The sequence below is a fragment of the Lepidochelys kempii genome, chromosome 2 (genome assembly GCF_965140285.1).
Source record: "Lepidochelys kempii isolate rLepKem1 chromosome 2, rLepKem1.hap1, whole genome shotgun sequence".
Taxonomy (NCBI): Eukaryota; Metazoa; Chordata; order Testudines; family Cheloniidae; genus Lepidochelys; species Lepidochelys kempii.
Window position 1 is genome coordinate 270,876,682 of NC_136381.1, and position 70,804 is coordinate 270,947,485.

Genomic DNA, 70,804 nt, shown 5'->3' on the forward strand with positions numbered 1-70,804 from the left:
TCATATGTCCAACCTTCCACTTCTTGTAAGCTTCTTTTTTATGTTTAAGATCCACTAGGATTTCACCGTTAAGCCAAGCTGATCGCCTACCATATTTACTATTCTTTCGACACATCGGGATGGTTTGTCCCTGTAACCTCAACAGGGATACCTTGAAATACAGCCAGCTCTCCTGGACTCCTTTCCCCTTCATGTTAGTCCCCCAGGGGATCCTGGCCATCCGTTCCCTGAGGGAGTCGAAGTCTGCTTTCCTGAAGTCCAGGGTCCGAATCCTGCTGCTTACCTTTCTTCCCTGTGTCAGGATCCTGAACTCGACCAACTCATGGTCACTGCCTCCCAGATTCTCATCCACTTTTGCTTCCCCTACTAATTCTTCCCGGTTTGTGAGCAGCAGGTCAAGAAAAGCTCCCCCCCTAGTTGGCTCCTCTAGCACTTGCACCAGGAAATTGTCCCCTACGCTTTCCAAAAACTTCCTGGATTGTCTATGCTCCGCTGTATTGCTCTCTCAGCAGATATCAGGAAAAGGTATCTTTTCTGCGGAAAAGGACCTAGGGGTGACAGTGGACGAGAAGCTGGATATGAGTCAGCAGTGTGCCCTTGTTGCCAAGAAGGCCAATGGCATTTTGGGATGTATAAGTAGGGGCATAGCGAGCAGATCGAGGGACGTGATCGTTCCCCTCTATTCGACATTGGTGAGGCCTCATCTGGAGTACTGTGTCCAGTTTTGGGCCCCACACTTCAAGAAGGATGTGGATAAATTGGAGAGAGTCCAGCAAAGGGCAACAAAAATGATTAGGGGACTGGAACACATGACTTATGAGGAGAGGCTGAGGGAGCTGGGATTGTTTAGCCTGCAGAAGAGAAGAATGAGGGGGGATTTGATAGCTGCTTTCAACTACCTGAAAGGGGGTTCCAAAGAGGATGGCTCTAGACTGTTCTCAATGGTAGCAGATGACAGAACGAGGAGTAATGGTCTCAAGTTGCAGTGGGGGAGGTTTAGATTGGATATTAGGAAAAACTTTTTCACTAAGAGGGTGGTGAAACACTGGAATGCGTTACCTAGGGAGGTGGTAGAATCTCCTTCCTTAGAGGTTTTTAAGGTCAGGCTTGACAAAGCCCTGGCTGGGATTATTTAACTGGGAATTGGTCCTGCTTTGAGCAGGGGGTTGGACTAGATGACCTTCTGGGGTCCCTTCCAACCCTGATATTCTATGATTCTATGATTCTATGAAAATTAAAGTCACCGATGAGAACCAGGGCATGCGATCTAGTAGCTTCTGCAAGCTGCCGGAAGAAAGCCTCGTCCACCTCATCCCCCTGGTCCGGTGGTCTATAGCAGACTCCCACCACGACATCACCCTTGTTGCACACACTTCTAAACTTAATCCAGAGACACTCAGGTTTTTCTGCAGTTTCGTACCGGAGCTCTGAGCAGTCATACTGCTTCCTTACATACAGTGCTACTCCCCCACCTTTTCTGCCCTGCCTGTCCTTCCTGAACAGTTTATACCCATCCATGACAGTACTCCAGTCATGTGAGTTATCCCACCAAGTCTCTGTTATTCCAATCACGTCAAAATTCCTTGACATCACCAGGACCTCTGGTTCTCTCTGCTTGTTTCCAAGGCTTCACACCACTGAGTCTGCCCCTGGCCCTGATGAGCCGCTGTGGTTTTCAAACCAATCTGAGCGTGCTCATGGATTTTAGGGCATTCTGAAATATCCGTTCTTAATGAAAAAGATCTGCCCCCGGGGCAAAAGTTTGAAAAGCAGCTGCCCTGCAGCCATCACCCGGAGCCGACAGAACAGCAAGAACCGGCATGCCCTGAAGCGTGCGGAGAGCCAGACTGCAGCGTATAATTGGTGGGTAGGGCCCACAGTTCGATGTCTGTAGCACGTTCCCCTGAAGTGCTCTACAAGGGATGGGCTCAGCGCGCTTTTCACTCAGCTGCGCCTGCCACAGCTCACTCTCTCGCTCATCAGCCAGGCTTGAGCCACCTTGGAGAGCTGGCTTTCAGAATCCTGCCTCCCCAGAGGGGAAGTGGGCGCCAGGTGTTATCTGAGTTGAAACCTGACTGCAGGATATTAGTTTGGGGTGCATTAGAGCAATAGTCTGAGCCCCAGTTCTGTGCACAAAAGAGTTCTAAGAACTGTAAAAAAAAATTGGTATCGCAGCAATTTTCCAGGCAATTGAGTGTGCAGGGGGATTTTAGAGCACTTAGAAAAATCTGCTATTAACCAGTACGAGTCTCAACCTTAACTACCATGCAGCTACTGCCCCACTGAAATCTAGGTTCATATGCTGCCCCCACTCAGGGTCCAGACACCCCAAGGGCAGAACAGGGGGTCTGAACCCCAAAGAATAAGCAATGGAATTAACTAATTAACTGTACAATGCTATTGTGTATAATAATGTTGAGTGAGCTCTTTTCTGAAAGCCTGTGATGTTCTCTATTTACTGATCACTGTGCGAGATGGATCCAGGCTGTGCTTAGGGATTTATGTATCGTGTATGTAGAGTCTGGAGCTGGTTCCTAAAGCTTCACCTCCCACTCCCAGCAGGGTGGTGGCCAGCCAGGCAGGGAGGAGCTGCCTCCCCAGCCAGACAAGACTAACCCCCAGCACCTCGCATTGTACAACCCAGGAGAGACAAATGATGGGTCTCTAGTGTGCAAACGGTGTGGAGTGTGTCCCAAAGTGAACTGAGAACTGGGGGGCTGGCTTCAGGCCTTTGGGGTGAGGAACCAGAGTGGAAAAGTCCCCAGGTCTGGTAGTGAAGAACTCGGGGTAGGCGGATTTGGGGATGCTTGGGACTGGAAGGGCTGGTGGGGTCACCCTGCAGGGATAACGAGGCTGCTGGAAGCCAGGGTGAGACCTTTCTGCCTGTGGGCTGGATGCTGGTGCCAGAGCTCCGAGCCAGAGCCACACAGGATTAAGGGACCCACGGTCACAGGCAGATGGTGACAGACCCCCTGACTGCTCTGGGGGATCCCCAGAATGTCACACCGCGATATCAGATGCTTCACATCCCGGCGCGCACTGTGTCTTGTCACTGTTCCCTATATAACATCAATACAGATTAACCCTCTCTTTGCCACCCTCTCAGCTGCAGCCCGTGGCCAGACTCATCCCAGCAGTGGCACGGCTAAACCTCTTGTCCTCCTGGATCATCTTCAATGTGAATTACTGCAACCTCCCCCTCTCTGGCCTCCCGGATACCCACATCACAGCTCCCCAGTGCAAGACGCTGCTGCGAAAATAATCTTCCCAGCCTGTCATTCTGACCAGACGACTCCCTCTTTCGATCTCCCCACTGGCTCTTCCCTACTTCACTGCACGTGGTTCAAACTTCTTGTCCTCACCTCATACCCAGTCTGCACCCCTTAGTCCCTTATCACGTCACAGGATCATAGAATCATAGAATATCAGAGTTGGAAGGGACCGCAGGAGGTCATCTAGTCCAACCCTCTGCTCAAAGCAGGACCAATCCCCGACTAAATCATCCCAGCCAGGGCTTTGTCAAGCCTGACCTTAAAAACTTCTAGGGAAGGAGATTCCACCACCTCCCTAGGTAACGCATTCCAGTGCACCTGCCATCCCCTCTGCAGCACCGGTAATGTCAGTCTCAGTGCCCATTCATCTGCTTCTGCCAAACCAGCTTTGTGCTTGGTGGTGCCTTCCACTCTGGGAATGCCCTGTCCATCCAGTTCACCGAGTCCTCACCCTCTTCTCACGTTTCCTTCCATGATTCCCACAAGAAGTCAGTGAACAACATTACTGATTATGATTTAAGTAAAAAAAAACAAGACTAAGCTGTGTCTGTGTGTGTGTTTGTGTGTGTGCACACAGGGACGTCCAATGTGGCTGTGTAGCACCTAACACAGTGAGGCCTCAATCACGATCAAAGATAAAAAATAAAAAGTTCAGATTAAGTTCCCAAGACGTGCAGGTGTCTGTTACTGCGTCACCAACTGGGCTCTATGGCTGTAACCTTCCTCCTTCTGTTCCCCATTCCTCCCTACTGGTGGGTACCCGTATTCCTCACGTCATTCTCAGCTCAGCCTGGATCTATCTGAGGTGGGACCATGTCGTTCTATTTCTAGCCCAAGATTTTCAAAAGTGGCTAGTGACTGTGGGTGCCTCAGTTTTCAGGTGCCCAACTGGAGACCCTTCAAGGGGCCTGATTTCCAGGGGTGGGTGCTCAGCACATTCTGAGAGTCAGGCGCCTTTGAGCTGTGTCAAGCTGGGCCCCCAAACCCACTTTTGACAATCTTGGCCATAGTGTGAGGTGCCCAGAACGTTGGGGCTGTAAAAACACCCACTGCTGTTGACAAACCACTGATGAGAATTTTCAATGCTTTCACAACTGTTACAAGCCCCTCTTTCAAACGTTGTACCCAAGTTTCAAACTCACACACAACACGGTACCTTGGGGCTGCTAATTCCGCTCAGAGATCCAACGTGTATTCTTCCTTCAGAGTCTGGTCATCCCTGCAGGCTGCACGCCGTCCACCGGAGCTGTGGGGCTTTCACAGAAAAGTGGAACTTTTATATGGTTTCATCTGTTTATAATCCAGTTTCGGATTCTATCTTACACAGTTAAACTGTTTTCCATTGCACTTTCTATATGAGTCCACATCTGTGGACTTTAGAATTTGCTTGGTTGTTTTCTCAGATCAGTTCTCAGAAAAAGAGAACCCAGGAGACAATCTGGCAAGCACAGCTCTGTTCATGGTTACTCCCTGCCTGTGTGTGTGGGGTGACCTGAAGTATTAGGGGCTCTCTGGTACCCAGCTTCACCTGTCCCTCAAGTGACCCTCTGGGAGGAATGTTGAGCTCAGGGCATTGCCTTGTCAGAGCCTGACTCTTATGTCTGCTGTATGTGGTGGAGAGGTGTGCTTAGTACTCAGTGATGTGAGAGTATCTGAGGCTATAAAGACCCACAGCAATCTTGCATTTGAAGCTTATTCTCTTCTTCATGGGCCACATTCCCTCCTTTGTTCTCTTTTCGTGTGTATGAGACAAGTACAGTGGCTGGGCCTGTTGAGTGGGCACGTGAGATACAGGGATAGGGCCAGGAAAGTGGTGTCATGACTCTGACACTGCACCCTATATTCTTCACTGTGATATTATTATGATAGGATTATAGCATAATTATGATGCATTTTGTACAAGATAAGTCATGTGAGGTATCATTAGAAAAGTTATGATTTGCTGAATATGACTATCCTATTTGTATGCATGTATCATTTTTGTATCTGAAGTTATGAATATTGACTGTGTATCTGTATTTCAAATGTAGGTACACCTAGGTAACACCCACTAGATAAGATGCTTTCAGTCTAGATAGCTGGTGGGGAAGGGCCTCTTCAGGGTAATGGCCATTAGGAAAGAGAATAGGATTTAGGAGAAGCTGATCTCCTACCTGGTGAGCCTTCCTGAGAACACTCCAGACACCCTGTAAGTAATGGCTGCTATGACCCTACAAGGACATGTGACCAGGCCACGTGATGCTGGACTCCATCTTGGGATGTCAGTATTTTTCCAAAGACCAGTCTGGGAACCAAGCTTTGAAACAAAGGGTTCCTGCCATATACTAAAGCTATATAAGGCAGGGAGTGATATTATCGATTCTTCTTCACTCCCCACACAAGAGACTCCTGGAAAGACCCGAGGAACAAAGACTGAACCGGGGGATGTTCTGAACCCAGGCTAAAGGAATTTCTAGCCTGTGTATGAAACACCTGGGACTCCAAGCTGTAAAGCAAGTGCAGTTTGCCCCTTAAGAATCTGCTGCCTGCTTGTATCATCTCTAGAGTGAGAATCTGCAAATTCATATCCAATCTATTTAGTATATTAAACTTAGTTTGCGTTTTTTGTTTATTTGCTTGGTAATCTGCTTTGATCTGTTTGCTATCCCTTATTATCACTTAAAATCTATCTTTTGTAGTTAATAAACTTATTTTTGTTTTAATCTAAACCAGTGAGCTTTGACTGGAGTGCTTGGGGAGAATCTCTGCTTAGTTACCACAAGTGTGCATTGTTCTCTTCACATTGAGGGAGAGGCGGACTGGGTACTAAACCTGTGTGGTGGCCAGATTTGACCAGGGCAGGCCGGTACTGCTCTGGGGTCGTAGGCTGGGAAGCTGGTGGTTAGAGAGCCTGTGTGTAACTGCAGCTGGGTGTGTCCCTACCTGTGCGAATGCTGGTGAAAGTGCAGGCTGGAGGGCTTTGCAGCTTGTCACAGCAGCACAGTGTGAGAGGGAGCCCAGGCTGGTAGATCAGGGGGCTCAGTGATTATCCATAACCAATATTATCAACACTGTTATACAATTGCAACAAATCTTATACAAAGTATATCATGTAAGGTGTCAATGGAAAAGTTACAATCTGTCAACTGTGATTATCCTGGTCAAATCCATGTATCATCATTGTATCTGAAGTTATGGATATTGGCTATGTATTTGTACCTCAAATATGTTTGTTCTTGGGGTGACACCCATAAGGTAGTTTTACAGCCACTCTTGCCAGCCCCGTGTTGATGAACCATTTAAGTGTTGATAAGCCATGCAGAAGAATCAACTCTTCAGATAGCCTTTATTGAAGATACCTCAGGCAGCAAGGAGCCAATGGCTACCTCTGTGATTCAGCAAAACATATAAGGACAATGTGATGTGGACATGTGACCTCAGACTCCATCTTTGTCAGTAACTTTCCACGCACAGGGGCCATGGGCTTTGTTTGGGACAGTACATTTCCATGCACATGGCAAAGGATATAAAAGAACCTGAGACATCTCCACTTTGCCTCTTCCCTGCTCCACTTCTCTGGACTGTGGATTTACATCTAAAAGGAGTACTTTGAACAATGGACTGAGGACCTTCCAATCTTTTGGAAGTTCCCAGAAAGACATTTTCCAACCAGCAGTTTATTCCATCACTGCTACAAACCTGATATAAGGACTTTGCAACCATTTCATAGAATCATAGAATCATAGAATAACACAGTTGGAAGGGACCTCTGGAGGCCATCTAGTCAAACCCCCTTCCCAGAGCAGGACCAATCCCAAGTAAATAATCCCAGCCAGGGCTTTGTCAAGCCTGACATTAAAAACTTCTAAGGAAGGGGATTCCACCACCTCCCTAGGTAACGCATTCCAGTGTTTCACTAACCTCCTAGTGAAAAAGTTTTTCCTAATATCCAACCTAAATCTCCTCCACTGCAACTTGAGACCATTACTCCTTGTCCTGTCATCTGCTATCACTGAGAATAGTCTAGATCCATCCTCTTTGGATCCACCTTTCAGGTAGTTAAAAGCAGCTATCAAATCGCCCCTCATTCTTCTCTTCTGCAGACTAAACAATCCCAGTTCCCTCAGCCTCTCCTCATAAGTCATTTGTTCCAGACCCCAATCATTTTTGTTCCCCTTCGCTGGACTCTCTCCAATTTCTCCACATCCTTCTTGTAGTGTGGGGCCCAAAACTGGACACAGTACTCCAGATGAGGCCTCACCAGTGTCGAATAGAGGGGAACAATCACGTCCCTCGATCTGCTGGCAATGCCCCTACTTATACACCCCAAAATGCCATTGGCCTTCTTGGCAACAAGGGCACATTGTTGACTCATATCCAGCTTCTCGTCCACTGTCACCCATAGGTCCTTCTCTGCAGAACTGCTGCCGAGCCATTCGGTCCCTAGTCTGTAGCCGTGCATTGGATTCTTCCGTCCTAACTGCAGGACTCTGCACTTGTCCTTGTTGAACCTCATCAGATTTCTTTTGGCCCAATCCTCCAATTTGTCTAGGTCCCTCTGTATCCTATCCCTACCCTCCAGCGTATCTACCACTCCTCCCAGTTTAGTGTCATCCGCAAACTTGCTGAGGGTGCAATCCACACCATCCTCCAGATCGTTAATGAAGATATTGAACAAAATCGGCCCCAGGACCAACCCGTGGGGCACTCCGCTAGATACCGGCTGCCAACTAGACATGGAGCCATTGATCACTCCCCGTTGAGCCCGACAATCTAGCCAACTTTCTATCCACCTTATCGTCCATTCATCCAGCCCATACTTCTTTAACTTGCTGACAAGAATACTGTGGGAGACCGTATCAAAAGCTTTGCTCAAGTCAAGAAACAATACATCCACTGCTTTCCCTTCATCCACAGAGCCAGTTATCTCATCATAGAAGATTAGATTAGTCCGGCATGACTTTCCCTTGGTGAATCCATGCTGACTGTTCCTGATCACTTTCCTCTCGTCTAAGTGCTTCAGAATTGATTCCTTGAGGACCTGCTCCATGATTTTTCCGGGGACTGAGGTGAGGCTGACTGGCCTGTAGTTCCCAGGATCCTCCTTCTTCCCTTTTTTAAAGATTGGCACTACATTAGCCTTTTTCCAGTCTTCCGGGACTTCCCCCGATCGCCACGAGTTTTCAAAGATAATGGCCATTGGCTCTGCAATCACATCCGCCAATTCCTTTAGCACTCTCAGATGCAGCGCATCCGGCCCCATGGACTAGTGCTTGTCCAGCTTTTCTAAATAGTCCCGAACCACTTCTTTCTCCACAGAGGGCTGGCCACCTCCTCCCCATGCTGTGCTGCCCAGTACAGTAGTCTGAGAGCTGACCTTGATCGTGAAGACAGAGGCAAAAAAAAGCATTTGAGTACATTAGTTTTTTCCACATCCTCTGTCACTAGGTTGCCTCCCTCATTCAGTAAGGGGCCCACACTTTCCTTGGCTTTCTTCTTATTGCCAACATACCTGAAGAAACCTTTCTTGTTACTCTTAACATCCCTCGCTAGCTGCAACTCCAGGTGTGATTTAGCTTTCCTGATTTCATTCTTACATGCCTGAAAAATATTTATATACTCATCTCTGGTCATTTGTCCAATCTTCCACTTCTTGTAAGCCTCTTTTTTGTGTTTAAGATCAGCAAGGATTTCACTGTGAAGCCAAGCTGGTCGCCTGCCATATTTACTATTCTTTCTACACATCGGGATGGTTTGTCCCTGTAACCTCAAGAAGGATTCTTTAAAATACAGCCAGCTCTCCTGGACTCCTTTCCCCCTCATGTTATTCTCCCAGGGGATCTTGCCCATCAGTTCCCTGAGGGAGTCGAAGTCTGCTTTTCTGAAGTCCAGGGTCCGTATTCTGCTGCTTTCCTTTCTTCCTTGTGTCAGGATCCTGAACTCGACCATCTCATGGTCACTGCCTCCCAGGTTCCCATCCACTTTTGCATTTGTACGTATATGACTTTTAACTATTTGGAACTCCATTGTTTTCTTTTATTAATAAATTCTTAGTTAGTTTACTAACAATTGGCTGGCAGTGTGGTATTTGGGTAAGAACTGAAAGATATATTAATCTCGGGATAAGTGTCTGATCCTTTGGGATTAGTAGAACCTTATGTATGATGAACTAGGTTTTCAGTAAACTCTCACTGTAGAAGACCAATTTGTCTGGATGGGAATCAAGGGCTGGAATGCCTAAGGGGGACTGCGTTTGGCTTCCTGTTAACCAGTGTGGTACTGCAGAAGCTCTTTTGTTACCGGTCTGGAGAATCTAATTGTAATAAACCACCAGTTTTGGGGGGGCGTCTGCCCTATTTCTTGCAGTCTGCCTGGAGGTGGCATTGTCAGTGGTGATCCATTCTAGGCACCTGGTCACAACTTGTCTGAACTTTGCACTATAAGGTGGGTAGAAAGCTGGCTAGATTGTCGGGCTCAACGGGTAGTGATCAATGGCTCCATGTCTAGTTGGCAGCCAGTATCAAGTGGAGTGCCCCAAGGGTCGGTCCTGGGGCCGGTTTTGTTCAATATCTTCATAAATGATCTGGAGGATGGTGTGGATTGCACTCTCAGCAAATTTGCAGATGATACTAAACTGGGAGGAGTGGTAGATACGCTTGAGGGGAGGGATAGGATACAGAGGGACCTAGACAAATTGGAGGATTGGGCCAAAAGAAATCTGATGAGGTTCAATAAGGATAAGTGCAGGGTCCTGCACTTAGGATGGAAGAACCCAATGCACAGCTACAGACTAGGGACCGAATGGCTAGGCAGCAGTTCTGTGGAAAAGGACCTAGGGGTGACAGTGGACGAGAAGCTGGATATGAGCCAGCAGTGTGCCCTTGTTGCCAAGAAGGCCAATGGCATTTTGGGATGTATAAGTAGGGGCTTGGCGAGCAGATCGAGGGACGTGATCGTTCCCCTGTATTCGACATTGGTGAGGCCTCATCTGGAGTACTGTGTCCAGTTTTGGGCCCCACACTTCAAGAAGGATGTGGATAAATTGGAGAGAGTCCAGCGAAGGGCAACAAAAATGATTAGGGGTCTGGGACACATGAGTTATGAGGAGAGGCTGAGGGAGCTGGGATTGTTTAGCCTGCAGAAGAGAAGAATGAGGGGGGATTTGATAGCTGCTTTCAGCTACCTGAAAGGGGGTTCCAGAGAGGATGGCTCTAGACTGTTCTCAATGGTAGCAGATGACAGAATGAGGAGTAATGGTCTCAAGTTGCAGTGGGGGAGGTTTAGATTGGATATTAGGAAAAACTTTTTCACTAAGAGGGTGGTGAAACACTGGAATGCGTTACCTAGGGAGGTGGTAGAATCTCCTTCCTTAGAGGTTTTTAAGGTCAGGCTTGACAAAGCCCTGGCTGGGATGATTTAACTGGGAATTGGTCCTGCTTCGAGCAGGGGGTTGGACTAGATGACCTTCTGGGGTTCCTTCCAACCCCGATATTCTATGATTCTATGATTTTATTTTAAGAAATTAACTTCTGGCATGTTCCAAGACCATTCACACTCCCTATGGACAGACTGGATAATTTCTATAACTGTACATATATAAAATCCAGATGGAGGGAGGTGGGATTTTTGTCACCTGTGCTTTGTTGTCAATTCTCTTTTCTTAATCTCCACCCAATCTAAGTCTGAAGAACCTCAAGCCAGGGTGTTCCTTAGAATTTAACAAAGTATCATAGTCTGTTCTAGAGACACTGTCTCTGCTGGAGAGAAGAGGAAACTTCATCTGACATCTGGACTTTGTCTCTGATCCACTTTTCTAGCCAGATCTCAGATAGGCCAAGAACTGCCTGCTGGAGGAAAGAGCCATAATTCTAACCTGAATCTGACAATAATCAACACTTGCTCACTTACCACTGCATCAGGCAAGGAGCACCTTTCTCACCCACCCACCGTTCCCTTTTTCTATCTTCTCTCTGTTCCTTTAGGCTTGAAGCGTCTCTTGTGGGGGCACCCTATTGAAGGGTGCGTGTGCGGGAATTATTTCCCTGGCTCAGATAGAACCATCTCCTCTCTTACTAAATCCTCTCTCCCACATCTGACTTGTCACTAGGGCTTATAAAATGCTTGTAAAGAGCCCCTGCAAGCGTGCGGCGCCTCACCCCTGCAGCGCCTCCTGCTGGTCATTGGGAATTAGCTCTTTTCCAGCATGGACCACTCTCTGCAGACCAGTGATCCGCCACAGCTCTGGCCCCCGTGTCCCTCACCGACCCCGGTGCCCCTTTCTCTGGGGTGCTGCCCCCTGGCAGTACTCCCACACTCTGCCTCTGGGTCTCCCCTTCCTGGGGAACCCCCAACCCACTATCCCCACCTTGCCTCAGTCTGGGCTACTGCCAGTCATCACCAAGCCCCCGCGCCCTGGGGCAGACTGCCGTGTAAAGGCCACTCATCATAAGCAAGGGGGTTCGGACCTGTTGCCTTCCTCTGCCTCCTAGTACCTCTATGGGCCTTGGACCAGACCCTACAGCCTGGGGAGTTGCCAGCCTAGAGCGCCCCCGCTCAACCTGCTCCTTCCCCAGCACGGCACCACCCTCAGTACCCTGTCTGTCTGGCAGGCAGGCAGGCCCTACTCTCTCCCAGCCTTTTTATACAGGCCAGCTGGGGCCTGATTGAGACGTGGCCCAGCTGCGGCTGCTTCCCCAATCAGCCCTCCCCAGCCACAGCCCTCTCCAGGGCTATTTTAGGAGTGGGGTAGCCACCCTGCTATAGCCCCCCCCCCCCACCTTTTTGGCCTTTTGGAATGACTCGTTTGCTCCAGCTAACAGGTATTTTCAAGCCCCTTCCTGGGGGAAGGTGTCCCCTGCTCCCCCTTTCACAGAGCTGCATGTGAACACTGTGCTGTGCTAGCAACATAATCAGCGTGTTTTTTAGGAACAAGCGATAACCGTCTCCAACAAAGTGCAGCTTAACAGAATTCTTGTCTAGAGTGCAGCCTGTGACTTTGGTTGCAGTGGGGAGAGAGGATTATTGTTTAAATATGAAAACAAACAAATAGATTCCCCAGCCGCTCACTCCTCTTCTCTTTTGCTTTATCTGCATTCAGAGCCGGCTCCAGGATTTTTGCAGCCCCAAGCAAAAAACCAAACCAAACCAAACCTCCTGGAAGGCTGCCCCTGGACATGTGCTGCCCCAATCATGTGCTTGGTTTGCTGGTGCCTAGAGCCGGTCCTGTCTGCATTCAAGAGTTTAGGCTTTGCGACTGCTGTCACACACCCAGCAAGTCACAGCTCCCCCATGTCCTCACAGGGCCGTGCTACCCCCGCTGCAGAGGTGTTCACACTGGCAGAAATCAGGGCCTGCAGGAAAGCTAGTCTCCTGGCAACCTAAGGAGCACAGCTGGGCTGTAGTAGGCTGCCTGATGGGCTACCCCACCTGGTTGGCTGGAAGAGGCAGCAGACTGGCTCTTCAGCCCAGCAGCAGTGTGGGAGCGGTTCCTGCTCGTTCCCAGACTTATCCTGCCTTACTTCACTGGGGGCAGCCTAGTCCTGACCCTAGGCCCTGGTATCTGACTGACCAGTAGCCATGACCACCCAGAAGTGACCCGTACGGGGGGCATGTGGGCTCAAGTGCCCCTCCAGCTTACTGCTCAGCCTGTCGAGGGAGAGGGAGAGGGAGAGGGGCTCTCTCCTTCTCCGGCCGTGCCTGGCCCCAGCATGCTCTGCCCCTGTCCCTAGCAGCCAGCCAGGGCAGGGAGCAGAAGGGGTGGGACCAGCCACTTCTCATGCCCAGGGTGACCAGACAGCAAGTGAGAAAAATCAGGATGGGGGTGGGGGGTGATAGGAGCCTATATAAGAGAGAGCCCCAAATATTGGCACTGTCCCTGTAAAATCGGGACATCTGGTCACCCTGCTCACGCAGGACGCTCCATGTCGCTGCTCTGTGCAGCGCGGCAGCTGCCTGAGAGAGCCCGGCGGGAGAGGCTGCGACGGCAGCCCCCCCAACCGGGTCTGGCTGCCTGGGACAGGGGCTGAGCGAGCTGGGCTCCCCCCGGGCATGCTCAGCCCATCCCTGGCAGCCACGCCTGGGCAGGGAGTGGGCCGCCGCAGCAGCCTCTCCCGCCGGGCTCTCTCGGCAGCTGCCGCGCTGCACAGAGCAGCGACATGGAGCGTCCGGCTTCAGCCGAACGAGAAGCGGCTCCGCCCCACTCTCAGCCAGGGATGGGGGCTGAACATGCCCTCCGCCCACCTTGCTCCTGGGCTGATGCTGTCTCCTGCTCCGTCACATGCTGTCTTTACAGGGACTGACACTCGCAGGGCGCGGCAGCAGGGTCACTGTAGCCGCCCCACACCGGAGAGGAAGGGAGGGAAAAAAGATTCCTAGTGAGCTAGAGAGGAAAGACGGCATTGTGAGAGACTGACGATAACCTCTGTCTTCACGAACAAGGTCAGCTCCCAGACTGCTGCGCTGGGCAGCACAGCATGGGGAGTAGGTGGCCAGCCCTCTGTGGAGACAGAGGTGGTTAGGGACTATTTAGAAAAGCTGGACATGCACAAGTCCATGGGGCCGGACGAGTTGCATCCGAGAGTGCTAAAGGAATTGGCGGCTGTGATTGCAGAGCCATTGGCCATTATCTTTGAAAACTCGTGGCGAACGGGGGAAGTCCCAGATGACTGGAAAAAGGCTAATGTAGTGCCCATCTTTAAAAAAGGGAAGAAGGAGGATCCTGGGAACTACAGGCCAGTCAGCCTCACCTCAGTCCCCGGAAAAATCATGGAGCAGGTCCTCAAGGACTCAATCCTGAAGCACTTAGAGGAGAGGAAAGTGATCAGGAACAGTCAGCATGGATTCACCAAGGGAAGGTCATGCCTGATTAATCTAATCGCCTTCTATGATGAGATTACTGGTTCTGTGGATGAAGGAAAAGCAGTGGATGTATTGTTTCTTGACTTGAGCAAAGCTTTTGACACAGTCTCCCACAGTATTCTTGTCAGCAAGTTAAGGAAGTATGGGCTGGATGAATGCACTATAAGGTGGGTAGAAAGCTGGCTAGATTGTCGGGCTCAACGGGTAGTGATCAATGGCTCCATGTCTAGTTGGCAGCCGGTATCAAGTGGAGTACCCCAAGGGTCGGTCCTGGGGCCGCTTTTGTTCAATATCTTCATAAATGATCTGGAGGATGGTGTGGATTGCACTCTCAGCAAATTTGCAGATGATACTAAACTGGGAGGAGTGGTAGATACCCTGGAGGGCAGGGATAGGATACAGAGGGACCTAGACAAATTGGAGGATTGGGCCAAAAGAAATCTGATGAGGTTCAATAAGGGTAAGTGCAGGGTCCTGCACTTAGGACAGAAGAACCCAATGCACACCTACAGACTAGGGACCGAATGGCTCGGCAGCAGTTCTGCGGAAAAGGACCTAGGGGTGACAGTGGACGAGAAGCTGGATATGAGCCAGCAGTGTGCCCTTGTTGCCAAGAAGGCCAATGGCATTTTGGGATGTATAAGTAGGGGCATAGCCAGCAGACCGAGGGATGTGATCATCCCCCTCTATTCGACATTGGTGAGGCCTCATCTGGAGTACTGTGTCCAGTTTTGGGCCCCACACTACAAGAAGGATGTGGATAAATTGGAGAGAGTCCAGCGGAGGGCAACAAAAATGATTAGGGGTCTGGAACACATGACTTATGAGGAGAGTCTGAGGGAACTGGGATTGTTTAGTCTGTGGAAGAGAAGAATGAGGGGGGATTTGATAGCTGCTTTCAACTACCTGAGAGGTGGTTCCAGAGAGGATGGTTCTCGACTATTCTCAGTGGTAGAAGAGGACAGGACAAGGAGTAATGGTCTCAAGTTGCAGTGGGGGAGGTTTAGATTGGATATTAGGAAAAACTTTTTCACTAAGAGGGTGGTGAAACACTGGAATGCGTTACCTAGGGAGGCGGTGGAACCTCCTTCCTTAGAGGTTTTTAAGGTCAGGCTTGACAAAGCCCTGGCTGGGATGATTTAATTGGGGATTGGTCCTGCTCTGAGCAGGGGGTTGGACTAGATGACCTCCTGTGGTCCCTTCCAACCCTGATAGTCTATGATTCTATGATTCTATAACCTGGTATCCAAACATCCTGCATCCATGCCCCCCCATCCCTCCGCCATCCACACAGAAAAGAGTAGATATCTATATTGGGTCATATTCACCAGTATGTTCCCGGCACGGTTCTGCCAATGCCCAGCAGCTGTGAACCTAGGTTACCGGGCAGGTTGAGCTCATGTTTTGGCTGTTTGTGGCATCACTAGAAGGGTGCAGAGCAGCCAGAGCACACTGCTAACACTGGGCCAGACTGTGTACAAACAACCACGTGTGAAACTATGAAAGAATAAGAGATTCTCGGACAATAACCGGAGAGTGACAGGGTGCTTGTTGCAGAGGGCCAGTGTCTCAACTGCAGAGCCTAACATACACTGTTAATGATACAACAGATCCTCGACTCTTTGTCCTGTGGGTGGAGAGCTGCTGACTTTGTATTTCTCCACTAAGGGGTGTGTAGCCAAGTGCAATCCCAGGGTGCTCCCCACATGGCCAGGGGTGGCCCCCCAGGCACCCTGCCTCAATTTCCCTCTGTGTCCCAAAATAATTCACGTACACCCAGAGTCTTTAAAACAATACCACTGAGCTCCCCTTTTCATTTCAGAGATTGCACAGCCCCTGCTCCCACCCCAACGTGGGGCACGTGTGTTCCCAGTCCAGGCCCCCCCAGCTTCTAGACTCTCCCCTCCGGCTCAGGTGTTTCACAGCTCTCCTTGCTGGGGCTGTGTGTTCTGCATTCAGTCCTGGCCTCCCCAGCCTTTGCTCACCCCTCACGTCGAGGATCTCAGCCCTCCCTGGGACTGTGGCTTTAAGTTCTTGCCTCCCCGGCCCATAACTCGCTCCTCAAGTATAGGGGTTGCCCAGTCCTCCTTGCCGAGGCTCTGTGCTGGGTGACTTCTCTCCCCCAGCAGCTGGCTCGGCAGCTCTCTCTGACTGCGCTTGGAGCTAAGCAGGCCATTGCTCTGGTTATAAACTGGCCAGTTCTGCTTTTCTGAGGTTTGTCCCCTGTGCGGTACAGAGACAAAGCCAGAGGTGGTTTTGTCTGGGACCAGACAGGGGATGCCATTGTGAAGATCACACCGCCCCACCCCTGCTGCCATGACCTTACCTGCACAGTGCGGGCGAGGTCACACCGGCTGGGGTGGGGCAGCGAGCTCTTCAAAATGGTGCCCCCATGCGGTGTGATGGTGAGTGCGAGGTCATGCCAGCGGGGGCGGGGTCACCCAGGCGGGGGTGGGCACACACCGTTCCCAGAACTACTGGAATGTCGGGTATTCCCAGAATGTGAGAGGCCCCCCCACTTGGAGCTTCCTTTTGAGTCACCCGCCCCAATCACCTGACCACTCCTTGACCCTTCCCAGTTGTGTCCAATTACCCCAAACACCTGCCTGGGGCAGCTGGGAGAGGGGGAGCTTTGCCCCACCCACTCTACAGGGTTCGTGGTCCCAGGCCTTTGCAGGAACTGTGCTCTGGGTTTTTCTGTACCTTGATCTCCCAGACACAGACTTTTCCCCAGGACCAGCGGCCTCTCTCCCAGGGGCTGCTTCCAGGCCTCCTTCCGCTTTTCCCTGGACACATGGAATGAGTAACTCCGTCCTCTAGCCTTAAAGGGCCAGACCCCCATTACAGGCTGCATTGCTGGAGAGTCTTTGTGGGGCAGGAGAAAGCTGATCCAGTGGTCAGTGCAAATTCCCTTCTCTGGCTTCAGCGTCCTCAATATTGGCTGTTTGTCAAAATCTGAACGTACCTCTAGTAATCCCCCCCACCACTATTAGCTACGGACTGTTTGACAGCCGCTAGTAACCGATGCCGAGCAAAGGCTTGAGTTGAGACCAAGTATTAGGATCTAGATATTCAGGCCTGTCTGTAAAGGCCTGTACTGTAAGCATTTAGGTGTCTTCTTATCACTTGGCTAGTTCTAGAGGTATAAAAGAAAGAATCAAAATCACTGTCGGCCGGTGCAAGGGCCTTCTCTCACTGTGACAGTCGGAGGCCCTGTGCTTAGGCTCAGGCCTCTGGCTAAGCAGCAGAGGCAGCCATAAGCTGGGAAGCGACCGGTCCCCTCCTCACATCCCAAACTAGTCCCATTGAAATCAGGTGCTATTGGGCTCTTAGGATACAATCCTGTCCTGATAGTGCCTATCGCCTCCAGAGAAAGGGAAGTGCCTAGAAGATGTAAAAGGAAACTTAGTTTGGTAGCCTCCTGTCTGGCAAGAACTCACCTATCAATAGCTGGGATGGGAAATCGTCACTTCTGTATTGTTTTGTCATTATAGTTCCCACTTTGCTATTGTTTGTCTGTATAATCTCTGTCTATTTCTGGGACTGTTTCTGTCTGCTGTGTAATTAATTTTGCTGGGTGTAAACTAATTAAGGTGTGGGATCTAATTGGTTAAATAATCATGTTACAATTGGTTAGTTAAATTTCAGGGAAATGATTGGTTAAGGTATAGCAAAGCAGAACTCAAGTTTTACTATATAGTCCGCAGTCAATCAGGAAGTGGGGGGGGGGGGAATGGGAATCATGTTTGGCTAAAGCGGGAAATGGGAACAGGGACACAGGTAAGGCTCTGTGGGGTCAGAGCTGGGAACGGGGACACTAAGGAAGGAAACTGGACTCATGCTTGCTGGAAATTCACCCCAATAAACATTGGATTGTTTGCACCTTTGGACTTCAGGGATTGCTGCTCTCCATTCATGCGAGAAGGACCAGGGAAGTGAGAGGGTGAAGGAATAAGCCTCCTAAAACCAAGGATTCTGGAACCTTTGTAGAAGTGGTGGGGGTGGGGGGCCCACCAGTGCCAGCCGGGGAGGCTGGGGGTCATGCCCCCCACTTTTTAGAAAGGGTGTAATTTGGGGGATAGGGGAGAATGTTGCCCCCCCCAAACTGCAAGCCTTGGGCAGGAGCAGAGCAGCACCTCCGCTGTGGAGTGCAGGCCCTACCGGTGCCACTTCGCACCTGCCCAAGGCTTGCAGTTTGGGGGGCAACATGGCCCCCCGGGTTCCGGCATGATTGGTTGAGACCCTTTTGGTTTCTATTTCTCTAGCTTTGTGAGGTGTCAGACAAAGTTGCTGCCATGCTGTGGGATACGTCACAAACCAGAAACCCCAGGGGCGTGTCTCTGCACTGAGCATTGTATGTGCAAAGGAGGAGATGGGGTGCTGCTTATGGATGACAGCCTGGCCTCATCTCATCTATCCATCTTACTTGCTTGAAAACTCCTGGCTGCAGTCCCAGGACTCTATGTCCTGCGAAAGGCAAGCTGTTTGCAGGTCTCTGATGTGGAAAGAGCGGAGAAAACGTGTGCTTTGTTTGGGGTGGGTTTCTGGCTCAGGTCTGGAGCCAGGACTTTTGGTTTCTTGATCAGGGGTCAGGGAAAACGATCTTTGCTCCTTTCTGCAGAGGGCGATGCTGTACGAGTGTCTGGCAGAAGCTCTGCCTGGGTGATGCTGTTCCCCTGTTCACACCACAGAACGTGTCGTATAGTCAGCAGAGCTGGAGTGAGCAGATGCAATTTTTATTTGGCGGTGTCCCTCCGTAGAGCAGATTGCCCCCCGCAGAGGTAGCTGCTGTCCCCTTGCCACGGGGCTGGCGGAGGAGGCGTCCCGAAGCTCCTTGTGTCAAAGCACCAGAGAGGTAATAGACAGAGGAGTCCTGCACTGTGGGTTCACCTCTCTTTTATATCACTGATCTGAGCTGAGGTGCTGAGGGGAGAAGGAGCTGGGAGCCCGTTCAGATCCAGAGTGGGGAGCTGTGAGGACCAAGAATGGTTTCTGGCCCCAGCAACAGATGAAGAAAATGGGCACGGGGAGTGGGCCAGATAATGGGGTTTCCCCAGCCTATGGGAATGCTGGGTTCAGGAGTGGTATCTCTTGAGCAGCGGGCAGATTGTGGCTGCCTGCAGCAGCAGAAGCCATGCACCATCCAAGATGATACAGTAATGTTGCAACCAGCTTTAGCTTGGAAAATGTGTTAGGCCTAAAAATTCCCAGATGTGGGCAAATTCAATGGGCTATTCAGTTGTATCAGAGGTTGCATGACAAGATCCTTTGCACTGGAAAAATCTCCAGTGCGGGAGAAGACAGCATGGAATCCACTCCTGGCAGCACAGCATCCACACCCAGCAGGGAGAAGGACCTGTATCTGGAGCTACGTTTCAGAACAATATATTGCCAAGGTAGAGTGGACTATAAAGAGAAGTGGAGCAAACAACTAAGTGATCCTTCACTAGAGGAGACAAGGAAAACCAGCACCTTGGATTCTGTGAGCATCCTGACAAAAAGCTAGTCAGCCGTTGCTGGGAAAGGAATACTGGAGAGGAAAGTGCCTCGAACAATGTCTGTAGCTTGTTAAGTTAGGTCTTAGCTATTAGAAAGCGTATTATTACTTCTGTTTGTTCATCACCCTTCCTATCTTTACACCTTACACTTGATATCACTTAAATCTATGACTTTTGTTTACGAAACTTGTTTTACCTTTATTATAAACCAGGTCAGTGCTGTGATTAAAGTGAGTGTTTGTCAAACCCCAGTGAAATTAATGAGCTGCGTGTATTGACTCTTTAAAAGAGCAATGAACTTAATAACTTGTGTGTGTTCCGGGAGAGGACTGGACACTACAGAGAGACAGTTCAGAGGCCCGTCTAGTAAAGGGTGCCTACTATAGGAATAATGGACTGAGTGGATTATTCCGATAGCTCTTCTAACGCTAGCCGCTGAAGATCCTCCACAACGATGTGGGATCAGCAGGAGAGAGAGATGTAACGTCATTGTAGTTTGAACAGTGCTACAATAAATCCCACAAGGATTCACACTCTGAACCCCAAAACTATGAGATCCATATTGAATCTGCAATAATCAGAACTTCTATCAGTTACCTGGGTGGGCACCCTGAAAACTATCGTGATGGAGTCAACGAAAAAAGAAAACACTTATCGTTTAACGAATATTCAATGTAGTACAAAATACAACATATGCGGTGGTCTCTCGTGTCCTTCCAGGACATCAGGTTCAGCAAACCTCAGACCTCTGAAAACCAGTAAATACAGATAAATCCCATGCAACCATAACTCTGCCCCTTGGTGCTGGCAATAGCCATGGGAACGATCTGCCTGCTACTCCTGGTGAAGGAATTTGTTTGTTTTCTGAAATGTCAAATTTTGATTAGCTCTGGCATAAAGCAACACATTTCATTGTAAGATATACCTAACACACAATCTGACAATGGTCTGAAAGCATAAAGTAGGATTTTATTTCATAATTTCTGCTGCTAAAAGACTTTGCATTCCTTACTGCAAGAGAATGACATGTTTACAGTAGGATAGAAACACCTCTGAGCAACTCAGAGAGAAGATGTGAGTAATCATTTTAGCACAATGGTAGGGGCTGATCCTGGGGCAGGGTTCTGCCTTTGCCCCCTCAGACTGTGCAAAGGGCCCATGCTGCGAGTGGAGCAATTGTCCGTGGCTCAGCTGGAAGCCCCCTGATGAGGACCTGGAGACAGTGCAGTGAGCTGCCAGCCTTGTGCCCTGACAGGAAGAGGGGGTGGAGATGCCGGGCGAGAGCCCTGGTTTTACTTTGCCCCTTTCAAACAGTGAGCACCACGGGGGATTCTGGCCAAGACCGGCACAGGGCTCAAAGGGAGGAGCTCCTGGTGCCCATTCTGACCCTGTTCACGGATATAATCCTACAGAACCATACAGCATGAGAACAAGCAGACTGGGCAGTCACTGCAGGACCGTGAGATGGGTCTAGCCTGCTCTGTATGGTACTGACAGGGCCCCGGGCTACCCTGAGTCTCAGGGATGGATGCTCAGCTGGAATCCTCCACCCCAGACCCAGAAGAAAGGGAAGATTTTCTCCCCATTGAAAGAAGCCTGTGGGAAAGTGAAGATCGGGGCCAGATCATCAGCATAATTAAATGCCACCAACCCCCCTTCATAGTCCAGAGAGACCCGGATCCTGCTGGGTTCTCTACTCAAGGACAGGCGGGTGACAGGCGAGGTTTGAGCCCGATAGTCTCTGGCATTGCCCCATTTCTGCACCACCCAGACCCCATTCTCGGGGGTAAAGCCAACCTCTTCCTTCCTCAGCACAGACTGTCTAGCTACCCCCACAGCCCAGTCTCCGGCTACTCCTCCCTTCACCTTCACCTGCCAGGAATGTTTCCCCGAGGTGAAGCCCTCAGAGCCCAGCACACTCAGCAAATAATCAAATCTCTCCGGTTTGTAAGGCAACATCTGGCTCTCGGGGCCCCGGCTCATGGTTCTTCGATCATCAGACAGGACGAGCTCAGGATGTGCCGTGTCTGGATCCAGAGTCACATTCGCTGGGGAGAGACAGAATCAGAGCGTTATCGGCACACATGGGTCAATGACAGAGCGAAAGGATCGGCTGGGCCAGACCTGAGCCTCAGAATCTTCCCCCCTGCACTCACCCACTTCGGAACAATACTGTGTAACATATATGTATACCAGTCGGTGCTGCTCTTTATACAGCTAACTATCGACACAGAGAGAGAGATAACATGGCAAAAATACTTCACTAACGCAGCGTTAAGATGCCTGGTGAGACCTTGCACCCCTCAAGAAAGTCAGTTCAGCAAAACTGAATCTTGTGAATGCTGGGAGATAGCGAGTTCAGGTAAACACCTTCGCAACCTTAACTCTGCCCTCTGGAGCTGGCAATGGCCTCTGGGAATTATCTGCATGCACTGCAGCTGTAATCCCTGTGGTAGGTGTTGCTGTACTGAAGGGTGGAGGAATAAATTGAACCATCTTGGAAGATCTGTGATTGGGATAGGAGGAGATCTGGGCGGCTGTGCCCTCTGCGTGTGTGTGTGTGTGTCCCCCTCTCTCCCCGGCCCCTGTGTGGGCTTTTAAGGCTGCACAGCTCCCTGCCTCACCCCGGGATATCCCCAGCAAGCCAGACTGTCTAAACAGGCCAGGGCCTGCGCTTTGCTTTCTCTCTGAAGACAACGAGCAGTGCATTGCCCACAGCTATATGTTTCCACACAGCTCCTTCTAAGCAACCACGTTTCTTCTTTTAGGTAAAAGCATGACAGAGAATAAATATTAAAACAATAAAACTCGAAAGCTGACCTGAGATTTCCCCGTCCCCCCAAATCCAATCTACAGCTCTAGAAGGTTTTAGTCCTTCAAACCCCACATCTGGGTATTCTCCGGGGTTAGAAGTTTAGATCCAGAACCAGAGCAATGGCTGGGCAGATCAGCCATATCTTTATCCAACTCTGGCCTTTGATCTTTGCCTTCTGTAACAGGTAATCAACAGAAAAAACCCTCCCCTCAGAGCTTAACTTCAAAAAGCTGGGTTTTTGCATTGACCAGAGGTAAGTAATTTGCATTAACCTCGCCCTAGGGACTCCCCAGGAAATCCACTTAATATTTATTGTCCCAAAAGTCCATACTTGTCTGGCACATTTTCAATACAGCCTTTTGAACCGCCACGTCTTACATCCATCACATCTCCTCACTAGAGAGGTTATACACAATCCTGGCCCACAGCAGTACATACAGTTAGTACAATAAGATCTTTCAGTGATATTGCAGGAAATTGCCCTATCTACAGAGCCCTATCCAGCTACAGTGGAAACTCTCCACCTCCAGAGTCTCTTGGCTCCTCTGTGCTCAGTATGATCCCCTTAGTTCATGAGCAGTACTATCTGTCCAATAATGTTCTGAATGTTGCTCCCCCCAGAGGCCTAGTGGGTGCCGTTCACTCTCTGCGTGTTATCCTCCAGTCAGTGAGACCCTTGTGGCAGGATCAGAGCCAGGGCTTGATCCCCAGGTCTGGGCAAAACCACGGTGGTAGAATATGTCAACCTTTAAAAACTATGGTTTTTTTAGGGAGTTGGGGGGGCGGGAGGGAGAGGAGATTGTATCCCAGGAACCCCTTGGTCAAATGATCTCAGATTTGGATCACTGACCCTAGCCAGTGCCCCCTGAGGCACATCAAATTTCAAGGCAATCCATGTAACCATGACAATTTTAGAGCACTTAGAAGAATGAAGCTTTTCACAGAAAGCTAGTTGGTACCTTAACTTGACCAGACCTGACAGCTCAGTATCATTTGTACAGTCCCCAGCAGATCCCGGTGGTTGGGTTGGGCCCTGTATGCATTACTCCAGTTCAGATATTAAATTGCAAGAAATAGTTTGATTCTGAAGTCACGCCTACATTATACACTTGGGACATCTCAATTTTTCTTCCAAAGATAAATATAGTTTTACCTGAATGAACTACTCCAGAGTCCTGTGTTTCGGGTGGGAAGAAATATGCAAATATATTTAAATGTTACCTTTCTTTAGGGTTGAGATGCAAGTCTCTTCGCTTGGGTCACTCACAGCCCCATCCGCACACACAGCCGAAACCCGGAATCTGTAGGGTGTCTCAGGACTCAGTCCATCAATGCTATAGAACTCGGTTCTCTTTTCTGTCCTTTGTTCCAGCCATTTGTCTTTCCCCTCCTGACTTGTATCTCCTGCCTCCTCTTTATATTGCACCTTATACTCCCTTATTCTGACTCCATCTCCAATGACACTTGGACTCTCCCAGGTGAGGGCGATGGCAGATGAATCTACAATAACTGTTACAGACTTCCCAGGCGGGCTGGTAGGAGGGAGAGTCTTCACAGGATTACTCACATCGCTGCTCTCGCTGAGCCCTGGTTTGCTCACTGCAGCGTATCGGAACTGGTACTCGGTGTTTGCACGTAGCCCTGTTACTGTGAATGTCTCTTGCGTGTTATTTACATTCACAGCCGTCCAGTTCTCCTGTCCTACAATTCTGTACTCTGCCCGATAGCCGGATATCTCAGCCCTTCCATAGGCTGCTGGGTTAAACTTGAGCTGCACACGGTCATGTTTGATTCCATCAATCAGGGGAGGAAGAGGCTTTGATGGAGGCTCAAAGTTGGTGCTGATCAGCTCTCCCTCCTCATACAGGTAAATGGAAGTGCCTGGATTGTCCTTGTCTGGAACAGAGGACACAATGAACCGAATCTTCCCGTTAGATTTGTTGACACTGACAAAACGTGAAAGGGACTTTGCAGATTTTCGAGCTTTTCTATTAATTTCTTGTTCCTCAAACCACATTTTGGATTTTGGTTTCTCAGCAACAGAACTGGCTGCTGCAGAATCATAAGTTTCCTTTATATACTGGGTCTGAAGCCACTGTTTTAAATCTGATAAATATGGCTCCTCTTCATGCAGTGAGGTGAATGTAAAGGAGATGATAAAGTCAAGCTCAGGGTCGAGTACTATTTCATCTAGTTCACTCTGAGAGGACACCACTTTTACATTGCTTAGGATCCTAAGGTAGGAATTCACATAATTCATCTCTTTTTCCTTTGTATCCAGAAATTCACTGAGGCTCTGAGTATTGAACGGTGACTGGTTTTTACATGATAAAATATCCACCAGGCCCCCTTCCTCTTTTCCACCTCCACGGATTAACGGTAAGAGTCCTGCTAGCTGTTTCTGGAAAGTCTGTCTGTGTTGCTTACACAGATCTCTGAACTGCTGGATTTTCAGCTTGATTTCGGGGAAGCTTGTGACGATCGGACTCTTCACCATGTCATTGCATTGCATGTTTACTTCTGCCAGTTCCTCCAGAGCAGTCTGAGCATCAGAAATCAGTGAAAAGCTGATCTCACGCACCAGCCGAGCAGCTCTGGAATCCAGCTTGGTCAGCGGGTACAGCCAGACTCTCACTGGTACGGCCTTTTCCCCGCTGTCACCCAGCAGCTTGGGGAGGGTGGAGTATATTTGCATGGCATCTTCGAAATTAGTTGGATTTCTCTCAAGAGCAAAATCACCATGGAACCTGCAGTTAAATTTTGCAGCATTTAATTTTTCACTTTCATCCATTTTGACAGCTCCTTCCCCTTCTATGGAAAACATGGGTATCTTTTTAATTGCAATCTGGAGCTTTCCCTCTATCTCACGTACATTCTCAGAAGAAGAAACTTCCCGATCAAACACGAAGAAAGCCTGAGCCCCGTACAGCACAGCCGTGACCACATGGGTGGCGGTGCCTTGGTCAAATACAGCAGGATAAGAAACATTCTCTGGTCCTAAATGGTTCATAGTTAGTTGTTCAAAGTTTGTTGTGGCAGAGTACTGGAGAGTAATTCGGGCCTGTTGTTTGGATTTTTTGGTGTCATTTAAGTATTTGGCAGATCCACTTACTTCAACCAGCCCCCCCAGGAAACTGGCCTTCAGCGAGGCTGTGACATTGAGGGCATTGGCCTTCTCTTCAATGGTGTCGGATGCGATGATCTCAAATTCAGTCTTGGGTTGTGGTTTTGTGTTTACATCCTTGCGAAGCTGTTCCAGGCCCCACAGCGTGATCCCTGGAATAGTAGAGACAGACACATGGTAACGTAACTGATAGATGCACAGGACACAGAATCTATCCATCCTTTAATTGTGTCTCATTTCTGAGATTGAAAAATAACGAGTGAAGGACATCAAGTAAACTGACCTGGTAACATACAAATGTGCCAAGTCAAGGCTGAACTACACCCTAACAACCTTCCCTTGCCCCCGGCTTCTTACAGGACTTTGGAAGATGTGATCTTTTCTGTTTTTTTTCATATATCCCTCTCCAGAATGACTGAGTTCACTCCCCCCTCAGGAGTACACTGTCCCAGGAAGCAAGTGCTATATTTATGATTGAAATGTCACTTCTATTAGAAAAGGAGGACTTGTGGCACCTTAGAGACTAACCAATTTATTTGAGCATGAGCTTTCATGAGCTACAGGGATGCATCCGATGAAGTGAGCTGTAGCTCACGAAAGCTCATGCTCAAATAAATTGGTTAGTCTCTAAGGTGCCACAAGTCCTCCTTTTCTTTTTGCGGATACAGACTAACAGGGCTGCTACTCTGACTTCTATTAGAAATGATCTGATCAATTGGATAATTGGTCTGAAATCAACAAGATGAAATTCAATAAAGACAAGTGCAAAGTACTACACTTAGGAAGGAAAAATCAAATGCACCGTTACAAAATGGGGAATAACTGGCTAGGCAGTAGTACTGCGGAAAAGGACCTGGGGATTATAGCGGATCACAAATTGAATATGAGACAACCATGGGATGCAGTTGTGCAAAAGGCTAATATAATTGTGGTGTGGGAGGTAGTTGTCCTGCTCTTCTCAGCACTGGAAAGGCCTGAGCTGGAGTATTGTGTCCAGTTTGGGGCGCCACACTGCAAGAAAAATCTGGACAAACTAGAAGGGTGAGGGAAGAGCAACAAAACTGATAAAGGGTTTAGAAAACCTGCCCTATAGAAGATAGATTAGAAACAGTGGGTATGTTTAGTCTTAAGAGAAGAAGACTGAGAGCAGAGCTGATAACGGTTTTCAAATCTGTTAAGGGCTGTTGACAGTGAGGACAGTGATCAGTTGTTCTCCATGTCCGCTGAAGGGAGGCCAAAAAGTAATTGGCTTTATCTGCAGCAAGGGAGGTTTAAGTTAGTTATTAGGAAAACTTTCTAATTGTAAGGATAATTAAGCACTGGAATAGACTTCCAAGGGAGGTTGTGGAATCCCCATCTGTGATAAATAAAGTGGGGGTAGCTCCCTTTGATGGACACCCAGCCAATCAGTTAGCTGTAAAATCCCTCTTGATAGCTGTTCTTTACTTGCTTTACCTGTAAAGGGTTAAAAGTCCCCCAGGTAAAGAAAAAAAAAGTGGGCACCTGACCAAAAGAGCCAATGGGAAGGCTAGAACTTTTTAAAATTGGAAAAGAAAGTTTGCCTTTGTCTGTTGTTCTCTGGAGGGACAGAGCAGCCATGTTGTAAGCAGCTAAGCCAGGTATGATTATAAGCAGTGATGAGCTGCCAAAATCTTAACAACCTGTTCCCTGAGGGATGTGCCTCAGTATGTATTTTTTGTACCAACAGGGTTACCATAGGTCTGTATTTTCCTGGGAGGAATTCCTCCCGGATGGCGATTTAAGAACAAAAAGGCCTGACCTGTCTGGGAAAATAGGGATGTATGTTAACCCTGCCGAAAGTTCTTTTTTAAAAAGATGGGCCTGACCTAGCAATTACCTCCGTTTCACAGGTGTGGGTCCCCGCCATGCCCTGGGCATGTGCTAGGGTGACCAGATGTCCCAATTTTATAGGGACAGTCCTGGTTTTGGGGTCTTTTTTTTATATAGGCTCCTATTACCCCCCAACCCCTGTCCTGATTTTTCACACTTGCTGTCTGGTCACCCTAGGGTGTGCACAAGTGTGGGTCCCAGCTGCTCCCTTCCCCACTCATTGAAGCAGGTGTGCAGGGTTACTGCCCTGGGAACTGCAGGGCACCAGTGGACATGGGGACAGCTGCAGACAGGGGCATGGGGCAGGGCTAGCTGGAGGCAGGGGGGCCAGGCTGGCTGCGGGCAGGGCAGGGGCAGGGGGCAGCAGAGCTGGCTGGAGACAGGAGGGTGCGGGGCTGGCTGTGGGCAGGGCAGGCGGTGCGGAGCTGGCTGGAGACAGGAGGGTGCAGGGTTGTCTGGAGGCAAGGGGGTGCGGGGCTGGCTGTGGGCAGGGCAGGCGGTGCGGAGCTGGCTGGAGACAGGAGGGTGCAGGGTTGGCTGGAGGCAAGGGGGTGTGGGGCTGGCTGGAGACAGGGACAGGCTGCGGGCAGGACAGGGGGTGCAGGTGGCAGGGCCTGACTGCGGGCAGGGCAGGGGGTGTGAGGGTGGCTGGAGACAGGGGCTGGCTGCAGGCAGGGGGTACGGCAGGGCTGGCTGCAGAAAGGGGCTGGCTGCGGGCAGGGCAGGGGGTGTGAGGGTGGCTGGAGACAGGGGCTGGCTGCAGGCAGGGGAGCGGGTACGTGCGGCAGAGGTTGGCTGGATACAGGGCAGAGGGTGCGGCAGGGGCTGGCTGCAGGCAGGGCAGGGGATGTGGGGGTGGCTGGAGACGGGCTGGCTGTGGGCAGGGGGTGCGGCAGGGACTGGCTGGGGACAGGGGCTGGCTGCAGGCAGGGCAGGGGGTGCGTGCGGCAGAGGTTGGCTGGAAACAGGGCAGAGGGTGCGGCAGGGGCTGGCTGCGGGCAGGGCAAGGGGTGTGGGGGTGGCTGGAGACAGGGGCTGGCTGCAGGCAGGGGGTACGGCAGGGACTGACTGGAGGTAGGGGCTGGCTGCAGGCAGGGTAGGGGGGTGCAGGGACTGACTGGAGACAGGGGCTGGCTGCGGGCAGGGCAGAGGGTGCAGGGGTGGCTGGAGACGGGCTGGCTGCGGGCAGGGCAGGGGGTGCGTGCGGCGGGGCCGGCTGCGGGCAGGGTGGTGGGGGCTCACGGGGAGCAGCCCGAGCAGCAGGACGCAGCCCCGGCCGAGCAGAGGGAGTCCCAGGTATGGGGGGGCAGCCCACGTCGCTCCCGCAGCGCAGCGCCCCCAGTGGCCAGAGGAGGAATCACATCACTTCCCGGCCGGAGCCCAGCAAAGCCTCAGCGCCCCCTGCAGGGAAGCGGGTTAACAGCCGGTTCTAAAACAGGTTCAAAATTTAACACCCGGTTCGCGCGAACCGGCGCGAATTCAGCTCACCCCAGATTATAAGTCATCGGATCATGCCTAGAATGACTTATCTGAACTCCAATGTGTAAACAGATCAGAGTGTTTAGCCAGATGCGATTAGGTTGCATCCGAGAGTGCTGAAGGAATTGGCGGCTGTGATTGCAGAGCCATTGGCCATTATCTTTGAAAACTCGTGGCGAACCAGGGAAGTCCCGGATCACTGGAAAAAGGCTAATGTAGTGCCAATCTTTAAAAAAGGGAAGAAGGAGGATCCTGGGAACTACAGGCCAGTCAGCCTCACTTCAGTCCCTGGAAAAATCATGGAGCAGGTCCTCAAAGAATCAATCCTGAAGCACTTGCATGAGAGGAAAGTGATCAGGAACAGCCAGCATGGATTCACCAAGGGAAGGTCATGCCTGACTAATCTAATTGCCTTTTATGATGAGATTATTGGTTCTGTGGATGAAGGGAAAGCAGTGGATGTATTGTTTCTTGACTTTAGCAAAGCTTTTGACACGGTCTCCCACAGTATTCTTGTCAGCAAGTTAAGGAAGTATGGGCTGGATGAATGCACTATAAGGTGGGTAGAAAGCTGGCTAGATTGTCGGGCTCAACGGGTAGTGATCAATGGGTCCATGTCTAGTTGGCAGCCGGTATCAAGTGGAGTGCCCCAAGGGTCGGTCCTGGGGCCGGTTTTGTTCAATATCTTTATAAATGATCTGGAGGATGGTGTGGATTGCACTCTCAGCAAATTTGCGGATAATACTAAACTGGGAGGAGTGGTAGATACGCTGGAGGGGAGGGATAGGATACAGAGGGACCTAGACAAATTGGAGGATTGGGCCAAAAGAAATCTGATGAGGTTCAATAAGGATAAGTGCAGGGTCCTGCACTTAGGATGGAAGAATCCAATGCACCACTACAGACTAGGGACCGAATGGCTAGGCAGCAGTTCTGCGGAAAAGGACCTAGGGGTGACAGTGGACGAGAAGCTGGATATGAGTCAGCAGTGTGCCCTTGTTGCCAAGAAGGCCAATGGCATTTTGGGATGTATAAGTAGGGGCATAGCGAGCAGATCGAGGGACGTGATCGTTCCCCTCTATTCGACATTGGTGAGGCCTCATCTGGAGTACTGTGTCCAGTTTTGGGCCCCACACTACAAGAAGGATGTGGATAAATTGGAGAGAGTCCAGCGAAGGGCAACAAAAATGATTAGGGGTCTGGAACACATGACTTATGAGGAGAGGCTGAGGGAGCTGGGATTGTTTAGCCTGCAGAAGAGAAGAATGAGGGGGGATTTGATAGCTGCTTTCAACTACCTGAAAGGGGGTTCCAAAGAGGATGGCTCTAGACTGTTCTCAATGGTAGCAGATGACAGAACGAGGAGTAATGGTCTCAAGTTGCAGTGGGATTAGTTAGATTAGTGGGGGAGGTTTAGATTGGATATTAGGAAAAACTTTTTCACTAAGAGGGTGGTGAAACACTGGAATGCGTTACCTAGGGAGGTGGTAGAATCTCCTTCCTTAGAGGTTTTTAAGGTCAGGCTTGACAAAGCCCTGGCTGGGATGATTTAACTGGGAATTGGTCCTGCTTCGAGCAGGGGGTTGGACTAGATGACCTTCTGGGGTCCCTTCCAACCCTGATATTCTATGATTCTATGATAGGGTTATTTATTTTATTTCTTATTGGCTTGTGGACTCCTCTGTCATAACCCCAGATGCTTTTGTTTGCTTGTAACCTTTAAGCTAAACCCACAAGAAAGCTATTTTGGGTGCTTGATTTTTGGAATTGCTCTTTTAAAATCTATCAGAAGCCTAAATTCCAGATGCATTTTCTTTCTTTTTATTTTTAATAAAATTTCCTTTTTTAAGAACAGAATTGGAGTTTTGGTGTGCTAAGAGGTTTATGCATGTTGTTTGATTAGCTGGTAGCCACAGCTAATTTCCTTTTTCTTTCTCAGCTGTTCCCAGACTGTTTCTCAGCTGGGGTGAAAGGGCTTGAGGGCACCCCATAGGGAGGAATTCCCAAGTGTTCCTTCCTAGCTTGAAAGGGGTTGGGTGTTTTTTGCATTTGGTTGGTGGCAGCATTTACCAAGCCAAGGTCAGAGAGAAGCTGTAAACTTGGGAGTTTAAAACAAGCCTGGAGTGGCCAGTATTAATTTTTAAAATCCTTGCGTGCCCCACTCTGCACTCGGAGTGACAGAGTTGGGATTCAGCCTTGAGAAACTAAATGAATTCTTTGCATCGGTCTGCACTGTTGAGGATGTGAGGGAGATTCCCAAACCTCAGCCATTCTTTTTAGGTGACAGATCTGAAGAAAGAAAAGGAGGACTTGTGGCACCTTAGAGACTAACCAATTTATTTGAGCATGAGCTTTCGTGAGCTACAGAAGCTCACGCTCAAATAAATTGGTTAGTCTCTAAGGTGCCACAAGTCCTCCTTTTCTTTTTGCGAATACAGACTAACACGGCTGTTACTCTGAGATCTGAAGAACTGTCCCAAATTGAGGTGTCATTAGAGGAGGTTTTGGAACAAATTGATAAACTAAACAGTAATAAATCTCCAGGACCTGATGGTATTCACCCAAGAGTTCTGAAGGAACTCAAATGTGAAATTGCAGGACTACTAACTGTAGTCTGTAACCTATCATTTAAATCAGCTTCTGTACCAAATGACTGGAGGAGAGCTAATGTGATGCCAGTTTTTAAAAAGGGCTCCAGAGGTGACCCTGGTAACTACAGGCCAATAAATGTCACTTCAGTACTGGGCAAATTGGTTGAAACTATCGTAAAGAACAAAATTGTCAGACGCATAGATGAACATAATTTGTTGGGAAATAGCTAACATGGTTTTTGTAAAGAGAAATCATGCCTCACCAATCTACTAGAATTCTCTGAGGGGGTCAACAAGCATGTGGACAGGGGGATCCAGTGGATATAGTGTACTTAGATTTTCAGAAAGCCTTTGACAAGGTCCCTCACCAAAGGCTCTTAAGCAAAATAAGCAGTTATGGGATAAGAGGGAAGGTTTTCCCATGGATTGGTAACTGGTTAAAAGATAGGAAACAAAGGGTAGGAATAAATGGTCAGTTTTCCGAATGGAGAGAGGTAAATAGTGGTGTCCCCCAGGGATATGTACTGGGCCCAGTCCTATTTAACATATTCATAAACAATCTGAAAAAAGGGGTAAACAGTGTGGTGGCAAAATTTGCAGATGATACAAAACTACTCAAGATAGTTAAGTCCCAGGCAGACTGCGAAGAGCTACAAAAGGATCTCTCAAAACAGGGTGACTGGGCAACAAAATGGCAGATGAAATTTAAAGTTGATAAATGCAAAATAATGCACATTGGAAAACATAATCCCAACTCTACGTATGAAATGAAGGGGTCTAAATTAGCTGTTACCACTCAAGAAAGAGATCTTGGAGTCAGTATGGATAGTTCTCTGAAAACATCCACTTAATGTGCAGCGGCAGTCAAAAAAGCTAACAGAATGCTGGGAAGAATTAAGAAAGGGATAGATAATAAGACAGAAAATATCCTATTGCCTCTATATAAATCTATGGTTCGCCCACACCTTGAATACTGCGTGCAGATGTGGTCACCCTATCTCAAAAAGATATATTGGAATTGGAAAAGGTTCAGAAAAGGGCAACAAAAATGATTAGGGGTATAAAATGGCTTCTGTATAAGAGAGATTAATAAGACTGGGACTTTTCAGCTTGGAAAAGAGGCAACTAAGGGGGAATATGACAGAAGTCTATAAAATCATGAGAGGTATAGATAAAGTAAATAAAGAAGTGTTATTTACTCCTTCTCATAATACAAGAACAAGGGGTCATCAAATGAAATTAATAGGTAGCAGGTTTAAAACAAACACAAGAAAGAATTTTTTCACGCAATGCATTGTCAACCTCTGGAACTCCTTGCCAGAGGGTGTTGTGAAGGCCAATCCTATGATGGGGTTCAAAAGGGAGCTAGATAGATTCATGGAAGATAGGTCCATCAGTGACTATTAGCCAGGATGTGCAGAAAATAGTGTCCCTAGCCTCTGTTTGCCAGAAGTTGCGATTGGGTGACAGGGGATGGATCACTTGATGATAACCTGTCTGTTCATTCCCTTTGGGGGACCTGCCGTTGGCCACTGTCAGAGGACAGGATACTGGGCTTGATGGACCTTTGGTCTGACCCAGTAGGGCCGGTCTTATGTTCTTGATACCATCATTGTAGGTTTTAAAGAACAGGTTAGACAAATACCTCTCAGAGATGGCCCTGGTGCACTTATTCCTGCCTCAATGCAGGTAGCTGGACTAGGTGTCCCCTTAAGGGCCCTTCCAGCCCTAAATTTCTATGATTCAGTGATGTCTGGTGGGGTGAGTTCCTCATGCTAATTATGTTGCTTTAAAATGTATTTCCTTTATCGAGTTTAAACTAGTTGTATTTTAATTTTGAGTGTCCCCTTGTTATTTTTCTATGAGAGAGTAAATAGGTACTTCCTATTTACCTTCTCTAGCCCTTTCCTATTTACCTTCTCTAGCCCTTTCCTATTTACCTTCTCTAGCCCTTTCATTCTTCTGTATCCCTGTTTCACCTCCAGCTTATTCTTGTCTCTATATGAAATATTTTGTTTTGTCTTTTCCTGTGAAATTCTCCCCAGGTTTCTAGTCATTTTTATCATCATTGTCCGAACTGCCTCGATTTCTGTGATACCCTCTTTGTGATGGGACGGCCAGCACGGAGCACACATTCCAGGGGAGTGTGGCCCGTTGATTTATATAATGCCATTGGAATAGGTCTGGTGGCATTTTCCATGCTGTTCCTCGGGCACCCGAGCACCCTGTTCACGGCTTGGCCTGCCACTGGACACAGAGTGGGTGTTTTCACTGAGCTGTCCACAGCGATGCCAGGCCTTTTCCGGGGTGGGGACAGTTCATATGGGTCACAGTGATGTGTGTGAATAGCTGAAGTGTTTCCTTCTAATGGGTCCCCTCATGCCCCGAAGATCTGTGTGTAGAGAGGACCCTTCTCACCGGGACCTCACCCCTCCCATGTGGAAATGGGGGGATGAGCCAGCTCGGGGGCACTGTCCCCCTTTCCTAGGCCGACTGCCATGCGGGTGGGGCTGCAGAGATATCGCAGTGGCAGGGGAGTGGATGGAAAGTTTCTCCTTTCTCCTAGTGCAGCCAGTGCTGTAAGGAGGGTCAGCAGGACAGTACCCGGGCAGGTTTGGATGCCCTTTGTTTTTTCCCCAACTCAAATCCCAAACCCAAATGTTCCTAAAAGAAACAGGTGCCAAATGCTTCTTTTTCCTGAAACGCTAAGTTGGGCCCCGGGCTCTCCCCGGGTGACAATTACCTGGGATGAGGGAGTCACTGCGGCAGTCGTACAGCATCCCCAGCTGGAAAGGGCGGCCCAGAGCCGGCATCGCAATGGTGTCATCTGATCCGGCCATTGTTCCACACCCAGATGCTCTCTCCTCTGTCTGACCTGCAAGAAAGAACTGGGGTTACACTTAAGTTTCTGGGGAGCAGATTTAGAATCGAGTCACTGGCTTCAGTCTTCAAAGCTTTTTCCGAACATTGCCTTGGTTTTAAAAGAATGATGGATCTTCTAGTCTCCACAGGGGACAGGAGAGGAAGAAAGTCACTCAGAGATTTACCTCTCCCTTTTCTTGCCTCAGATTATGAATTCTAAATTTTATATTTCAAAGGAATTGTTCCTATTAGGAAGAATGGGAAATAGTTATAATTTGATGCAATTTAGAGAGATGTAAGCCACAAAGCAAAACAACTGTTGTATTTTGCTGCTCTCATGTAAGATCCCAGACGTATTGAAAGAACGCTGTGACATGCCAGCAAGCTGGATGTCCTGATAGGGGGCTAAATTGCAGCCAGGGAGCCATAAATACCTGCTGCCCAATGGTTAAGAAGAGAGGCAACAGCCCTTACTTAACGCAAGCCAGAGCATGCCTCTGAAGCAGGGGTGGGCAAACTATGGCCCGCGGGTCGAGCCGTTGTAAGCTGGCCCATGAGCTCCTGCTGGGGAGCAGGGTCTGGGGCTTGCTCTGCTCTGGCGCTCCAGCCGGGGTGCCGGGTTGGGGGCTGCTTGAGCTCCCGGAAGCAGCCACATGGCCCCGCTCCGACAGTCGGGGGCCGCTCCACGCATATGAGCCAGAGAAGGGACACCCCCCTCCCGCACCCCAACCCCAATTTTGTGTGCATTCATGGCTCGCCATACAATTTGTATTCCCCGATGTGGCCCTCAGGCCAAAAAGTTTGCCCACCCCTACTTTAAAGTCTAAATAAAATCGTACACCTTTCAGGCCTTGCACCTTGGAATAGAGCAGGAACATCTGCCAATAGATATAGCATAAGGAAATCTCCCTCTCCGAGACCATTCCCAGAGGAGAGTTAAAGGGAACGGCTCCATTTCATGTCTCTTACCTACACTTACAGAACCGCAAGCCACCCACCAACTGTCTTCCTGTTACACGTTTACCCCAGAATCCATCACACCAGCCTCCTCTTGATATGTGCCCTACAGAGGGTTGTTTTAAAGTTTAATCTCAGCGAATGTATGAACTCAGGCCTTGTCCACATGGGGGTACGTTGGCACTGAGTTGACGCACACTAGTAGCTGCGCACTACGTAAGCCATACTCCTAGCATGCGCACGGGACAGCTGTGCCCTCTTTCCAAAATGCCGTACCCCACAATTGTAGCTGAGAGATTTCAAATGATTTAGGAAATTATTTGTCTAGTATTAGGAATTGTCAACTGATATTTATTGAGCAGGATGAAAATGTGATTGTTAGCTTATATATGAGTAAGTCTGTGAGTCTTTCATGGAGGTCCTGGAAGTCACAGAGTCCATGACTTTCCAGGACCTCCATGACTTCTGCAGCTGCAGCGGCTGGTGTAGCTGACCCTAGGGCTGCCCCAGCACCTGGGTGACCCCGGGGCCAGCCACTCTGGCCACTGCTTCGGCGGCCCCAGACAACTGATCCCGGGCCCTGCCACGGAGCAGCAGTCCAGGAGCAGCAGCGGTGGGGCCCCGGGTTCCCCCCCCGCCTGGAGGAGCAGCAGCGGCGGTGGGGCTACTGGCCGCCACCCCCCCAGGAGCAGCAGTGACTGTCGGAGCACCCCCCCCAGCAGCAGCCTCCCCTGGAGCACCCCTCCTCCCCCAGCACCTAAGATTTAGTGAGGGGCATTTTTAGTAAAGTCACGGACAGATCACAGGCTGTGACTTTTTTTTATTGCCCTTGACTGGTCCGTGGCCTTTACCATGATGAAATCATAGCCTTATATATGAGCATTCAGGGAAGTATAATTAGTTGGTATTATTAAGCTGTGGTTTGATTCGGGAACAATAAGACATAGGGCTGGAAGGAACCTCCTGGGTTGAGTCCAGTCCTCTGATACCGTAGGCAGCCCCGTCATATCGTCCCGTTCCTAAACTTACCAAGCTCCTTCTTAAAACTAGTCCGTCTGCCCCCACTATTCCTATTGGACGTCTGTTCCACAGCCTCAACCTCACTTCCACTTCGTTTCGGGGGCCGTTCATAGCGCTGATTTTGACAAATAAATCTCTGTTTTAGTTTGCGTCCTGGTTCCCTCAGGGATGCTCCTCTGGTTGAGGTCTATCCTGACAGGTGTCATCAGCTGAGACTGATGAAGTTAAGCACCCCCCCCTCCCCACCTATGTGCAAAAAATTGTTGGTATCACAGCAATTTTCAAGGCAGTTGAGTGTGCAGGGGGATTTTAGACTGCTACACAGGAGGAGAGTTTCAACCTTAACTGTCGTGGAGCTACTGCCCCACTAAAATCTAGGTTCAAATGCTGCCCCCTTTCCCATGTGTCACGGGGTCCAGACACCCCAAGGGCAGAACAGGGGGTCCGAACCCCTAAGAACAGGCAATGGACTCAAAGGATTGTGTACAATGCTATTGTGTATAATTATGTTGAGTGAGCTCTTTTCTGAAAGCCTGTGATGTTCTCAACTTACTGATCACTGTGCGAGATGGATCCAGGCTGTGCTTAGGGATTTATGTATCGTGTATGTAGAGTCTGGAGCTGGTTCCTAAAGCTTCATCTCCCGCTCCCAGCAGGGTGGTGGCCAGCCAGGCAGGGAGGAGCTGCCTCCCCAGCCAGACAAGACTAACCCCCAGCACCTCGCATTGTACAACCCAGGAGAGACAAATGATGGGTCTCTAGTGTGCAAACGGTGTGGAGTGTGTCCCAAAGTGAACTGAGAACTGGGGGGCTGGTTTCAAGCCTTTGGGGTGAGGAACTAGAGGGGAAAAGGTCTGGCAGTGAAGAACTCGGGGTAGGCGGATTTGGGGATGCTTGGGACTGGAAGGGCTGGTGGGGTCACCCTGCAGGGATAACGAGGCTGCTGGAAGCCAGGGTGAGACCTTTCTGCCTGTGGGCTGGATGCTGGTGCCAGGGCTCCGAGCCAGAGCCACACAGGATTAAGGGACCCACGGTCACAGGCAGATGGTGACAGACCCCCTGACTGCTCTGGGGGATCCCCAGAATGTCACACCGCGATATCAGAATGCTTCACATCCAGGCTCGTGCTGTGTCTTGTCACTATTCCCTGTATAACATCAATACAGATTAACCCTCTCTTTGCCACCCTCTCAGCTGCAGCCCGTGGCCAGACTCATCCCACACTGGCACGGCGGCTGGTGCAGGGGGGTGGCTCGTATGCTCAGGGGTGCCTTAACTTGTGCCCTGCCTCAGTGCTTCCTCTGGGCCATTGCAGAGATGTAAGAATGCCCCTGCCATGTCTCCTCCAGCCCCTGGCGCACCCCAGAACACCCCGATACCCCTCTGTGCTGGGGTCTTGGAGAGGGGGCCTAGGGGCTCTCCGAGGTGGGGGTTGTCATAAATATAAAGGGAAGGGTAAACCCCTTTAAAATCCCTCCTGGCCAGAGGAAAAATCCTCTCACCTGTAAAGGGTTAAGAAGCTAAAGGTAACCTCGCTGGCACCTGACCAAAATGACCAATGAGGGACAAGATACTTTCAAAAGCTGGGAGGAGGGAGAGAAACAAAGGGTGTGTGTCTGTGGGTAGGCTGCTTTGGCCGGGGATAGACCAGGAATGGAGTCTTAGAACTTTTAGTAAGTAATCTAGCTAGGTACGTGTTAGACTATGATTTCTTTAAAGGGCTGAGAAAAGAACTGTGCTGAATAGAATAACTATTTCTGTCTGTGTATCTTTTTTGTAACTTAAGGTTTTGCCTAGAGGGATTCTCTATGTTTTGAATCTAATTACCCTGTAAGGTATCTATCATCCTGATTTTACAGAGGTGATTCCTTTACTTCTATTTCCTTCTATTTCTATTAAAAGTCTTCTTGTAAGAAAACTGAATGCTTTTTCATTGTTCTCAGATCCAAGGGTTTGGGTCTGTGGTCACCTAAGCAAATTGGTGAGGATTTTTACCAAACCTTTCCCAGGAAGTGGGGTGCAAGGGTTGGGAGGATTTTGGGGGGAAAGACGTGTCCAAACTACGTTTCCCAGTAAACCCAGTTAGAGTTTGGTGCTAGCAGTGGATATTCCAAGGACAAAGGATAAAATTAATTTGTACCTTGGGGAAGTTTTAACCTAAGCTGGTAAAAGTAAGCTTAGGAGGTTTTCATGCAGGTCCCCACATCTGTACCCTATAGTTCAGAGTGGGGGAGGAAGCTTGACAGGGGTATTATCCAAGGGGCTGTATCAATATCTTCTACTGTATCAAAATCTCCAGCTTCCCTGCTTTCACCTCATTCCCCTCCTGTCTATCACAAATGCTGCTGCTAAAGTCACTCCCTCTCCAAGCGCATTCTGTCCTCCTCACTTCCCCTCACTGACTTCTGGCCTGTTACCACGTTCAATCCAAATTCTGTGGGCCTGAGCCCCATTGCCCTGCACCTTGTCACCTACGCCAGTGCAAAGTGGATGGAAAGCGTTGCCCAGCAGGAACGAAAGTGCTTCACACCCCAAAGTACACTGGTGTAATTCACTTCACAAGGGGCCGGGTGACAGGAAATCAGAGTCACTGAGCAGAGTCCAGCCTGTTACATGCGTCATCTCCCTGTATCCTGCTTCCTTGGTTTCATCTCTCGCTCTCTCTCTGGCTCTGGCTCTCTGCGTCCTCTCACTGCCCAGTCCTACGTTTCAGCCTCTCCCCAGACAGCTCCTCTGGATCTCACCCCCAGACCATGGACAAATCCTGCTGCTCCTGCCTCCACAATGTCTGTAAGAGCCAACCTTTCCTCTCCAGCCTGACCGCTAAACCTCTTGTCCTCCTGGATCATCTCCAACGTGAATTACTGCAACCTCCCCGTCTCTGGCCTCCCGGATACCCACATCACAGCTCCCCAGTGCAAGATGCTGCTGCGAAAATCATCTTCCCAGCCTGTCATTCTGACCAGACGACTCCCTCTTTCGATCTCCCCACTGGCTCTTCCCTACTTCACTGCACGTGGTTCAAACTTCTTGTCCTCACCTCCACAGCCCTGCATAATGCCAGCCCTCTCTGCACCCCTGACTTCGTCCCTCATCACGTCACCTGCCATCCCCTCTGCAGCACCAGGAATGCCAGGCTCGGTGCCCATTCATCTGCTTCTGCCAAACCAGCTCCATGCCTGCTCCCGTGATACCCTCCACTCTGGGAATGCCCTGTCCAGCGAGCTCACCGAGTCCTCACCCAGTCCCCACGTTTCCCTCCAGGATTCCCACCAGGAGCCAGTGAACAACATTGATTATTATTATTTAATTAAAAAAAAAAATAAAACTAAGCTGCTTGTGGCAGGGACTCTGTGTGTGTGCGTACATACACAGATGTCTTATGTGTTTGTGCAGCACCTAAAACAGTGAGGCCTCGATTCTGATAAAAGATAAATAATAAAAAGTTCAGAGTAAGTCCCCAGGATGTGCAGGTGTCTGTGTGGCTGTAACCTTCCCCCTCCCTCCCCACAGTTGGGTACCCGTATTCCTCACGTCATTCTCAGCTCAGCCTGGATCTATCTGAGGTGGGACCATGTTGTTTTATTTCTAGCCCAAGATTTTCAAAAGTGGCTAGTGACTGTGGGTGCCTCAGTTTTCAGGTGCCCAACTGGAGACCCTTCAAGGGGCCTGATTTCCAGGGGTGGGTGCTCAGCACATTCTGAGAGTCAGGCGCCTCTGAGCTGTGTCAAGCCGGGCCCCCGACTCCACGAGTCACTTTTGACAACCTTGGCCATAGTGTGAAGTGCCCAGAACACTGGGGCTGTAAAAACGCCCACTGCTCTTAACAAACCACGGATGAGAATTTTCAATGCTTTCACAACTGTTACAAGCCCCTCTTTCAAACTCACACACAACACGGTACCTTGGTGCTGTTAATTCAGCTCGGAGACCCGACGTGTATTCTTCCTTCACGGGCTGCTGGTCCCTGCGGCCTGCACGCCGTCCACCGGAGCTGTGGGGCTTTCACAGAAAAGTGGAACTTTTACATGGTTTCCTCTATTTATAATCCAGTTTCGGATTCTATCTTACACAATTAAACTGTTTTCCATTGCACTTTCTATATGGGGTCAAGCCCAGGGCCTTTAGGAATTGCTTGGTCAGTGAACTCCATTTACAGGAAAACAGCTTGGAGCTTTGCATGGTGACAGGTTTCAGAGTGGTAACCGTGTTAGTCTCTATCAGCAAAAACAACGAGGAGTCCTTGTGGCACCTTCGAGACTAACAAATTTATTTAGGCATAAGCTTTTTAGCTCACGAAAGCTTATGCCCAAATAAATTTGGTAGTCTCTAAGGTGCCACAAGGACTCCTCGTTGTTTTAGCTTGGAGCTGGTTTACCAGAGTTGTCTTCTCAGATCAGTTCTCAGAAAACAAGAACCCAGGAGACAACCTGGCAAGCGCAGCTCTGTTCATGGTTACTCAGGGTGGCGAGTTGTAGGGGCCCCTGGTGCCTGAGCTCCAGCAAATTCAGGGCCCGGGAGTCCGGCTCCACCAATGTTTGGGACCACGCCTCTTCCCTGGCTCGGCCTGCAGCCCCTGCACCCCCTCCCCAGAGCATCCCCCAGCCCTGTCTACTGCCCCAGTGCCTCCCCCACCCCCACCTGCCGTCCCTGTGCACCCCTGTGCCCCACCTGCACCCCAACCCCCTGTCCCAGCCCAGAGCCAGCACCCAGCACCCAAACTCCCTCCCAGAGTCTGCACCCCAAACCCCCTCCTGCACCCAAACTCCCTCCCAGAGCCTGCACCCCACACCCGCTCCTGCACCCCAACCCCCTGCCCCAGCCCAGAGCCTGCAACCAGCACCCAAGCTCCCTCCCAGAGCTTTAAGCTGGTTTGGGGGGCGGGACTTGGATCCATTCTGGGCACCACCAAAAATTATACAAACCGGCCGCTCCTATGGGCCCTCTGAGTACCCAGCTTCACCTATCCCTCAAGGTGACCCTCTGGGCATTGCCTTGTCAGAGCCTGACTCTTACGTCTGCTGTACATGGTGGAGAGGTGTGCTCGGTACACAGTGACGTGAGAGTGTCTGAGGTTATGGAGACCCACAGTGATGTTGCATTTGAAGCTTATTCTCTTCTTCATGGGCCACCTTGCCTCCTTTGTTCTCTTTTTGGGTGTATGAGACAAGTACAGGGGCTGGGCCTGTTGAATGGACACCCATCTGTCAGCTTCTCGCAGTCACCTCCAAGTCAGCTACCGAATGCATGATACAACCTCCCGGAGCTCATCTGCAAAGACCCGAGCTTGTCAACATTTAAGGACTTTTAAAAACTCCATTCCTGCTGTGCTACTTACAGTGAATTGAGGGGATTGCATGTAAGTCGCCCACTGTTGTTCCTCTTCTCCCGGCCTCACTCTGCTTGTCTGTCCTTAGACTGGGAGCACCTTGGAACAAGGACCATCCGCGTCACAGCACATCCTACCTCTGATCCAGTGCTTCTATTAGGAGATCTTGAAGCGCCCTACCAAGGAGAGGAGTATCCCTGAGGCCTGGAGGGGTGAGGTGGCTTGCCCAGGGTCATCCACCAGCAAACCGGGGAACGGAATCTAGGCCTCCTGAGTCCCAGTCTAGTGCTTTACCCACTAGGCCATGTTGCCTCCCACTAATTCTTGAGTGATTGGAGGCACCCAGCCCCGCAATGGGTGCCACTGTCAATGAGTTGTAATGAAACTTATCCCTATATAATTAACTTCAACCTCCTCACTGAAAGAATCCTACCAAACCCTGTAACTAAATGTTAGAAAGGGGAATTGGGGGTGGGGGGTGAGGAGAAGTGAGGAAGTTGGTTAAAAAAGCTTCATTGCTTAATAAACGGCCTTTATGCTGAGCCTGAGGATTTGAACGTCGATATCAAACAGCAGGGAAATTAAAACCCTTAGACTCCCCGCAGCGGCGCTGTGTGAGGCCTCAGTACTTCAGGCCTCTCCAGGAGCCTCCAACCCCAAGGGTGCGAAGCCGGATTCTTCCCCCTGCCCGAGTGGGACCCACCATAGGTCCCTGGATCCTTCCTGCCCCTTGGGCGGATGGTAAATCTCCGGCCTTAGCGTGCGGGTCTCCTGGGACTGTTCCCCGCACACCCCAGGCACCCGCCTTTCCCCTTCCCTGGCCTCCGGGCCTCACCCGCTTCACTTAACCCCCCGTCCTGACCCGATTGCTCGGGCTCGGGGCCAAAGGCACCTGCCCTCACCCAGCTCCTCGGGCTGAGGCAGGGTTGGCCCTAGGGGTCGGCGGGCTGGGCGACCACCCGGGGCGCACCTTGCTGAGTGGGGGTTTCCGGAGCAGGGGTGTCCTGTCCCTCCCTCCACCCACTTGGCAGCCGTCTGCAACCCGCTGCCCCTGCCCTTTCCTTGCCCCCTCTCCCCCTGGAGCCCCCCCGGCCAAGCTGCTCCCGGGAGCCTCCTGATGTCAGGGTGCCCCATCCCCCTGCCCGGGTTCCCTGCCTCCGCTGAAGGGTTTGTGCGGCTGCCTCTGGGGCAGGAGTGGGAGCTGCTGGCGGCTAGTGAGACTAGTGAGTGCTCTGCTTAAAGAGACAGTGCACGGCCTCTAATGCACACTCCCCCCAGCACACACACAGACACACACACTCACTCCTGTGGCAACATGCAGCCCCCGTATGACAACACCAAGTCTGCCTTGAACCGCAGGCCTAGTGCCAGGCACCACAAGACCAGGGTGACCGATTTCATAGGGACAGTCCCAATATTCGGGGCTTTTTCTCATATAGGCTCCTATTACCCCCCACCCCTGTCCCGATTTTTCATATTTGCTGTCTGGTCACCTTACACAAGCCACAGTCGCAGCAGTAAGGAAGGCAACACACCAGACACCAGGCCACCCTGACTTCTGCGCTGCCGCGGGCGGTGACATTGCCCTCGGAGCGGGGCACCCGGCCAGCACCCTCCGGGATCCGGCCGCCCAGCCAGTGCTTCATTTGTGCCAGGGCTGAGCTCTGGCGCATCTTTCAATGCAAATTTAGCAATGGGAGGAGGCAGTGGGGCCCGGAGGTGATAGGGGTGAGAAGCCTGGGGGGCCAGGGCTGTTGTGGGGGTTGCCAAAATACAAGTTCTCCCAGGGTGCCATTTTCCCTAAGGCCAGCCCTGGGCTCAGGATGTCACCTGGTTAATTTACATAATTTAATTTTCCTAGGGCTCAGGGCATCATCTTTTGAGGATCTGCAGGGCCTTTCCCCAGTGAAAGAGCCTTATACAGTAATATCCTGAGCCTCTATTAACAATCACCAAAACCAGACAGCACACGCTAAGCCTACAGTGCTCCCCACTCCCAAGAAGACAGAATCTTCCTGCTGGCCAGTCGGGATCAGGTCATCTGGGGGACTCCAGCTTCCGCACGGTGTGGTTGGCAGGGTTTTGAGGTCTGGCAGCTCTGATCTCGGGGCTGGGTCCTGGAGTTGGTTCCCAAAGAACTTCCTTTTGGACCCCAGTTTATATAGTTAAAACTTAGCTCTACAGTAACCAGTCATTTTAAACTAATGCATTACAAAACTGTATTTTTCACCCAACCTAGCCCACTATGAAACAATTTTTTAGCCAATCAGACCCCACCACCTGAGTTGATTTAAATTTTGACACAAACAGATGAAAGACCAGACAGTGATAACGATAGGGAAGCAAATGGAAGCACAGACAAAAGTAATCGATGGTATCTTTTCAACCGAAAGTGCTGGTAAGCGGTGTTGCCAGACAGAGGGTTACCTTGCGAAGTTCCCTTTGCACATCTTAAGATTTGTCTGTGTGGTCGCTGTTGGTGCGATTAGGGCAGAAATGTGTCTTAACAACCCGATATCATATTGTTTTGGTGCAGTTTAGATGGGACGTGACTCCCTGCTTCTTAGCTCACGGCTGCTGCTTCTTCCTGCAGAAAGACGTTGGCCTACAGAACTGCACTGGATACTCCAGGTGCTATTTCTCCACTGAGTGGTCAGGTGAATAGGAGCCGGAGGCAAAGCCTGTTGAAGTCAGCGAGAAGATTTCAGTGGACTCAGCTGGGCTTTGAATCAGGCCCTGAACGAATATCCAGCTCTATGACCTTTAGGGCATTACAAATTCTTATGCTTTAAAGGAGTCAAAGACCAATTTGTTGCAAAAAGAAATTAACACAGTTTTTCAGCAAAAGACTGGAATGAAGACGTAAAGTCAAGGAAATAGTCATGTAGGTCATTAACCTCGCCACAGTAATTGAACACTCCCTTCCACGCATAATCCTATCCCGTCTATTGAAGTATAATTGGAATCCCACAGACAGATGACAGAATCGAACAGGTGCCCGCCCACAGTCTACCCACAACTCTTGGCTGGTCAGTGTGTGCACGGTCTCTCACCGGGGGGCTCTGTAGGACTTCTCCCGCTCAGTCAGAGTGGGGAATTAAACACGCATCTCCCACATCCCAGGGAGTGCTCGAACCACTGGGCTCAAAGGCAAAAAAAGGCACGGCACCACCTCCCCCTCCTGTTTTGTGTGGGCAAGGCTGGAAGAGACATCGCTGTTCGTCACCAGGCTCGCTGCCCCCGGTGAATCCCCTTAATAACCAGGGACAGGAGGGAAGCGAGCAGCCTTCCAGCAATGGACTCTACCCAGCCGCGGAGTGAGACTTCTGACCTCCTAGGGCTGAGCAAGAGGTGGCTCCAGCAGCAGCATCCAGCCTCTTCCAACAAACAGACCAAACACGCAGGGTCCACGGGACAAGAAAGAGACAATTATGGATCAGCAGCGGAGTGATGCTCTGCCCCATGCTTGGAAATGATCTTGCCAGGAGGTCTCGCCTGCACACGGAGCAGCAGGGGGGATGGGACAGAACCTCGTAGGACGCTGGCAATCCTTGGTGATGGCACACGATGACCCATCACCCCCAGGGGACTCCTAGCCTCTCGGTGTGACTGGAACCACTGGAGGGCAGCCCCAGACACAACAGTGCTGCAGCACCACCCAGAGATCTGCTGACCAGTACAGACACTGCCAACAAACCAGCATGGGACCAGCCTGGAAACCCCTTTCTGTGAGGTGTCCTACCAGGGTGAATTCTAGGGATGGGGGAAGAGGGGAGGAAACCCATCCCCAACACAGCACCAGTTCCCCTGGAGCCCCAGGGAGGTCTGCATGGAGCCTCTGACACTGTTTCCACCTCCCTTTGACTGGGATGACAGGCTGCAGATTTATGAACAAGATGTTCTTGGCCCGTCCCTAGCCTAGCCTGCTCGAAGGCTGCTCAGCAGCCACTGTTCAGTGCATTCCCAGTCACTGCACAGGCCCCGCATCCCTGAAATGTCTCCCCTACTTTCTGCCTTCCTCAGAGTCTGTCAACCGAAAGAGAAGTCTCTCCCCCCTTCTCCCCCGATGGTCAGCGCGCAGTCCACAGGCCAGTGGCGGTTAATGAGTCTGCAGCAGCCTCTGTGCTCGAGGAGCTAGTCCATGAGCTGTCGTAGGACAGGTTCATGTTTTCAATCCTGGTATTGATTAATTGATTGATATTTAACACTGACATTCGTTGGAGAGGGTGCAGCAAAAAGCCACCAAAAGGACCCGAGGGCTGGAGAAAATGGCTTTCAGGGAGAGATGTAAAGAATGCAATCTGTTTAGTTTATCAGAAAGGAGATTGAGAGGTGACTTGATTATAGTGTGTAAATTCCTTCCTAGAGAGCAAATACCGGTAGTAAAGAGCTCTTTAATCTAATGGAGAAAGTCCCAGCAAGAACCAATGGCTGGAAGCTGAAGCCAGACAAATTCAAATGAGAAATTTAACAGTGAGGGTGATTAGCCATTGCAACAAACTCCTAGGGAGTGAATTCTCCATCTCCTGATGTCTTCACATCCAGACTGGAGCCTTTCTGGAAAACGCTTCAGCCAAAGCAAGTTATTGGGCTCAGCACAGGGGTAACTGGCCTGTGCCATGCAGAAGGTCAGACTAGATGATCTAATGCTCTTACCGAGGCAAGAGGCTGGCCTAGCGCATGTGCGGAGCCTTCAGGATCCACATTGGCCACTGGGCTCACCGTGGGAAATCCACCCCAAATTAACGCAGGTTGAGCCTGCACTAGGTTTCGCCTGGGGACCCCTCTGCAGTGAGAAACACCCCTTGCAAGGGGCGTTGCCAGCCAGGGGAAGCCTTGTCAGTGCAACTCCAGTGGATTCGGCGTGTATCTTAGAGAGAGATCTCCCTCTTCCCTGCTTTTCCTTCTCCCTCCACCGGTCTTGCTTCTGGGCTGATGCTGTCTCCTGCTCCGTCACATGCTGTCTTTACAGGGACTCAGAGTAACAGCCGTGTTAGTCTGTATTCGCAAAAAGAAAAGGAGGACTTGTGGCACCTTAGAGACTAACCAATTTATTAGAGCATAAGCTTTCGTGAGCTACAGCTCACTTCTTCAGATGCATATCGTGGAAACTGCAGCAGGCTTTATATATACACAGAGAATATGAAACAATACCTATTCCCACCCCACTGTCCTGCTGGTAATAGCTTATCTAAAGTGATTTCCAGCACAAATCCAGGTTTTTTCACCCTCCACCCCCCCACACAAATTCACTCTCCTGCTGGTGATAGCCCATCCAAAGTGATAACTCTTTACACAATGTGCATGACAATTAAGCTGGGCTATTTCCTGCATAAATCCAGGTTCTCACATCCCCCCCACCCCCATACACACACAAACTCACTCTCCTGCTGGTAATAGCTCATCCAAACTGACCACTCTTCAAGTTAAAATCCAAGTTAAACCAGAACATCTGGGGGGGGGGGGTAGGAAAAAACAAGAGGAAACAGGCTACCTTGCAAAATGACTTAGCCACTCCAAGTCTCTATTTAAGCCTAAATTAATAGTATCCAATTTGCAAATGAATTCCAATTCAGCAGTTTCTCGCTGGAGTCTGGATTTGAAGTTTTTTTGTTTTAAGATAGCGACCTTCATGTCTGTGATCGCGTGACCAGAGAGATTGAAGTGTTCTCCGACTGGTTTATGAATGTTATAATTCTTGACATCTGATTTGTGTCCATTTATTCTTTTACGTAGAGACTGTCCAGTTTGGCCAGTGTACATGGCAGAGGGGCATTGCTGGCACATGATGGCATATATCACATTGGTGGATGTGCAGGTGAACGAGCCTCTGATAGTGTGGCTGATGTTATTAGGCCCTGTGATGGTGTCCCCTGAATAGATATGTGGGCACAGTTGGCAACGGGCTTTGTTGCAAGGATAAGTTCCTGGGTTAGTGGTTCTGTTGTGTGGTATGTGGTTGTTGGTGAGTATTTGCTTCAGGTTGCGGGGCTGTCTGTAGGCAAGGACTGGCCTGTCTCCCAAGATTTGTGAGAGTGTTGGGTCATCCTTTAGGATAGGTTGTAGATCCTTAATAATGCGTTGGAGGGGTTTTAGTTGGGGGCTGAAGGTGACGGCTAGTGGCGTTCTGTTATTTTCTTTGTTAGGCCTGTCCTGTAGTAGGTAACTTCTGGGAACTCTTCTGGCTCTATCAATCTGTTTCTTTACTTCTGCAGGTGGGTATTGTAGTTGTAAGAAAGCTTGACAGAGATCTTGTAGGTGTTTGTCTCTGTCTATCCCCGATAATGTCACGGCTAACCTGGTGGCTGAACTTTGTGACTTTGTCCTTACCCATAACTACTTCACATTTGGGGACAATGTATACCTTCAGATCAGCGGCACTGCTATGGGTACCCGCATGGCCCCACAGTATGCCAACATTTTTATGGCTGATTTAGAACAACGCTTCCTCAGCTCTCGTCCCCTAAAGCCCCTACTCTACTTGCGCTATATTGATGACATCTTCATCATCTGGACCCATGGAAAAGAAGCCCTTGAGGAATTCCACCATGATTTCAACAATTTCCATCCCACCACCAACCTCAGCCTGGTCCAGTCCACACAAGAGATCCACTTCCTGGACACTACAGTGCTAATAAACAATGGTCACATAAACACCACCCTATACCGGAAACCTACTGACCGCTATTCCTACCTGCATGCCTCCAGCTTTCACCCTGACCACACCACACGATCCATCGTCTACAGCCAAGCTCTGCGATACAACCGCATTTGCTCCAACCCCTCAGACAGAGACAAACACCTACAAGATCTCTGTCAAGCTTTCTTACAACTACAATACCCACCTGCAGAAGTAAAGAAACAGATTGATAGAGCCAGAAGAGTTCCCAGAAGTTACCTACTACAGGACAGGCCTAACAAAGAAAATAACAGAACGCCACTAGCCGTCACCTTCAGCCCCCAACTAAAACCCCTCCAACGCATTATTAAGGATCTACAACCTATCCTAAAGGATGACCCAACACTCTCACAAATCTTGGGAGACAGGCCAGTCCTTGCCTACAGACAGCCCCGCAACCTGAAGCAAATACTCACCAACAACCACATACCACACAACAGAACCACTAACCCAGGAACTTATCCTTGCAACAAAGCCCGTTGCCAACTGTGCCCACATATCTATTCAGGGGACACCATCACAGGGCCTAATAACATCAGCCACACTATCAGAGGCTCGTTCACCTGCACATCCACCAATGTGATATATGCCATCATGTGCCAGCAATGCCCCTCTGCCATGTACATTGGTCAAACTGGACAGTCTCTACGTAAAAGAATAAATGGACACAAATCAGATGTCAAGAATTATAACATTCATAAACCAGTCGGAGAACACTTCAATCTCTCTGGTCACGCGATCACAGACATGAAGGTCGCTATCTTAAAACAAAAAAACTTCAAATCCAGACTCCAGCGAGAAACTGCTGAATTGGAATTCATTTGCAAATTGGATACTATTAATTTAGGCTTAAATAGAGACTTGGAGTGGCTAAGTCATTTTGCAAGGTAGCCTGTTTCCTCTTGTTTTTTCCTACCCCCCCCCCCCCCAGATGTTCTGGTTTAACTTGGATTTTAACTTGAAGAGTGGTCAGTTTGGATGAGCTATTACCAGCAGGAGAGTGAGTTTGTGTGTGTATGGGGGTGGGGGGGATGTGAGAACCTGGATTTATGCAGGAAATAGCCCAGCTTAATTGTCATGCACATTGTGTAAAGAGTTATCACTTTGGATGGGCTATCACCAGCAGGAGAGTGAATTTGTGTGGGGGGGTGGAGGGTGAAAAAACCTGGATTTGTGCTGGAAATCACTTTAGATAAGCTATTACCAGCAGGACAGTGGGGTGGGAGGAGGTATTGTTTCATATTCTCTGTGTATATATAAAGCCTGCTGCAGTTTCCACGATATGCATCTGAAGAAGTGAGCTGTAGCTCACGAAAGCTTATGCTCTAATAAATTGGTTAGTCTCTAAGGTGCCACAAGTCCTCCTTTTCTTTTTACAGGGACTGACGCTCACAGACCTCCTGTCTGAGCGGGGCCCAAACCAGGACCTCTGTAGTCCCCTCCCTTATGAGTGCTGTGCTGCGAGAAGGCAGCTGGGAGGGGCAGCGCCATCATGTGCCTGAAATTGGAACATTCACAAGCCGCCTTTTAAAATATTTTTAATTTTTAAAGCCACAGGAGCATAAAACAGGGCCGGAGGTTGCGAGCATTACTCTGTGTATTGATGTCATGGTTCTATGCTGCTGCCCATCCCCGCTGTATCTGAGCACCTTCCACACACGATCAATAGCAAAGTCCCTGGTGGGTTTCATGGCGTCTCCGACATTTCTCCCTTTTTGGGGTAAAACCTCTGGGCGGGGGTGTTAGATTTTATTAATTTCCTTTTCTGGCTGGGGGCTGGGGGCAGCATGCGGGGCCAGTGCTGTGAGTGCTGGTCTTACAGTGCAAGGGGCTTTCTGAAGGAGAAGATTTTACAGCGTTAGCTGAAGCTGGTCAGACTCGGGATTCTCCGGGGCTCCTCTCTGAGCGTGTGCCACAGCCGGGTCCCCGCCGCTGAGACGCTTTATCCCCAGCGCTCACAGGCCTTGCCATCTGCCTTGTCCCCGGGGAGCGCAGCTCTCATGGGGGAGCCTTGATTAGGCTCAAAACCTTAGACTGCTCTTGGGAGCTCACCGGGCACCGGTGGAGGGACTTGCGTGTGAGCCTTCTACGCTCCTGGGGGCCGAGAGCAGAGCTGGTGGGCGCCACATCCTGCCCAGCTGGAGCAGGAGCCCAGCAAGCCAGCCTGCAGGGCGCGGCAGCAGGGTCACTGTAGCCGCCCCACACCGGAGAGGAAGGGAGGGAAAAAAGTTTCCTAGTGAGCTAGAGAGGAAAGACGGCATTGTGAGAGACTGACGATAACCTCTGTCTTCACGAACAAGGTCAGCTCCCAGACTGCTGCGCTGGGCATCACAGCATGGGGAAGAGATGGCCAGCCCTCTGTGGAGAAAGAGGTGGTTAGGGACTATTTAGAAAAGCTGGACGTGCACAAGTCCATGGGGGGGGATGCGTTGCATCCGAGAGTGCTGAAGGAATTGGCGGCTGTGATTGCAGAGCCATTGGCCATTATCTTTGAAAACTCGTGGCGAACGGGGGACGTCCCGGATGACTGGAAAAAGGCTAATGTAGTGCCCATCTTTAAAAAAGGGAAGAAGGATGATCCTGGGAACTACAGGCCAGTCAGCCTCACCTCAGTCTCCGGAAAAATCATGGAGCAGGTCCTCAAGGAATCAATTCTGAAGCACTTAAAGGAGAGGAAAGTGATCAGGAACAGTCAGCATGGATTCACCAAGGGCAAGTCATGCCTGACTAATCTAATTGCCTTCTATGACGAGATAACTGGTTCTGTGGATGAAGGGAAAGCAGTGGACGTGTTATTCCTTGACTTTAGCAAAGCTTTTGACGCGGTCTCCCACAGTATTCTTGCCAGCAAGTTAAAGAAGTATGGGCTGGAGGAATGGACTATAAGGTGGATAGAAAGCTGGCTAGATTGTCGGGCTCAACGGGTAGTGATCAATGGCTCCATGTCTAGTTGGCAGCCGGTATCAAGTGGAGTGCCCCAAGGGTCAGTCCTGGGGCCGGTTTTGTTCCATATCTTCATAAATGATCTGCCCAATCAAATAAGTTTGAGAACCACTGTTCTAGGCTACACAACCTCTCAGCACAGTGACCCTATTGTCACAATAAGAATCGTCAGAGGGGAAGATTTTTGCATAAGAATTATAAATACCATCAGTGGGCCCTGTCCTGACCCCAAGGGGAATTTTCCCATTTGACACCAGAAAGCCCAGGATTGGAGCCCAATAACCAATGGCATAAGAGTAATTTTACATACAAATACATTTGCAGAATATACACCACACACACCGATTAATTTGCTTTCTATCGCTAGCAAGGTCATGCAGAAGACGTCAGTGAAGAATTCTGTCCAAACAGCCCAAAAGGAAGTTACAAATAAATGAGTCAATAGGCAACAAAATAACCATATTAGTAAAGAACCAGCCACTCCCTTTATAAATCTGGCAGGTCCAGACCCACAGCTCCTGCCTGGTTTATCGTCATCCAACCTCTCTTCAGACTCTGAGTCACAGATGAGATTCTAGCAGCCAAAACTCCTTTAGCGGTGGCAGCATCTGCAAAGAGGAGTTTCACCCCTTGCTAACTCGTCCTCAGTTTAGCTGGGTGAATAACTTTGAAGGCATTTGTGGGGTACCCTGAGCTGGGACCAGAGGAAATTCCTTTCACAAGGGAGATGGGAACAAGCTGCTTCCTAGCAAATTATTTCAGAGAGTTTAACTATTGGACCCCGGCTCTCAGCACCCGCTAGAAAAGAAGGGTCCTGAAAATATGATTTAGTGAGGGCTGAAATTCACCCTGTGCAGAGGAGCCTGTGACGGGGCAGCAGCCCCTCACTGGCTGGCAAAGGGTTAATAGCAGCCCTTGGAGTGGCTGTGCAGAACCCAGCCAACCAGAGGAAGGCTTAGAAGCAGCCAATCAGGGCCAGGCTGGGTCCTATAAGAAGGGCTGCAGGGCAGCGAGGAGCTCAGTCTCTCCTGGAGCTTGAGGGAGTGGGCCTGGCTGCCCATAGAGAGAAGTGCGTGCGACAGAGCCGTGCTGGGCAGGGTCGGGGGAGCAAGTGGAGCTCCAGCCCGGCTGGCTCCCAGACCGCGTCCTTGACACAGGGGCCGAGTAGGTGCTGGGGCTATGGAGAAGTGGCCCAGGGAAAGCAGGTAGCGGCAGAGGGGAAGGAGAGGCCATGAGCAGCTGCCAGCGAGAGGGTCCGTGGGTTGGGGCCCAGAGTAGTGGGCAGGCCTGGGCGCCCCCTTTTGCCCCACTGGCCGCTGAGGGAAGTGGCCGGCCAAAGGACTGCAGTTTGCCCCTGAGCAAGGGGCTGGACTAGGCGCTCTAGTCCATTGCGGCGAGAAGCTGGGCAAAGGACTGCGGGCTCCCTGGAAGCGGGGAGACAACGGAGTTGGGGCACAGCCGGAGGGCCGTGCCCTGAAGAGGACGCCACAGTTCGGGAGTCCCAGACAGCGGAGACGGTGGAGAAGCAGTGACGGGAGTGAGACACTACAAGAGGAGGGTGCCCTGCTGGACAGAGCGAATTCCCATAGCAACCGGTAGGAGGCACCGTGGGTGGTGAGCACAACCCGATACAGAGCCAGACCAGGCCTAGACACCACTTCAGCCCTATAGAAATCCCCCTTGTTCTCCTTTCCCCCATGGGGGATTTTGGTCTCCTGGACCAACGCACCAATCATTCCACCCTGACTCCGGCCAGTCCCTTTGGCTGCCATTTTCCCCCAGTCACTCACTTGGCCCAAACCAACGCCCTTCACGCGGTGTCTGTAAATCACAAGTTGATGTGAAATGGCTGGATCGTGAAATGTTCGCATAGCGCCTGCCCCCCGGGCTCCTTTAACAACAGAGGGATTTGGGTTTGGGGGTGGGGGAAGAGTGGACCCAACAGGGGACTCTGTCTCCACATCCCATCCCCTCCTACTCGCTGTGGTTCTCGGTCAGTTCTTCATCCGGAACCTGGCAGACCAACCCCACGGACGCTCCGTTTTCTCAAGCACTCCAGCCCCGAGCCCCTCTCGGCCACGGTGGGAAAAGCACAGCACAGCACAGGCTGGAGCAGGGAGAGCCAGGGTGTCTTCGTTCCCGCCCCCAGAAGGTGCCTGGGGCAGGGAGCAGCAGAAGGCAGTGCCCGGATTGCTTGTTCGGACAGTTAGCGGGTGGAGGGAAAGCGCGAGATAAGACGCACTTGGTTGTGAGTAAAGCACTTGACAGAGCATCTCATCAAAACGTACTGTCCCGGCTGACCCAGCGTCAGCAGAGACCATCCCACGGACTGAACGCTGGCTGCAGACGTGTTAGCCAAGAGTAATAACAACAGGCCACGGGACGGAGCTGGGAGCAGGTGCTCAGCGGGTGCCACGGCTGTGTTACTGGGAGCTCCTGATTTATGCCATTTCTTCACGAATCACCTAGCAGAGGCAGTAAGAGCATGTTATTAGGGAAGCAGCATCTGCCCTGCAGAGAGTCAGTGGGAAGGAAAGAATCCAGGAAGCAGGAAACACTGATCGGGACCTGGGGGAAGACAGTGGACAGCAGCAGATTAGACAGGAGCTTCCAGTCCATCCTGGCACCTGAAAAGGCCAATACACAGAGGCTTTGTGTAACGGAGCAAAGGGGTGACAGCCCCCATCTCTCTGCCTTGGGATAACCCCACTGGAGACGGCATGCTGTTCAGGGCTCCTCAGGAGAGCTGGAAAAATACCGATGGCCCGTTCAGAGAACAGCCACAATGTGATCTGGGGGCACAAGGGATTGACTGGTGAGGAATGAGCAAAAGAGACAAGTAGGTCCAGCTTCACTGAGCAGTGACCTGACGGGACCCAATAACAATCCGGGGGAAACACGGGGGCGCGGGCACGGGAGAGAGAATTTTACAGTAATTCAAGGTGGGGATGACTGGACGAAATCAAGGATTAAAGCTGAATGTCAGAAAAAAACTTCCTAAGGGGGAGACGTTTCAGGCTGTGGAACCACCCCCCCAGAGAGGTGACACCCCAGAGTTTGGGACACGTACAGTTAGACGGACCAAGCACTGGAGGGAACAGGCGTGCAGTGCCAGGGAGAAGTACTAGAGTTTATTAGAAGACTTATTAGTTCTTTTCCAAATCTAACAACTAGGATTCTAGGCTATCCACACGGAGAACGACAAATTTTAACGTTAAAATGACCCTTTGCCTAACTACAAACTAGCAACTAAACCCAAGTCCCTTTCACACAAGATGAGAAGTAGTCAGTGTCTATTAGACTGTGCACGGACCTCACAAGGGAGCGAGGGGCGACCCATCGCTGGAGAGGGTTAACAGGCTGGACATATTCCTAGAAAATACAGAGTAGAGCCCGACCCTGCATTGGCTAGGAATGGGCAAAATGACCAATCGGTCTTTTCCAGCTCTAACCAGTCTCTGTCACTGGAGGGTTTTAAGAGCAGGTTGGACAAACACCTGCCAGGGATGGTCTAGATAATACTTAGTCCTGCTGGGAGTGCAGGGGACGGGACTAGACGACCTCCTGAGGTCCCTCCCAGCCCTAGGACTCTGTGAATCTCTGTCAGACCTCTAGGTGGTCTCAGTGAGATGGTCACTTCTCAGGTCAGGGATCAGGCCGTACGCAGTTGTGAAGCCCGGCGCACACTCCTGGTGGGTAAATAGTCAGTAAGAGAACAGAGAGGAAAGAGCACTACAGTAATTATTGCTCCAGGGCATTGCACCTGGAGTCCTCAAGTCCACACTCGACTGAGGTTTTCTTTCATTTCCCAGACTGTCACCGGCCCGGCTGGAACAGGCGCTGTCCGTCAGGTCTGTCCAGTAGCTCCACTGAGGAGCTGCTGGCATAAGCCATAACTACAGCGCAGTAGCAAAGTCTCGCCCGCCCCCCAGTACCCACTGGGCCTGACCTAACAACACCACACAGCACAGCACCCCCCGCCCTGAGAAACCACTGGTCTTCGCCAGAACTATCCCAATGAGCACGACGCTCCCGTGTTTGCTCCACACAGGAACGGGCAGGAGAGTCCTGCTAGCACCCTCCGCTCCTTTCAGTAGTAAGATGAAGACCCCACATCGGTCAACCCGGGCCATGTCATTCCCAACGCCCTCCAAGCGCTGCTCCATAAGCCAGATCCCTTCCCAGAAATCTCCCGTCCCTCCTGCCAGACGTTCTCTAGCACCTCTGGGGGTTACGTCCAACCCAGCAAATGGGATTAGTACTACAGTGTTGGCATCCTTCAGGGCAAGACTCGGGCCCTTGTTTTCATTGGAATTCGAGCTGCGTTGTGCAGGGAATGTGCAGTTGTGTTTTCCTTAGGGATGCACGGTTGGTTCGTCAGCGCAGGCCTTCAGCCTGGGAGCTCCTTGTGCCAGGGAGCCTGTTATTTCATCAGCACCACGGCATGTCCAAATCCTAAATTACAGCATTGCTCCTCCTCTGCTCCTGCTCAGGGGACGTAGCATGTCTCTAACTCCCTCCTTATGTACACTGCGTTAAGGCTTCCAGAGGCATTTGGCTTGGGGCACAGACAGCAGAAGCGGGTGCATCTGGAGGAAGGGGTTGAACGACTCCCCGTCTCCGTAGCAGGACAAGAGTCTCTCCTCCGTGTGGACGGCCTGGTGCACCGTCAGCTCCTTCTTGTGGCTGAAGATCTTCCCGCACTCGGTGCAGGGGTAGACCCGCTCCACCGTGTGGGTGAGGTGGTGGGTCCGCAGGTTGCCCTTGTACTTGAAGCTCTTGCCACACTCCACGCAGGTGAAGGGCCGCTCCCCCGTGTGGATCCGCTTGTGCTTCATCAGCGTGGTCTTCAGGTTGAAGGTCTTGCCGCACTCGGCGCAGACGAAGGGGCGCTCCCCGGTGTGGATGCGCTGGTGGGTGATAAGGGTGCCCTTGCGGTTGAAGCTCTTGCCGCACTCGGTGCAGGTGAAGGGCTTCTCCCCGGTGTGGATGCGCTGGTGCTTGATCAGCTCCCCGTTGTGGCTGAAGCACTTGCCGCAGTCGGCGCAGGCGAAGGGCCGCTCCCCAGTGTGGATGCGCTGGTGCCGGGTCAGATCCCCGTTGCGGCTGAAGCTCTTGCCGCACTCGGAGCAGCCAAAGGGCCGGTCCCCGATGTGGATCTTCTGGTGCAGGATGAAGGTCTTCTTGGCGCAGAAGCCCTTGCCGCACTCGGCGCAGACGAAGGGGCGCTCCCCGCGGTGGATCTTCTGGTGGGTGATGAAGTTGGCCTTGCGGTTGAAGCACTTGCCGCACTCGGTGCAGGAGAAGGGCTTCTCCCCGGTGTGGATGCGCTGGTGCAGGATGAAGGTCTGCTTGGAGCAGAAGCTCTTCCCACACACGTTGCATTCGAAGGGCTTCTCGCCCGTGTGGATGCGCTGGTGCCGCATCAGGTCGCCCTTCTGGCTGAAGCTCTTGCCGCACTCGGTGCAGGTGAAGGGCTTCTCGCCCGTGTGCACCCGCAGGTGAGTGATGAGGTTTCCCCGGTGCTGGAAGCTCTTTCCGCACTCGGTGCACGTGAACGGCCGCTCGGCAGCGTGGGCTCGCGGGCGTTTCACCGGCTCGGTGCTGGCGGCCACAGCCCCCCTGCGGTCAGAGGCCGAAAGGGATTTCTGGCTGGGGTTGCTTGTCGGGGCCGTTGGCACCTTTCCCTTGGGCTCAGGGGTTGTCTGCGGCCCCTCCACAGTCACTGTGGGTCTCTGGAGCGCTGTGATGTTTCCCTGGGCGTGTTTCACTTTCCAGTGATTAATGCTGGGTTCTGTCCTGAGCAAGCCTGGGGAAGCAGCCTCTAAGCCTCTCATCAGCAAAGCCCTGTTCGATTTCACATCCTCTGGCTCTTCCCCAGCCTTTTCAAACACGGTAAGAATTTATTGGTCACTGTCCCCACCCATTCTGGAATTCTTAGGTAGCAGAGAGACAGGGGTTAAGATGGATTCAGACTGGCCAGAGCTCTCCTGAGTCATGCTGCCGTCGAAGCCATCTTGGCTCTTTCCCTGTCTCTGCCCCTGTGTCCCTAGTCCCACGTATGCATGTATCTCCCCAAAGGTCAGCTATGAACCCATCTCCCCTTTGTTCTCCATCTGGGGCTGTCAAGGTTCCTTCCCCACTCTGAGCTCTAGGGTACAGATGTGGGGACCTACATGAAAACCTCCTAAGCTTACTTTTACCAGCTTAGGTTAAAACTTCCCCCAGGTAAAAACTATTTTACCCTTTGCCCTTGGACTTCCACTGCCACCAAATGTTTATCCGGGTTTATTTTATTAGGAAAGCGTTGTTTGGAAATGTCTTTCCCCCTAAAATCCTCCCAACCCTTGCACCCCACTTCCTGGGGCAGGTTTGGTAAAAATCCTCACCAATTTGCAAAGGTGACCACAGACCCAAACCCTTGGATCTTAAGAACAATGAAAAAAGCATTCAGTTCTTGAAAAGAAGAATTTTAATAGAAGAAACAGTAAAAAAGAATCACCTCTGTAAAATCAGGATGGTGAATACCTTACAGGGTAATTAGTTTCAAAACATAGAGAATCCCTCTAGGCAAAACCTTGAGTTACAAAAAGACACACAGACAGCAATATCCATTCCATTCAGCACAGCTTATTTTCTCAGCCATTTAAAGAAATCATAACCTAACGCATATCTAGCTAGATTACTTACTAAGTTCTAAGACTCCATTCCTGTTCTGTCCCTGGCAAAAGCATCACACAGACAAAGAGAGCTTTGTTTTCTCCCTCCCGCTTTTGAAAGTAGCTTTTGAAAGTATCTTGTCTCCTCATTGGTCATTGTGGTCAGGTGCCAGCGAGGTTATCCTAGCTTCTTAAGCCTCTACAGATGAAAGGGTTTATCCTCTGGCCAGAAGGGATTTTAAAGGTGTTTACCCTTCCCTTTATATTTATGACAGGGGCCTTGGCTCTGCTTCCTTGCAGAGAGGTGGGGAAAACCTCCTTCCTCTTGGCTGCTCGCCATTGGGGTGACACACACACCTCATGTCCCCTGCTCTGCCTCAAGCGCAGCTATTTAACACTTTACACTCCATGCACAGCAATGCAAAGCTCAGAGGTAAACTGAGGCACACAAAGGAATCATAAAAAATATTACCAAAATTCCCACTTTGTCACACCCCTCTCCCCTGCAATTTCACTTGGTTTCAGGATTCTCCTTCCAACATGGCTGCTCAGTGTTGCTATGCGGCTGTTGAACAGTTTATTTGATTTTTAAGGCTCTCGTGGTCGTTGGCATCAACCTTGCACAGGTCTCGCCTTGCTCAGAATGTCTGTCTCCCATGATTCCCACGGGGCGCGAGCCACAGGCTGACTCAGTCAAGATGGTTCTTTACAGCAGGTGCCCGGGAGGCTGGCCCGAATAAAGATGGCCTCTCTCTGCCCGTGTTCCCAGTGGGACTGAAGCCAGGCTGCCCTCAGGGCCCTGTGCTCCATGTCTGGAAACTGGGCAGGAAATGGGGAGTTTGGTGGGAGATGGGGGCAAGAGGGAGACAGCAGAGTGCAGGGGAATATGGGATAGGGATGTAAATATGGCGGTGGGGGGCAGGTGGGGCCAGGAGATGGGGGCAGATGGAGAGGAACAGAAAGGCAGTTCCCTAAGCTCAGGGGAGGATAAAGCAATCCCCTGTTCCATTTTGTATTTATGGCCTGAAATGCTCACAAACAAATGGGGGCAGAGCGGCTTCCCCGAAAGGCCCCTGTTAGAAACCTGCCGGCTCCTTACTGGGCGCCGGTAACCAGCAGCACAACCTCCAGCCCGCCCGGGGCTCCGTAACCCACGGCAAAGGGAGGCCAGGTCTGCCGGAGGGCAGCAGGGCCCTGGCTCGGGGGGGCCAGAGGCTGTGTGAGATCAGGAGCTGCAGGCCAGAGGCAGCTGTCTGGGAACCGGCTGTGGAGCCAGGCTGGGCGGCTTAGGAGCGGGGAGGGAAGGATTGCTAGCTGGAAACAGCCTGTTGCAGGCAGGGGTGCAGTGATTGCCAGGGCAGGGGGCTGCTTAGGAGGGGCCTGCAAACAGGAGTGTGTGGGGACAGGCCTGAGCCAGATGCACCAAGGGACTGAGCTGTGCCTGAGGAATCTGCAGGCCAGTGCACGATGCCTTCTCCAGAAGGTGGTACAGGAAACGATATTCCCTCACCCACTGTGTCTCTCTGAGGCTCAAACATGTGACACCGATCTTTAGGTAGTGACCTGAGGGGAGAGGCAGCTGTAGCTAGCTGGGACAGAGGCTTGGCACAATGTGGGATTCATTCCTTTATCAGCCCTGACGGTTCTGTCACCTCAGAAGAAATCATTTCTGATGTTAAGAAATCATGGTAATCAACACGGTAATAATCAAAAAACTCCAGAACGGGGGAAGGGTTGATTGAGGTCTGGGGTCATCCTTCCTGGTGGTTTGGTGTTAGAATGAGGTCTGGAAAAGACAGACACAAATGCCTGATCCAGATCAAATCCGTTTTTATTAAACTATAAAACTACCGCTACATGATTTAATAAAAACTTGGAATACAGGAACACACAGGGAATGGACTAGAACATACTGAGTGTGGATACACCCGTCATCGAATAAAGCTTGTCTAATTACACGGGTTATTAAATGCAGATTGTTACAAACACACACACTGGTTCTTGATTATAGGCTATACTGGAATAACAAGGTAATAGAGGGAAGGTAGAATTTGCTCGTAAGACACACCAGCTCCTCCAGCGCAGTTCTGAACAGAACCAGGTAAATCAGTCCCGGCAGGGACGGGTCTTATCACCCAGCACAGCTAATGAGCACGAGCAAATAAGCAGGTGTGAGTGAAATATCCTCAGCGTGAACGGTGATTTCAGCTGCCAGCGTGACTGGGCACTTTCCACCTGCCACAAAGTCTCTGATACAGCTGTAGCAGCTGGATGCTTCTAAACCCCTCTCAGGGCCGACCCGAGCTTCGTTATAGTTAAAACATTAGTAAATAGTCTTACTAGCCTTCCAGCCACTTCTGTTCCCCTCCCAGCTGCTGCTCCTCATCCTAGTGGTCTCTTAGGCTATGTGTACACTGCAATTCGACACCTGCAGCTGGCCCGTGCCAGCTGAGTTGGGGCTGTTTAATTGTGCTGTAGATGTTTGGGCTCAGGCAGGAGCCCAGGCTCTAGGACCCTGCAAGGTGGGAGGGTCCTAGAGCCCAGGAGCCCTAATGTCTACACTGCGGTTAAACAGCCCCTTAGTCTAAGCCCTATGAGCCTGAATTATCTGGCACGGGCCAGCTGCAGGTGTCTAATTACAGTGTAGACAGACTCAAATTTCAGTGTAGACATCCTCTTAGAGCCCCTTTTATCTAGTCTTGCACCCCACAGCAGAGGTGAGGAGCTAACACCTGGTCTGCGAGCAGGGTGGATTTCCAGGGCTGTCATCTCTTTCCTTCTCTTCAAGGGGTCGCTGCTGAGCTTTGTTGCCAGGGCTGCTGCCGTTTGCTATCACATCCTGAATTCTGTAGCTCCTGTTTCTCAGTGTAACACTCTCACTGTGGGGACTTTCCAGCAGCTGAGCTCCCCAGCCTGGCTAATTCAGAGCTAGACAGTTAGAGCTAGACAGTCACCCGCTTGTAGGGCAAAATTCTCCTTCTGCAAAGGTCTTGAGCCAAAGCACTAACTGGAGTGAGGGCAGGGCATGGTGCCAAACAGAAGGCACGAGTTCTGTCCATTTCTCTTCCCCGGACCAGTGAAAATGTGCAGATTAAATAACTATACACATCACCACCAGGGAGCGATTTCCCAAGTTAGCTGTGTCCAAACCTTGTGTGCAGGCAGCCAGGAGGGACTCGGCCCTACAAGGACAATGCTCAGATATGGGGGGGAAAGGGGGTGTTTTGTTCTATAGCCCCAGTAGTGCACAAGGTGCTGTAAAGTTTATGAAAACTTGTTTATAGGGTTAATCCTATATTCTGTTGTCTCTCCCCAAATTCCATTGACGGCCGTAGCAATCTGAGGGTGGGGGGCAAGCACTCTCCCCGTGACAAAATAAAGCCATCCCCAACGAGGGGCGGCAGCTTTTTCGCTGGGAGTGCAGCTCCCGCTGCCGAGGTGCTGTCCACACCTGTGCTTTTCATCAGTAAAACTTTTGTTGTTCGGGGGGGTATTTTTTTTCATACCCCTCAGCAACAAAAGTTTTAATGATGAAAGTGCCAGTGTAGACATGGCCTAAGACTTCCATTCTGACCATACCCCTGATTCCCTTTCGCCGTAGAGAGCCTCACAGAGTGGGAAACTCTTGCCCGACAGCCTCTTAGGTGGTATTAAAGACGGGCTTAACTGTACCTTTTGGGGAAAAAGAGATAAAGTTTGTTCGGATGCTCTGAAGCAGCTGCTGTGCTTGCTGAAGTCCAATTCTATTTCTTTTAAGACAAAACAGGACAAACACACGCACAAGGGGAGAGACAAGAACACAGAAGAGAGAAAATGCAGCTGCTCTTGGAGGTGCTGACTGTCCCTTGCTGCTGATGGAACAGCTCCCACCCACGCCCTGATTAACCATTCTGAGACCTGGCAAATCTGTCCCAGCTTCGGCCTCTTTAAGGCTTTGCTTAACATATACACTGGGTCGCATTCTCCCCTTGCAATAGTTTTGCTTAGGGGTAAAACTAAATTGACTTCAGCTGAGTCACTCCAGTTTACATGAGTGGGAGAGAAGACTTGGGGTGAGCGTAACATTTCTTTTGGCTGCGATTACTTATTTCTTGTTGTCTTGTTTTCAGCTCACAAACCACCGGCACGGAGAGACAAAAGAAAAGCGTTGTCAGCAGCAGCATTTGGGAGGAAACGTCTCGCTGTGGCCCTTACACGGGTGCAGCTTCGGTTTGAGCAGGAACACAGAGAGCGCTCGTACAGACAGAACAAGGGTTTCTAACCATGACCTGAGACACTTCCTTGTGAACATCTGACACCGAAGCAATTTCCTCTGAAGGAGTCCAGCTGCATTTTTTGTTGTTTTTAGAAAAATGGTTTCCCCCCCCAGATTCCAGGGGCCAGATTCTGCTGTCAGTTACACTGGTGTAAACTGATGTCAGTGCAATAAAAGTGGGGTAAGTCAGAGGAGAATCAGGTTCTTGAATCTTAAAAGTAAATGTTATAAAACAACGAGAGACACCAATCGTGAATCACAGCTCAGCTACATGCTTTGTTTAAACGGCGCTTTCATTTTCATGGATAAGTTGCAGTCAGGTTTTATCTAAACCAGCTTTTAACCATATCCACTTTTTCTTTCACAAATTTTTTGAATGTAGACTGTTTTTCTTCAAGCTTCTTGTACATATTCTTCTCTCCTGGCAGCAGGGCCTCCTTATTGGCAATCTTTCTTATGATCTCAGCTACTTCCCTAACCTCTCTCAGTGATTTTATTCTTTCTTGGTACCCAGGCTTTAGTTCCTGTTGTTCCGACATGATCAGCAGGTCAATGTATTCCGGAGTGGACAGCGGGTTGGGTTTCAGAGCAATTGCTTGCAAACGCTGGAGGCTGTGAGATGATTTATCAATAAGCTTCATTAATATCTCTTCCACTGCAGCGTATTCCTGAGACAGCTTCTCAACCACACTCTTTGTCGATAACACCTCACCAGATGCCTTCTCATACTTTTCTTTCAGTTGTGCATAGGTCTGTTTCTCTTTTACTAGTTTATATTCCCACCTGTACTTTTGATTGAAATGAACGTTCCAGACACATTTACCAGGGCAAACTGTGCAACGTCCTGTATTCCCGTCTATAGCCGCACAGTTGTGCTTACCAGCATCGTTAGGGATTCCACAGGGGTAGTGACAGGTATAGTGACACTGCTGGCAGTTTGTTATATACTGACCTGTACCAGAGATGTCCTCCTGCACTGGCACTGTTTTCTCTACCTCATACTCAAAGTCTTTATTGGCCTCCATATCCCCCTGATGCTGTTCCAGAGCTTCCTGTGTCTTTCTCAGTTCTTCTAGCTTCACCAGACCAGCTTTGATTTGCGGCTGCAGCCCTTCCACGGCCGTCTCCAGCTCCTTCCGCTCTCTGAGGACTTCCTGCGTTAATGTTAAACTTCTGGTTTCTATTTTAACTAAGGATTCAAAAAATGTCTTCATGCTCATGGCTCCCATTTTCCAGAACATTTCATCAAAATTAAAACTGCCCTCGTCAGCTCCAGCATGACAGGCAAAGAGCGCGGAGTTATTGAATTTGAAGTGAATAGGGTTGCCCTTAGCATCTCTAGCACAAGGGACGTCAGCTGTTTTAATAGCCTCTAGAACAGGGGGCGTCTGTCCATCGGCGAAGGTGATCAGGATTTGTATATTGTCTTTTATATCCTTCCCAAAAATGGAGAGCACGGAGTCAAACACGTATTTCTGGGCATGTGTCAAACGAGCTAGTGAGGCCTGAACTACGACGCAGACGGCGTCTATGTGATCAGTGGCTCCTTGGGTGGAGAAAAACTCTCGGATCTGCCTTGTTATCTCTTTGTCTTGCTCGATCCCTCTGGTGTCGCCAAATCCCGGCGTGTCTATTATAGTCAGGGAGTAGGGGACTTTGAAACCATTTTTGTGATTAACTTCATAGGCTGTCACTTCAGATGTCTGGCTCTCAGCTTGGCTTCTGTTTGTAGTCTCATGGATTAGTTTGAACCTGAATTCATCTTTCCATTGCACACCCAGGACATAGTTGATCATCCCATTGATGAGTGTAGTTTTTCCTGACCCAGTTGCTCCCAGCACCATAATGACTTTGTTAGGGATCTGTAGGTTCTCTTTTCCCAGTCGAAACTTTGGATGTGTTGCGTTAGAATCAAACTCCGCCTTCTCTATTGGAAGTGCATAAACTGAGGGCTGCCCTTTTTCTATCAGAGCGCTCTTCTCGAAGAAATCTTGTGCTAGTGTCCTTAATTCTAATCCCGATGTGGAAATTGATCCCTCCTCACCTGGGTGACTCACAGTCCCGTCTGCACACACAGCTGACACCCGGAATCTGTAGGACGTCTGAGGCCTCAATCCATCAATGGTACAGAACTCTGCTCTCTTTCCTGTTCTTCGTTCCAGCCATTTGTCTTTCCCCTCATGTCTTTCACCTTCAGCTTGCTCTTTGTATTCCACCTTATACTCCCTTATACTGACTCCATCTCCAATGATGCTTGGACTCTCCCAGGTGAGGTCTATGGCTGATGATACTACAGTAGCTTTTTCTGGTTTTCCAGGAGGGCTGGTAGGAAGCATCTTCACAGGATCACTCACATCACTGCTCTCACTGAACCCTGGTTTGCTCACTGCAGCATATTGGAACTGGTATGTGGTGTTTGGACGGAGCCCCGTTACTGTGAAGGTCTCTTGTTTATCATTTGTATCCACAGCCATCCAGTTCTCCTGCCCTATAATTCTGTACTCCACCCGATAGCAGGATATCTCCTTTCTCCCAAAGGCTGCTGGTTTAAACGTGAGCTGCACATGGTCATGTCTGACTCCATCTGTCACAAGAGAAAGAGGTTTCGATGGAAGTTCATAGTTAGTGTTGACCAGGTCTCCATTTTCATAGAGGTAAATTGAAGCTCCAGGATTGTCCTCATCTGGGACCGAGGCCACAATGAATCGAGTTTTCCCATTAGATTTATTGACCCGGGCAAAGTGTGAAATGGATTTCGCAGATTTTCGGGCTTTTTGGTTTCTCTCTTTGTCCTCAAACCACAGTTTGGATTTCTCACTGACAGAACTGGCTGATGCAGGATCTTGGGTATTCTTCATAAACTGGGTCTGAAGCCAAAGTTTTAAATCGGATAAATATGGCTCCTCTTCATGTAATGAAGTGAACATAAAGGCGACGACAAAGTTATTGCTGGGGTCAAGTACTGTTTCATCCAGTTTATTCCGGGAGGACACCACGTCCACATCCTTTAGTACAGAAAGATAGGAATTGATGAAATTCATTTCTCGTTCCTTTTTATCCAGAAATTCATTGAGTTGCTGGGTGTTGAACGGGGATTGGTTTTTGTAGGTTAAAATGTCCACCAGGTCCCCTTCCTCTTTTCCACCTCCACGGATGGAGGGTAGGATTCTTGCTAGCTGTTTCTGGAAAGTCTGTCTGTGTTGCATACTCAGATCTTTGAATTGCTGGATTTTCCTCTTGATTTCGGAGAACGTTGTGGCGATCGGATTCTTCACTGCATCATTGCATCGCATGTCTAATTCTGTCAGCTGCTCCAGGACGGTTTGAATATCAAAGATCAGTGTTAAGCTGATCTCATGAACCAGCTGAGCAGCTTTGGAATCCAGCTTGGTCAGCGGGTACAGCCAGACTCTCACTGGGACGGCCTTCTCCCCCTGGGCACCCAGCAGCTTGGGGAGGGTGGAATAAACTTTCATGGCATCTTGGTAAGTAACTGGATTGTTTTCAAGAGAAAAATCACCATAAAACTTACAACTAAATTTTTCAGCTTGTGCTTTTTCCCTGTCATCCATTCGGAGAGCTCCTTCCCCCTCTATGGAAACCAGGGGTATCTTTTTAATTGCAATCTGGAGGTTTCCCTGTATGTCTTGTATGTTCTCAGATGAGGAAACTTCCCGATCAAAGACAAAGAAAGCCTGTGCCCCATACAGCACAGCCGTGACCACATGGGTGGCCGTGCCTTGGTCAAACACATCAGGGTAAGAAACATTCTGGCGACCAATATGACTCATAGTCAGCTGCTTGAACTGTGTTGTAGTTGAGTACTGGAGAGAAACACGGGCTTGATGTTTTGATGTCTTGGTATCACTTAAATATTCTGCGGATCCACCCACTTTCACCAGGCCAAGCAGGAAACTGGCCTTCAGCGATGCTGTGACATTGAGGGCAGAGGCCTTGTCTTCAGTGGTGTCAGATGCAATAATCTGAAAATCAGTCTTGGATTGTGGTTTTGCATCTACATCATTTCGAAGTGTCTCCAGGTCCCATAAAGTGATGCCTAGAATAGTACAGACAGACACATGGTCAATGGCAGAGAGGGTGAGAAACCTTTCTGTTCTGTAACTGCCAGACATTTTCTAAAAATAAGAGCTGAATGTTCCTGAACAAAGTGTCTGATCTGATAACATGCTTCACTCACTGTGTCTGTGTGTGAGAATAAAAATAGATTAACATACTGTGACAAAGTTCCTGCTCTACCTTGGTGGGTCTTGCGCTTACTGGTGGATTTGCTCGCCTTGGAGCTTCACGGCAGACCTCAGCTTGGCCGTTTTTCTGAACCCACAGTCCAGGTCGACTCCTCCTGTGTCTGACCAGGAGTTGGGAGGTTTGGGGGGAACCCGGGCCCGCCCTCTACTCCGGGTTCCAGCCCAGGGCCCTGTGGGATGCAGCTGTCTAGAGTGCCTCCTGGAACAGCTGTGTGACAGCTAAACTCCCTGGGCTACTTCCCCATGGCCTCCCAACACCTTCTTTATCCTCACCACAGGACCTTCCGCCTGGTGTCTGATGACACTTGTACTCCTCAGTCCTCCAACAGTCCACGTTCTCACTCTCAGCTCCTAGTGCCTCTTGCTCCCAGCTCCTCACACGCACCCCACAAACTGAAGTGAGCTCCCTTTTAAAACCCATGTGCCCCGATTAGCCTGCCTTAATTGATTCTAGCAGCTTCTTGATTGGCTGCAGGTGTTCTAATCAGCCTGTCTTAATTGTCTCCAGAAGGTTCCTGATTGTTCTGGAACCTTCCCTGTTGCGCCGTTTTCCGACTCTCAGTACATTCACGTATCCGGGCGGAGTTCCTCTGGGCAGCGTCCACCGACTCCCTTGACACCTTCGAGGAGCGGTGGGCGCTGTCCGGGGTTCTCTGCTCGGTGACCCCGTCCGGTTCCCTCCGTCTGACCCTCTGAATGAGGGAAAGAGCGAGAGCCGCCGGCCACAGCCGTTAGTTGCTGTGAATACCATTATTACTGTCTTCTAGGAGGGGTCCTATAATACATGGGTGTACCCCCCTCCCTCCCAACCACCCACCCCGCAGCCGTGCCCATCTTGTCGGGCACTCTCAGGAGAGGGAGGGTCAGTGACCCTGGGCGCGGCACTAGGTAACTCGAGAGGGTGGAAGACCACGAGTGTCGAGGAAGCCCCCCCGCTCTAGGCCACCAGGTAACTCAGGAGGGTGGAAGACCACGAGTGTCGAGGAAGCCCCCCCGCTCTGGGCCTGGGCTAACCTGAACACCTCTCCCTCCTGAAAGCTGTTGTATACCTTCTGATTGCGTTGTTTTGTTGCTAAGTTTTTCTTTATCCTTTTGTATTCTCTGTAATTGTTACGAATAAATTTCCTTTCTGTTTTAATGAAAAAAAACCTTCCCTGTTGCCTTACCCAGGGAAAAGGGACCTACTTAGCCTGGGGCTAATATATCTGCCTTCTATTACTCTCCCATAGCCATCTGGCCCGACCCTGTCACAATACATTTAAAAGGTTTCAGAGTAGCAGCCGTGTTAGTCTGTATCCGCAAAAAGAACAGGAGGCCTTGTGGCACCTTAGCGACTAACCAGTTTATTTGAGCATGAGCATCCGATGAAGTGAGCTGTAGCTCACGAAAGCTCATGCTCAAATAAATGTGTTAGTCTCTAAGGTGCCACAAGGCCTCCTGTTCTTCTTTATATAAAGTTTAACATAAACCCACAGACTGTAACTCTGCAAAGCTACGATTACAATGACATTTTTACGTTAGCCTGCTGCGCCTGTGGCGGTTTCAGCAGCTGATCATGAGAGTGTTACGTGTATATGCACTTACCATCCACGTGGATCCCAAAGCACCTGAAAGATTGTACTACCTCCTTCTGCAGTACAATATCTATACACCTAAATTACAAAACCATTTTACATTAAGAAAATGAAGGTTGCAAAGCCAAGCAGTCAAAAGTTAGAAAATGCCATAATTAAGGTTTCCATGCAGCCTTCATTCAGCCGCCTTGTGTTTATGCATTCTGACCCGTCTTTAATTACATGATCAAATAGTGTCTATTCCACAGAACTCCTCGTTCACTGCACAGTTGGAATGGTTCTCTCTGGAATGGTTCTGATTTAATATTTCTTTTTATACTTCTCATTCAATGTGCGGCCCCAGGCCTTATGTACTGTGTACCATTCAAACCCTGCACTAAATACGGAATTGTTCATTTCCTCCTGGGTGCCCATCACCGTAAGATCTAAGTCCTTCAACAACATTAAGACACCTCTCTTCACAACACGCTTGTGAGGCAGAGAGATGTTAATATCCCTATTTTACAGATGAGGAACTGAGGCAAAGAGAGTAAGGACTAAATTGTTGAAAACATCCACTAATTTGGGTGCCCAATTTGAGAAGCCCAGGGCCTGATTTTTTCCAGAGCCTTTAGCAGGTTTATAGAACTTGACATGTTTGAGAGCTGCCCCTGGAGTCGATGGGAGTTGCCGTGAGCACTCAGCACTTCTGCAGATCTGACCAGCTACTAGAGGGGAAAGAGAGACACGTCTTCCAGTGGGATTTGCAGCAATTTGCTGTGCAGGGGCAGTGGAGTCTTCCCCCCAAAAGTAGGGGGGCAGGGATCCCTGCCCCTTCCACCTGAGGACCCACTGCCAGCCAAGCCGGAAGCCGGAGCAGGCCGGGAGCTGCAGACCCTCCACCTGCCTGGAGTGTGGGGGCCAAGAGCAGCCCCCAGCCTGTGTCCGCAACCCATGTGGCCCCCCACCCAGGGCAGGTGGTGGGTTCGTGGCTTCTCACAGCTGCCCACGTGGCTCTTACACTGACTTGGCTCTGGCTGGGGGATGGGGCCTCGGAGCCGCAGCCCGGCCATGGTGAGAGCCAAGCGTCCGGGCAGCTGTGAGGAGCCACGTATGTCCAGTGATCAAACACGAAGCGGGAGAGAGCCAAGCCAGTGCACCATTCTGGCATTGTCCTTCCTCCGTATTGACTGTGCTTTCCCCACAGGCGCGTCCTGAACAAGTTCCTATACATCATTGTCGCACGGTAGCATGCCCTGGTGGGAAGCAATCTGCCATAACACTCCCCCCCCACCAAGGCTGACCCCTGCTACCCTGGTCCCAGTCTTGTGCCCTGTCTGCAGTCTGTCCCTGGGACAGTGTCCCTCCCGCAGCTCCTGGTTCCTTTCCTTTCCCCTTCTGGGTCATGTCTCAGCCCTGGTCTACACGAGGACTTTAGGTCTAATTTAGCAGCGTTAAATCGATGTAAACCTGCACCCGTCCACACGATGAAGCCCTTTATTTCGACTTAAAGGGCTCTTAAAATCGATTTCCTTACTCCACCCCTGACAAGTGGATTAGAGCTTAAATCGGCCTTGCCGGGTCGAATTTGGGGTACTGTGGACACAATTCGACGGTATTGGCCTCCGGGAGCTACCCCAGAGTGCTCCATTGTGACTGCTCTGGACAGCACTCTCAACTCAGATGCACGATTGTTTGCCGTTGCTCTGATGCAGGGAGGGGCGACTGACGACACGGCTTACAGGGTTGGCTTCAGGGAGCTAAAATCAACAAAGGGGGTGGCTTTACATCAAGGAGTATTTCAGGCAGGACTTCACGGAGGGTTCCAACAAGAAATGGTGCACCTAAGTTATCGTTCTTATTGGAACAAGGAGGTTAGCCTGGCCTCTGATTGATACATGGCTAGATTTACCTCGCTGCACCTTCTCTGTGAGTGACTGCAGTGTGACCTAGAGGAATGAGTCCCCTAGATGGGGGGCAGAGGGGGCTTTGCAAATGAGTACAAAACAAGTCTGGTCTATTTCTTGTTTTGATACACTCCATCTATCTTTTACATCTTTGGCTGGCAGCAGACGGTGCAGAAGGACTGCATGCCATCCACATCTCATGGCTGCTCGGCAGAAGATGGTACAATAGGACTGCTAGCCATCCTCATCTCCTGCCTGCCCGGCAGAAGATGGTACAGTACGACTGCTAGCAATCCGTATCGCCTGCCTGCTCACCATAAGATGGTTCAATAGGACTGACTGCAGGACTAAAGAGAATGACCTGATCAAGTCACTCCAGATTTAGTCCCTGCACCCATGTCACTCCAGATTTAGTCCCTGCGCCCACAGGAGACCAGGAGCACCTCGGACATGACGATGACGGCTACCAGTCCAATTGCACCGTCTGCTGCCACAAGGCAATGGGTTGCTGCTGCGTAGCAATGCAGTACAGCGTCTGCCAGCACCCAGGAGTCATAGGGTGACGGTTACCTGAGCGGGCTCCATGCTTGCCGTGGTATGGCGTCTGCACAGGTAACTCAGGAAAAAAGGCGCGAAACGATTGTCTGTCCTTGCTTTCACGGAGGGAGGGAGGGAACGGGGGCCTGACGATATGTACCCAGAACCACCCGCGACAATGTTTTAGCCCCATCAGGCATTGGGATCTCAACCCAGAATTCCAATGGGCAGCGGAGACTGCGGGAACTGTGGGATAGCTATCCACAGTGCAACGCTCCGGCAGTCGACTCTAGCCTCGGTCCTGTGGAAGCGCTCCGCCGAGTTACTGCACTTAATGCACTTAGAGCATTTTCTGTGGGGACACACACACTC

The 70,804-nt window shown here is 50.3% G+C and overlaps 2 protein-coding genes across 2 annotated transcripts; both read right to left on the reverse strand.

Moving 5' to 3' along the window:
* Positions 1–20,555: 20,555 nt before the first annotated feature.
* Positions 20,556–43,307, reverse strand: LOC144930181 (stonustoxin subunit alpha-like). The gene is made up of 5 exons (XM_078851350.1): positions 43,170–43,307; positions 41,322–41,490; positions 34,210–34,341; positions 23,643–25,697; positions 20,556–21,654 (listed from the first exon to the last, which is right to left on the reverse strand). The coding sequence occupies exons 1-5, from the start codon at positions 43,305–43,307 to the stop codon at positions 21,125–21,127; spliced, it is 3,024 nt and encodes a 1,007-aa protein (XP_078707476.1). The 3' UTR covers positions 20,556–21,124.
* Positions 43,308–53,923: 10,616 nt separating this feature from the next.
* Positions 53,924–57,093, reverse strand: LOC144930182 (uncharacterized). The gene has a single exon (XM_078851351.1). The coding sequence runs from the start codon at positions 57,091–57,093 to the stop codon at positions 55,792–55,794; it is 1,302 nt and encodes a 433-aa protein (XP_078707477.1). The 3' UTR covers positions 53,924–55,791.
* Between the last annotated feature and the right edge of the window lie 13,711 nt (positions 57,094–70,804).

What these genes read in the sequence shown, in the direction of transcription:
- LOC144930181 (XM_078851350.1), bottom strand. Translation starts at nt 43,307, where the DNA reads ATGCGCCAGAGCTCAGCCCTGGCACAAATGAAGCACTGGCTGGGCGGC. An exon ending in TCAGGGTGGCCTGGTGTCTG is followed by an intron (nt 41,491 to 43,169) that starts GTGTGTTGCCTT and finishes TCCATTCAACAG; the next exon opens with GCCCAGCCCCTGTACTTGTC. An exon ending in CATCTCAACCCTAAAGAAAG is followed by an intron (nt 21,655 to 23,642) that starts GTAACATTTAAA and finishes GTCTCTCCCCAG; the next exon opens with CGAATGTGACTCTGGATCCA.
- LOC144930182 (XM_078851351.1), bottom strand. Translation starts at nt 57,093, where the DNA reads ATGAGAGGCTTAGAGGCTGCTTCCCCAGGCTTGCTCAGGACAGAACCC.